The sequence below is a fragment of the Mastacembelus armatus genome, chromosome 8, assembly GCF_900324485.2.
Source record: "Mastacembelus armatus chromosome 8, fMasArm1.2, whole genome shotgun sequence".
NCBI lineage: Eukaryota > Metazoa > Chordata > Actinopteri > Synbranchiformes > Mastacembelidae > Mastacembelus > Mastacembelus armatus.
In genome coordinates this window covers 11228689-11299480 of record NC_046640.1, presented here as the reverse complement: position 1 = coordinate 11299480, position 70792 = coordinate 11228689, and the positions used below count along the sequence as shown (strand labels likewise).

The window sequence follows — 70792 nt, the reverse complement described above, 5'->3', positions numbered from 1 at the left end:
TGAGACCTTCCCATACACCAAAACCACAATCCTGTCCCCAATGACCATGTCTTGGACTGGATATAAAGGTAAGGCTATCCTCTTTAAAGATGGGCTTGGCGATGGTTTAAAGCAAACTCCTCTACCCACACTCACTTATTCTCTGTGAAAAAGATCCATCATTCTCTGCAATTTTAAAGTCATGAAACTCAAGCTGTGTAAATTGTTCGGAAATATTTATTCAGCTCTTTATATTGTTTCACATTCATTTTTTTTTTTGAGATCATGGGCAGGGACGGATAATGGTTGGTGTGGTGCTGATGGAAAGTGTGTGTGTGTGTATGTGTGTGTATATCAGTTTGTGTGTGTATGTTTTAATGCAACAGCTTGTTGTGCTGTTGCCATGACAGACAAACACAGGCGGCATGCTCCAGCAGGTAATCATTCGCAGCACGCCGACCTTTGGCCCCGGCCATGCCTACTGTGACATATGGCTGCATCTACCTGCTGTTGCTTGAGTCACTGGGGTGTGTTAACCAGTGTGGTGTAAATTCAGCTCTGTGTAGCACCAATTAGACTTGTTTCATGCAAACTGACAGAGGGTGTAGGTTGTACTTTTAATCTATCAGCATTTTCCCAGAAACACAGCATTTATAGGCTATCTGTCATCTTCAATAACAGTGTGAGGGAACAGTTCCCTAGTTGAAAAAAAAAAATAAGCAGGAAATTCCCTTGGCAAATCCCTGCTACAGCAAATAGCAAATACTACTAAATGACTGCTGAGTTCCTCAAAGACATTCATCCTGAATGCTTGTTGTGAATTTTCTGTTGTTTTCATTCATCTTTTCATTTTCTATTTGTTGCTTGATTTTTTTTCAGTTCTGTTGCCACTTAATGTCATTTGTTTTTTGTGTGTTTCACCTGAGTCATACATTCCAGCTTGGCTTATCTGCTTCTGCATTTCCTCTTCTTCTTCTTCTATTATGACTTTTCTTCACATTTGAGCTATTTTTAGCATTCTGACGCGTTTCAGCTTATCAAATAATCTTTAAAAGGGATGAAAAGCCAAGTTCCCTCTACCATTTTTATCTCAGGTTTGCTGGGAAATTATGTTTATTACCGTCCAACTGCAATTGCAACTTTATTTATTCATGTCATCAAGCCCCAACTGAGACAACAGTAATTTGTTTTGGCAACCAGCGTACACAGATAAGCTTTTGATGGATAGCGACGGGTGCAGGACCATGTTGGCCTGTATTTTTCAACTGGTCCAAGAGGGTGTTATTTACTATATTCCCACAGTTGTGTTTAATCCCATCTGGTATGATCTGAATAATGTCTTGCAAATGCTGTTTTGGCATAAAGCATGTGAATTGAGCTATGAAAGGCTTTATGTGGCTGTTGTTAGGCTGATGAGACAATGATGTGGCTGTGAGGGATGGGTGGGGGTGGGGGTGTGGGGTGGGGGGTTGGACTGAGGGGAGACTGGAGACAGAAGTAACAGCTGAGAAAGCCCTTTCAGTTTCTAAGTTGAGCTGTCTGTGTGTCTGTCCATGGTAAGTCGGTCAATGCCCACACCCCAAACAGCCTTGTTCAGCGTGGTGTAATAGCTAAATCTGCATGTAGCTATTTTGGCCAATCTACCCTATTCATTGTTAAGCTGTTTAAAAGAGTTCTTCAGTGTGCCGTCAGGCAGACAGAGCTCAACAACATGCTGCATCTATTCTATATTTTGTTGAGATGATCTAATACCTTTTATCCTGTGAATACAGCATTGGGTTTTGCTTTAGTAGCAACGTCACTCGCACTAATTTGATTTGTGAGTGTTGTTCATGTTTATGCTGTTTGTTTTATTCTGCTTGAAGGAAATAAACACTTTACCACAATCACTGCCTGCACATGCAAATGGTGCCTAACAGCTGTGTGCACAACTATAGTTCTGTGAGATCACGTTGCTTCAAAGTAAGGCAGGATGTGGCACAACGTCTCCTCTGCTGCATCTACCTGAGTACAGCTTTCATCTTCTCTCATCGTCTCATCCCTCTCTTCCTGTGCTGCTGTTTTGCATCAACCCACACAGTGTTAAAAAAAAAATTACAAATCAGTTACTGCAATCAAGGGGAAAACAGCCTGTAAAAACCAATTTCATATTTGTGGGGAGAAGAGATGTGCAGTTCACGCTCTTTTCCACTGCAATCACTGGGAGTGCAATTTAAACACATTCCCAGTGCCCTACTCTGTCTGTCTTCAGTATTTCCCATCTGTTGCATCTATTCTGAACATCATGTCAGTTTTTCCCAGTTGGTTTTCTGGTCAGGAGAGATGAACCGCAACCAGCTGTTCAAATGTGATTAACATCCATATGTGTTGCCGCTTTGAAAATGTTGACACACAGAAGAGTTGACCGAGTTTACTCTTGTTACCGATTGTAGAGTCAAGGCTGTCAAACAGAGATGTTGTTTTTAGCTGATTTGAGATACAATCAGAGACATATATCATGTATGTATGTGAACTTGGAGGAAGGCAAATGAGGCTCCACTGGGTTCAAGACGCAGTGAAAAACATGCTCACTTGCTCACAGGAGACACTGGAGTTCAGGGTTCCTGCTAGAACGGAAACTGTTGTTTTAAGACTGAGGCAGTGCCCTGTTATCTGAGAAACTGGAACACAAATTATTAGGCAAACACTGATTGTTTCTTGACTGTTGCTAAATATGTCAGTTTTAAACTAAATACTACTACTTGCTACTTGCAAACACAAATATAAATTGTAATATATTGCCAATCACTTTAACAGCAATTAACTATGATGAAATCGACTTAAATTCAAAAATGCATATTTTACATCTCAAATGTTTTAAATCATGTAACATTTTAAATATCTGTTGACTTGACATCATGGCTTTTAGAAGCTGTGACTCCACAGTTAATGTCACATTATAAAATAAAGTGATGACTGACTAACCTTACCCAAACAAGGCCACACACCACTTCCCCTCTACACCTGTTTCCCGTGTGTTAACTTTAAAATACAAACAAGGCAGCGAGATCTCAAGTCTATTCTGATGTATTATTTTTATCCCTTCTTCAGTGTTTTTACCTCTGTTGCCAAAAGGATTAGAAACTTATCTTTTAATACGGTTCATGCGTCAGCTCTGCACGTCATCCTGTTCTCCCAGTGATTGACTTCCAGCACTAGTGTTTGAGAACCCACTCATCCTTCCCGGGCGGGCCACATAGAGGAGTTGTTTGTCCTTTTTGTTAAGCACAGTAGTCGATGTGGCAGGATTACCAGCCGTAGGGGAGAAAGAAGTGGTTAAGACGTGGGTGGTGCGTTAAGCATCTAAATCAAGTGGAGCTATTTGGCTGCTTTATCTTTATGAGGTGCAGGATCTTTGCTGCTCTATTTAGACTGCTTTACACTTAGGTCACTGCAAATGGATTAGCCATCACATCAGTGTGTGACCTAGGCCCCCCACCATTATGCCACTGGACACATGATTTATAGTGTTAATGAAAGCATGACATCATGCATTAAATTGGCCCACTGTCAGTCTTCCCTAACCCTGTAAGTGGAGGCATGCACGCTATCTACACAAACAAATTAGCGTCTGCTGTTGCAAAGACATTGAGCTTTTTTTTTTTTTTTTTTTTTGGTAAAGTAACAGTTGTTTGTCAATTACAAATTGCACAACACATGACAGATAATATATGTACTGAAGCCCAGTTTAAGCAGTTGAAGAATACAGGGAGCACTTATTGACTGAAGTGAGATTATCAAGTAGTATCTCCTGAGTCTGAGCCCATTCATTACAGGAATCCCCTTTCTGCATAAACACTGTTTTATGACTAAGAACCGTAGACAGGGTTTAGACAGCTAGCAATTTTGCTCTGTAAGGATTCAGCATTTTGCAGTTTTGCAGATGTAGTCTTCCACGCCTTCAAATTTCCTAAGAACGTTTGGTGTTTTTTTTTTTCTCACAAAATGTTGCTACTGCCAGCTGCTTTCAGGTGCTTCTGAAATGGAGCAAGACAAAGAAAATAAAAGAAGCAATGAAAGATGTGAAAACATTTTTATTAGTTTACTGACAGTTTATCTGTGTGACCTTCATTTACATATCTAACAAGGACACCTCACCAGTCAGACATATGAAGGTGCTGGCTGATGGCGCACTTCCTCATCATGCCTCCTCCATGTACAAACATGTGGTAAAAGAGGATATTTTGGTCAGTCATGAGAGAGAAACACTTACATAATGATAACCCCATCCCCCTATTGTTTACACACCCATGGGCTACAAAAAAGAGCGGAAAGTAGGAAATACTTAAAACAAAAGGTGGCTTGTCTCCGCCACATTTACTTAAGGGAGTCATAAGGGAGCATAGTAGTGTACTTTACCCTGATACTGCAACAGTCGTCTCTTTTTCTGCCCCTCCACCCACGACATTGTACCTCCTTTGGAAGAACAGCAGCTCTTCAGATCATACGACACATATATGTGGATGAGGTGTCTACTGCAACACAGAAGGAACGATGCATTCACTGGACCAGAATGAGTTTTGCAGATAGGCCAAAGATGCTGTCTTGGATAACAAAGCTGCTTTCTGTTCTCTGTTGTTCTATGCGTCTGCACTTCGCTGTCATAAATTTAAACTCAGGCAAACGTTGAAACATTATCACATGACCCAGACATTACTCTGTAGCTGAGGCCTTGTAAAACAAGAGCCGTGTTTTCTGACACAGTCATGACTGGGTCTATTTGTTCCAGTGGTTCAGAAAGTGTTCCCCAGGTCACGGCTGAATTTCTCGTATTTATGTTAGCTAAACTGTAGGCTGGCAGGCTAATTCACTGGTATGTGCTTTCATTAGGTCTCAGGGGCTGGGTAGAGCCCCCTAACTAACGTAGCTCCCCTGAACTCTGACCCCATCTTTAATGGGAAGGCTGGCAAAGACAGAGGGTCAAGGTTTCGGAGTGGAACTTGGTTAGACCTAAGGTAGCAATTTGGGGAGGTGTAATTCGTTATGTAACCTGGTCGCCAGACACTAATGACATGCCAGAGGAATGTCCACTGTCACTGGGTTTCTTTAACATCAGCTGCTGTTTGTGCTAACAAAATTGGCTTTGTTATGATAAGCCTGGACAAATATCGCTCTGTGTGCAAGACAACAGTTATGTAGGGCATGTGATCAACCACTAGCAATGTGCTCAGCCATAGGCCATAACACCAGTATAGAGGGAGCTGTCATCCTGTCGTATCTTCTTTTTTCCCTCCTTCCCCTCCCCTCCCTGCCCTTCCTTCCCTCCCTTCCCTCAGGGCGGCACAAATACATATCTCCTCATTTAGAAACATGAGAAGTACTGGTACAAGCTCCTTCTTTAGGAAATGTAGGTGCCTGCTATGATGATGACATGAGTGCCATTTGTAATCAACAGATAATTGTTTACAGTTTATTTGTTGTAAGTGCAGCCAATGTTTTCAAAGGACTACACACATATGGTCTCATGACCACAGGCTTCACCACAACTTCCTTTATTGTCTGGGATTGACTCTCAGCTGAGCAACATTTGCCTTGTTTGTGTGCATCTGTGTGTGTATCCGTCTGTCTGTGTGTGTATCCATCTGTCAGTGTCTGTGTCTGTGTGTGTGTGCTGATCTGTTTGCTTGAGGTCAGCCCAGGCCTCGGTGTTTCTAATAGCTTCACAGTTTTAGCTCAGCAAGCCCCTGGAGCTTAGGTGACACATTTCCCGATGCACTCCAGTTCATCATCACACAGGCTTCTCCTCAAGCCAACTCCAATTCTTCCTGCCTTGTCTTTACATTCACTATTGTTTTCTCTAACTCAGGCCAACATCACATAATCTGTTTTCTTATACCGACTTACCGTAAATGTTACATAAACAAGAACCTGAACATCACTGTACTTTCCTGGTGATGAGTTTTCTAATGAGATGCCTTGAATTCTTCTTTAATGACACACAGGTTCAACAGGCAGACAATCAACTCTCCCACAGATCAGGGGAGAAAAAAAACCAACAGGAAGCTTTCATACCCCAGGGGCAGTTTCACATTGATGACAGAGCGTTGTGTGAGAAAAATAAGACTCAGCCAAGCTCAGAATAAAAAGCAGAAAAACGCATACCAAAGTCAAACATGACTAAAATCTTTCTGTGCGTCTGCCTGTGCATGCAAACATGAACACTGTGTTTTGTTGTTTCTGCACTAATGAGCGCCTGTCACTTGAACGCACCACCGTGGACTGGCTCTGCGCCTCGGGTCCCTCCCCTTCAGCACATCCATTGGCTCTCGGTGCTGAGCGTGAGTGCAAAGGGGGGCGGTCCCATACGAGGAGTTTATTGTCAGGAATGTGTAGTAGCGTTCAAACTAATTTACCGCATCGACCGGTTCGCAGTCCTGCAGGGGCATCATCTTCATCCTGTCGTTTCGGACGCGCTTAACTTGGATTATCACTCCGCGTTTTGACGCAGCTGCTGTTCACGTTAATCGACAGTGGTTTTTTTTTTATCATGTAACTTTTTACTTGATCGTGTCAGAAAACTGTCTTTGTTGTATTTGTCTTGGCGAAAGAAGAAGTTGTTTCCCCTCTTCGGTCGATGCTAGATTCAGCAAACATGAGCAAAAACGGAATGATGACAAAAATCCACACGAGGATAAGAACCGAGCCGTTCACGGCCAATTACGATCTGGTCGGCAAAGAACTGGGCAGGTGAGTCTTGTTATTCGGATGAGTGGTTTCCAGCATTTCATTGATGAAAGAACTAATCCGGGTGCTGACTTTGTTCATGTGCTGGCTGCTCGGATTTTGCAGTAATATCTTAATAGGCTTGTGTAAATCGGGAAGGATAATCATATTAGATTTGCTCTCTGCACGTGTTAATGGGAAGCGTGTTAATTGAACGTTTCCAATCCCGCATTCCTTTCCGGGGAAAGCCGCGGATGGAGACGCGCTTTGGACCCCGGAATGCGCTTTTGTGCGTCTTGGTTTAAAGTTGGTGCGAAGATTTGAGTCTTTGTGACGTTTTAATTTGAAGAGCGACGTGGACATTAAGGAATTGTTTGGAGATGCTGCTATACCAGAAAATTTGGTCCACACATTGTTTTCTGTGTATGCAATCTAAGAAATTATATCAGCATCATGTTTTTCCTTAGACATCGGAAACCCACAAACCTGTGTAGGTGTTTCAACTGATGCCCTTTGTAGGATTTTTGCTTTTATGACACTTTTCTTGCTTTGTAGCTGTTTTCCCCAGTAGGTGATTGCCATCTACCATCAGCCTTTTGTAGGTCACACTGACTAATTGTATGGATCCCAAAACTTTGACGTGCACAGTCTTAATGGTATTTAAACGGGGACTCCCCAGTATGCAAGACAAAAATGACTTTCCCGATAAAGCATTTTGAATTTGGATGAGGAACCACAGTGGACTTCTTGGGTTCCACTTAATGCAACAGCTGTTTGATTAATACTTGTGCCAATTGTGCATCTGCTGCTGTAGCTTCAGTTTGCTCCTGTGCAGATTGACAGGCTGGTAGTCAGTCCACCATATCAGCTTCCCTCACAACCCCTCAGCCTCTTTCCCTCCTCTTGTCTTATGAATTAACAGCATCAGCCTCCATAAGCGCAGGAATGTGTGTACAGGTAGAGGTGCATGCCAGGGGATGGGCTATATTTTAAACTTGAATTCTTCCTGTAGTTGCTACTTTTATCTCTTCAGGTTAAAAAAAAGAAAAAAAAGAAATCGAAATAAAGTTCACAGTCCTTGTTTTTTGAAGTCTTCTCATCAAGCTTTTTTTTTTTTTTTTTTTTTTTGTGCATCATGAGCTGTGGTTCCCTGTAGAACTGTGCATAATCAAACGATGTGGCCAACTTGACAGCAGGAAGAGGAACTCGTGTTGTCTGTCTGTCTGCAAAACGGGCAATTGAGAGCTGTGAGAACTGTCATTTCTCATCACACTTCAGACATGAGTCAGTGCCCTGCTGAGGGAGACAAAACGCAGACTCCACAGGAAACCAATTTCTCAATCGAATTATCACCATCTCCAGTGCTGGAAAGGGATTAATTTCATATGTGACACTAAAGTGGATGATGGATGGCAGACTAGTGTTAAACAGATTCTACTGCGGATAATCCTGCAAATGAGCTGTTTGATCTGCATAACTGTGTATGTGGATCCAGACATAATGTTTAAGAAAGCACTAATTAGTGTTAGTCACAGTCTGGTTTAGAGTTTGTCTTCTGTTGAATGTGTTTTAACACAAGAAAGGAAACAAACTTGCACTGCAGTGTTTTCTATGACCAGGAGTTATGGGCTGGAAAATGGCCATGTTTAATAACCTCTGACCTATTGTCCTCTAAACAGGCCTGTGTGGGTCATTCCTTTTCACTTCATATGTAGTTCCCAGCCCACAGTGAGTTTCTCTCAACTCAGCCAATTAAGGATGAAATGTCTGACGGGTTTTTCCTTTTCATTCTTAACAATGAGTCTTCACCATTCTGTGAGACTGGGAAACAGCAAAAGAGAAGGAACAGGCCTCACGTCGGCTGGGGTGGAAGCCAAAACAGAACCAGGCTCCAGCCAGAACAGTTGTTGTTTTTGGTCCCCGGCACAGTGGGCTTGGAGTAACGCTGTGTGGGAAAGTTACTGGCACCACGCTGACTGGACCTTTCTGACTAGGCCACTTGATTCTGAGTCTCTCTGCCTTTTGAAGCTCATTAAACCATTGAGACACTAGTTGGATACAGATGAGGACGTTACTGTCCATTCTGGCCTGCTGCTTAGGCTCCAAAGTGACTGTAACAGCACTTACCCCACCCGCCCCCTCGCTTGGCCTACTGAGCCGCTGTCAGGTGGGTGGTCCTGGTCTTGGGGCTGTGTTAGCCGACTGGTCAGCTTTTGTGCGACTGTCAAAGGAGACGCAGGCTCTGGTCAAGGGTCTGGGCAGAGGCGTTAACACAATTCATTTGTCCCTGCTGCTGTCAGCTGTGAAGAAAAGGGAGCGGACAAGGGCTCATTATCAGGTTGGAAAGGACAGCTGTTGATTGTGGTCAGCTTGACACAGAGAGACAGTTCTGCACATCGGACATCCTGCCCAAAGCCACGACTGACCTATAACACCCCATATATAATCAATGTATATGCAGAAAAATGAATTTGTAGTGATGAAATTAGGAAAGTAGACATTTTACCAGTGACATGCAGCAACCAAGCGGCTGTTTTTGCTTGACCTATGAAATGGCATTAGTTTTATCAGGTCCCTGCTGGCTATTCAGAAGCACTTGCCAAAAGTGTCAGTCCTTATCTGCCTCCTGTCAGATAGTCCTGAAGTCTACAGGAAAAGGAAAAATCTGTAATGTGTAATGACGCCTTCTCAACTGAGAGTATCAGTGATCATTAATAGTTTCTGTAGTTTCAAATGATGCCACTCCTTATCTCTGAACCTCGCCTACATTTTTTGCACTTGCGGTCTGTTGGTGGGCTTTTCCAAATGTGTTGCACTGTAATCTAGGTTTCAAATCATAGCAGTTTAACGGTCCTAAGAATGTCCAGTAATTTTAGCCTTTCATTTGATGCAGTTTAAATGACCCACATTTGATCCAGTGATCCTTTTGCCTGCTTGGATATGGAACAGAACAATCTCTGACCAAATGTATTTGAAAAACCAATAATGTGGTTGAGATTATACTGTCTCCTTACTAATCACTCTCTCTCTCCCTGGCTGCTTTGTTTCCCAGGGGAAAGTTTGCAGTGGTGAAGAAGTGCATTGAGAAGGCAACAGGGAACCAGTACGCTGCCAAGTTCCTGCGAAAGCGACGGAAGGGCGGGGACTGCCGCAAGGACATCTTGAATGAGATCGCCGTGCTGGAGTCAGCCAAGGCCAACCCTTATGTAGTGGCACTGCATGAGGTCTACGAAACCACCACAGAAATCATCCTTATTCTGGAGTGGTAAGACAATAGGCATAACAGAAGAAAAAAAATACAAAGGTCACTGTAAAACTACTGTAAGCAACATTTAAAAAGCCTTGTCTGACCCTCATTCACACCCAGTCTTGGCTTGAACCACCACTAACAATGATGGTAGCTTCATGGCCTGCATTTTACATGACAATAGTGTCAGTGCTTTCATATTTTCATGTGAATTCTGATATATATATATATATATTTTTTTGGTCTGATCTGAGAACCAAAAAAAACCCCTTCTTGACTTATGTGCTGGCTGCTGAGAAAACAGCTGTATGTTGCTTACGTCTTTCTCACCTCACGTGTGAAATGCACAACCCATTTTAACATGAACTCTACCTTAAATGGAAATTCTCTCTCCGTGTGGTTTGCTCATCTCAGCATAACCTTAGCAAAGCTGACTGTTGTTGCGCTAAGTGGCTGTCAGGAAGTGCCAATTTAAATACAAAACAGCCTCAATATGAGATCGACAATAAAGGGCCACAAATGAGTCAGTTAAAACCTACTGTGAGAATTTACTGACCAGTATTTTACAAGGTGCATGCAGGTGAACTGCATGCAGTCAAGCTGCTCATTCAGAGACCCAGCAAGTTCAGTGAGGCGCTCTGGTCTGTTGTAATGACATGATTTATTTAGTAAGGATCCTGCTCTAATTAGGATTTGTAAAGGACAGTTAGCATCATAATTACCTCGCTTGCCTGATTGCAGGGAGATAACACAGGGCAATTTTTCTTGAACCGGTTTGCCCTGACCCTGCTTGCTGCTCAGACAGGAAGCCCTCTCCTGCCCAGTCTTCACTTGTCATCTCCAACCCAGACATGGAATGCCACTGCTGAACAAAAGCCTCCCTGTGGCGAGGAGGGGCAGCTGAGTTTGACCCCCAATGAAATGTGAAAAGGGAAGTAGCACCACAGGTCACTGCTGCATGCCTGCAGAGAAAACATAGCAAGAGGTCAATCGGCACTAGCCCAAAGTTATTCTCCAGCTGCACCGTTTGGCTTTGAGCATATAATTAAGCAGCATGTACATGCATAACATTTTAGCGCTAAAAGAGCTTGGCTCAAGTCTGTGAGTTGGGCTATTGTGTTGTAGATTTGTCTGAAAGATTCATCAGCACTCACAGTTAGACTGTTAGCTCTGAAAAGTTGCATCAACATGCTGCCTGACCTCAACAGGAGTTTCGAGAATTGCAAACTACTTTCCATTTCCTGTGGGCTTTAAATGTAAGCAGAAAGTCGAGCTCCCAGAAGTAGCATGCACCCACGCTGGTGTTAAACGTGTGCCTGCACATGCGCTTTTCGCAGCCACAACCACTTCCTCGGTAATGTCAGAGAAATGGAAGCGAGAAATTCTAATGCTCTTTCAAAGTGCTGCTTCAGTGTGCGTCAGTGCCACAGAAAGCCTTAGCATAATGACTAGTTTGAGAGATGGTCACTGTGATTTTAAAAAAAGAAAAGAATGAATGTGCATCACCTCTAAGCTCTAAAACCGTTTTTTGCGCACAGAAGCTAAAAACCTTCATGATGATGAATTTTCCATAAAGCATGGACCTTTATAGCCTGCTCTTTTCCAATCTACTTAAGTGTGCAGTAGGAAAGAGAGCTTATTTCAACACATCACAATATTTAAAATCTACATTTTTACCTCAATTCTTGTCAGATCATTTTATTTGCAGCCTTTTCTCCATTTCCTTTTTCTGTTAATTTTGTTTAAAGAGCCAGTTTCATGTTTAATGTAAATTTTCATTGGAGTATTCCCCTTTGGATGTAATGTAATCCTAAGTACTATTGAGCTCATTGAGCTTTAATTGTAATGTACTTAAGAGCAAGTGCTGTCTAGAAGGTGCAGCCAACAGACAGGTTATACTTCTGGAAACGGGCCGACAGAGTCTTGTTAAAGTGATGTCAATAGTGCCCGGTTTGGTCGTCGGCCAACAAAGGGCACTGACCAAATAAAGCAACTTACAGTAGTTTGAACTGGCTTATCACTCTGAAATAGAGAAATATTTTCAGTACTCATTCACAGTGGGTTTACTCTTGCGGGTTAGTGCAGGGGAGGATGTCTGCCTACAGGCTGAAGTACTGAGTACATTAACATTCTTGGAAAGCAAGAGAACGCAGAGACGATATTTGGACTTGAGGGAAGTGTCATATCATACTTAAGTGCTTGGGTACAATGTGTGCAGTCTATTGAACTTAAACAAGATTGTCTTTATCAGGATTTAAAATCTCTTCAGGCACTCTGCCGACAGCTTAATGAAGCTATTGAGGCACTTCATGCCAAACCTTTAGTCATTCAGACAGGTACAGTAAATGCTTATAGGTCAAGTCCTTGCTAAGCTTGCAGATTCAAGTTCATTGTCACTATAAAACCAATTTAGTAAAAGTCATCAGGGGTTTTTCCTATGCAGTTTTCATTGTGGCTGAGTCTTATTGTATGTCTCCCCTGCTTCTAAACTCTTTGGGGGGTTGTTAGGTGGAATTAGGTATGTTTGTAACAAGGAGGGTAGATGGCAGGTCAAGCAGCATTTTGTTGGAAGCAAAAAATAAATAAAAAAGATTATAGGCACCAGTGACGGATATCCTCAAAACCATGGGTGCTATTTTCACAGCTGAGGATAGTAAAGAGTCCAGGTTTAGGAGACTTAACGGAGGATAGGGATGGTGCTGGTTATGTAACAGAAATGCCCAGGGCCTAGGTTTTGTTTTTTTTTTTTTTTGTTTTGTTTTTTTTCCTCTGAAGATTCAAAGCATGTGTGCCATTTTAAATCCCCCACACATGGTTCTGGTTTTTTGGGTGAACTGTCAGCTTCAGGGATTGATCTAACTGATGGAGCATCCAACGTAAATCCACCATGTCTCCACTTTACTTAACCTTGTTACACAAGCAAAGCAAGACCAGGCAAGAATCTGACTATTCTTCCACCAAAACCGTCACCATTCAGCTGTTTAATTACTAACTTGAAAAGAAAAGAACAATCCGTTACACGTACGTTGTTTTGAACAAATAAGCAGAAAACTATGCAGGCTGAGGCTTGTACAGTAACTAGTTACCAACCTAAAACTACTGCCCTGCCCCTAAATGCACCTTCTCTAGTCTTTCTGTTCCTTTATAATTTCTAGGCTTAGAAACTTTTTTTGGGGGGTTTATAAAGTTAATGTGCAATATATCAGACTGTATAAGGGCTTATCTGGAACTGCTGATATGACCATTCTTATCTCTAGTAATATTCCTGAGAAAGGACAAGCACATGCAGAGGCAGGTCACCTAAAATTATATTGATTTATATTGGACTTGTATGCTGTGTGTAGATGTGGATGGACTTTTTTTCTCAGTCCAAAGTACACTATTGTGGAGACGGGCTGTTACGTAATTTGAAAGAAAGTGGAAATGACTTTTGGTTTGTTCACTAAATTTGTACTAATGGGATTGGTTGGAATTTGCTATTGTCAACTTGTGCAATTGAAACTAAGAGGAAGGGCGTTTTTGTCCTGTTTAATTTATTATGACAGGTTTGAATGAATAATCAGAATCAAAGTAAGCCAAACTAAACTCCACTGGGAGGGCTACATCTACGGTTCTTTTCTTTGTCTTATCCTTGCTTTGTTTCCTTCCTTTCAGTGCCGCCGGTGGTGAAATCTTCAACCAATGTGTTGCTGATAACGATGAGGCCTTCACAGAAAAAGATGTGATCCGACTGGCCAGGCAGATCCTTAGTGGAGTGGCCTTCCTGCATCGAAACAATGTGGTGCATCTGGATCTGAAAGTAAGCGCCCTGAAAGATGATATGACAGTGTAAGACAGTGTATTCCTTCGAGGTGCAGACTGAGAGAGATCGGATTTCCGTTATGCAATCACAGCTCATCCACTGAGTTGTGACCCTGTTCCATGAGGAATTGGTCTCCAAAGGAACCTCGCTGAACTATCATGTCGTCTTTAATGGGCCCTGATCTAACAAGGTGGTCATCAATGAGGTTTTGCCTAAAAAAAAAAAAAAAGTTACCACCCATTTAGTTTCCCCTTACATGTTATATGATTATTTTAAGTGACTCTAGGAGACTAAAAAAATGCATGTGTCCTGGATTAAACGGCACTTTTGTGTATGTGAAGTGTTTTTTTAAAGGCTGACTCTTCGGTTGCTCTTGTGGTTTATTAGACTATCAGCCCACACCTGATAGTTGGCCTGGTGTGTCCTCATGTTTATCTCAAATGTTCCAGCCAACTCTGGCATTTAGCCAGCCTGACCCAGAATTAAGCTATGTCTTTTACACACACACACACACACAGAGTTTGCACCCACTAATTGTGGAGCCATCTAAGTGGTTGGGAGGAGTACCCAACCTGTCTGTTAGGCTTAGTGTGATCTGAGCCCAAACCCCGAATTGTCTTGTGACTAGTTCTCTCAAATGCTTTGACTCATTCACACTAGCATGTAATGAATGACCTACAATGTCTGATCTCTTCTTGAATATAATCATTAATCCTATCCCATAATGTTTGCTCTGTCCTCTCCAGCCTCAGAACATCTTGCTGACCAGTGCCACTCCTCTGGGCGACATTCGTATTGTGGACTTTGGCTTGTCCAGATGCATGGACAACATCACAGAGGTCAGGGAGATCCTGGGTACTCCAGAGTATGTGGGTGAGTCCTGCTTTTGGTCTTTGAATTCCCAGACACACCTGTTTCTTTTCAATTTGGGTGTCATTTATTGTGACTAAATGGGGCCATGTGTTTCTGTTGCAGCACCAGAGATCCTGAGCTATGAACCCATTAGCACTGCGACAGACATGTGGTGAGTGCGCTGCTCTAGTTGACTGTTTAAACTGATTTAGTATCTATTTTACATGTGGGAACAAAGACATATTTAGGACAGTGACAACACCTCCCTGATGTGCAAACATCAGTCTTATGTCTCGACCTCTGACCACAAGATCATCTTTGCTTCAGACTTGTAACCACAGCTTAGTGGAAGACAACCAAATCTGTTATGCTATGGTGTGTCACAAAACACATTTTGTAACCATCAAAAATGACAGATATTTCCTCATAACCTACTTGCCTTACTTCCTTCCTCTCTCCCAGGAGTATCGGGGTGCTGACCTACGTCATGCTGACAGGCGAGTCTCCCTTCCTGGGTGACGATAAGCAGGAGACATTTCTCAACATCTCCCAAGTCAGCATAGACTACTCGCAAGACATATTTGAGGGGATCTCCTCCCTGGCTGTTGACTTCATCAAGTCATTGTTGGTTAAAAACCCCAGGTGAGACAGTTTATCGTAATAAAACTGATCAGATGTTCAGATTGTGGCGAAAACTGCACACCAAGGGTGTGAGTCAGGTTCACACCAGGACGGATGTACATCCGACTGAATGAGCAAGTGTGGTCACAAGATTTGCGTCACTTAGGCAGAATTTGCAAATGCTGATTATAAACTCACTTCAATAAAAAAAAAAAAAAAGCCTTTGATTTGACATTACACCAAATACTGATGCATCAGCTCACTTTAAAAAAAAGAAAAAAAAAATCAGCTAAGGCAACTTTCCAGGGAAACTATGTAAGCACATTTGTGACAAAACTAAATGCTCACCCTAATTCACACTGATAGCTCCAGCACAGACCCCTTAAATTGTCGCCACAGTTTATTGAGGAAAAGTAGCAGCAGCTTCTGTCTCACATCCAGAGCCATAATCTCCAGTCAGTATCATTTAATTGCAGCAGATTAGTGGCAACGTCGGAAAAAGTGAGCGTTTCCTCAGAGTTTGAGTAGTCTGTGAGAGACGGAGGGGAAAATATCTTAAGAGCAAAAGTTTCTGTTTTTTGTGGTTTTCCAAAGCAAATGTTGAAAAGGAATAAGGCCAGCGTCTGCAAGAGAATGGATTGAATCAGAAGATCCAGACAGTGCATTGGTTATGTAAACTCTTTGGGAATTTCCACTCATCCACAGTGTTATTGTGTTTGTGTGTACAGGAAGAGGGCCACAGCAGAAGAATGCCTCAACCACCCCTGGCTGAACCCGCTCCCCCATCCTCACTCCCACCCGCACCTCCAAACCAGGTCGGCCTCCTCCCTGGACGAGCCAGAAACGAGCCAGTCCGAGTCAGAACCTGAGAGCCCAGCTCCCTCCCCTGAGCTGAACTTGATCGACTCGTACCTCATGTGTCCAGGCCAGGGTGAGCTGAAGACAGGACGTGACACTTTCTCTTTCAGCGAGCCCTCTTTCCCCACACGACCTGAAATACAGCAGGAGCTGATCTGCTGAATGCCATTTCACAGGAGGAGAGAGCCTAAAGAAACTCAAACTCCATGGAGCAGACCCTGAAAGCCAGTGAGCCTGCATCTTCTTGGTCTTGATCTGACTCGGGGCCATGCTATATGGATGCTGTATGCCTCCTGCTGGCCACTTCTACTGCTGTGATGTCTGTGAGCTGGGCTGTGTGTAGTTTGATACCTCTGTCTGTGCCTGTGTGTCAGTAATACCTGCTACACTGTGCTGATGTATAATTGCATGGGAGGAATGTGAGAAGAATGAAGATGCAGGAGAAAGGGGTTGGAGAAAGACCCCGGACTGTGTCGGAGGACTGCACTGCTGCCTTGAAAGTGACAGAACTTAACTGGGCTTAGCTTCACACTGCGCTAGTTCACCCCTGCACTCACACTGGTTTCTTTTTTTTTTTTCCTTTTTTCCACCCAGTTAGCCTTTCGAACTGAGAGGCAGCCTCCTACTTCTTTGGGAAATGACTTCACTCACCGTGTGCTCCCATCAAAAAAAAGTTACGCTTCAGCTGACCCAGACATACCTTCTGTGATGAGTTCTGTTGAAGGACATAAGGGGTTTTGACACATGGTTCTACTTATAAAACTTAAAGGACTATGTTGAAGTCAGACATTACCTGTCCCACTGTTTTATATGTTAATTTATGAGTTTGTTATACAACTTCAGCCCCTTTAATATTCAAACCCAGTTCTGTGCCTCAGTTTTAGATGGAAATGTTAACATTTTCATTTTTTTTTTTTTTTTTTTTTAGGACAATCTCGAGCACTTTTTATTTTATTGGACTTGCATGTAATAATAAGAAACCAAAGGCTCGTCAAGCTGTCACACAATGTACTGTACATATTCTCCACAACCCACTGTTTTTGACCTTTTTCACAATGTGCCAATTTTTCAACCTCACTTCTGTGTTAATATCAAGAGTTCAAAATTTGTGTTTTGTTAGATATTGCACAAGTTGCACAAGTTTTATTTTGTACTTAACTTCAAGGTTGCCACTAGAGTTCATGCTCTTTAAATATGGTGAAAACATCAGTCATGGAAAAAGGGGAATGGCAATGGTTGGAAGCCAATAGATCGGTTTTGTTATTGTAATTGGGGGGGAAAAAAAGACATTGTTAACTGAAGAGCCCAGATTTGTGTAAATGTGATATTTGCCTTCAGATTGGAGGAAGCAGAGAAATAAGAATTTCTCAAATTGTACTGGAATGTATATTAAGAGTTAGTATTAAAATGAATCTGTAAAGGTAATTGATGTTTTTTAAAACCAGTGTATGAATGTTAACATCATATTTACTTATTCATGTTTTTTGCTCATGAATTTTAGGCAGGTTTGCACTTGTCCTTGTGGACGTTATATTAAAATAAATAAAAATTGATGGCATGCATTACAAAAATGTAACTAAGCAAAAAAATACATGTGCATTTTGTATCAAACTCTTCTCTTCAGACTTATTTTGTTGATATTTTGCATATATGTGTAACAGCAAAATGCAGTAATGTGCCTTGCAGACTGAAATGGGTGAAAGTTGGGAAGAAAAAAAAAAAAAGCCCCTTGCTATGTTTTCGTGCAGCTTTTGGTGGCAAATCCTATTGAAATATTCCTATTTAAAAGAAAATTAGCTTTTCATAAACCAAAATTCAATTCAAGATGCAAATGTTAGATAATATCTCATGTCAGTATCAGTATCAGACCATGGATGTCTGATGGGTTGCAGTGTTTCAGTACTGTATGTAATTTAATTGTGCCCTCTAACATTAAAGAATGCAAACAAATCTAAGTACCCTCTTTGGATGATGGTTTCCAAACTTTTAGGTCTGTGATCAAAGTGAAGTTCCGCTCCACTCCACCCTAGTTATCCCATTTCTTATTTTGCACAGAGCTGGTTGGATGTACAGCGATGCCTTTCAGTGTCTGAAGGATGTTGATAGTTCACCTATGTAGCAGAACCCACCAAAACACATTACCCTTGCTTAGACTAGACTGGCTGTGAAGCATCTGCTTTTTCTCTGTCTGTCTATTTACAGAAACAGAGTATCAGAAAGAAAAAAGCACTCTCATGAGCCTGTCTTCCATAAATATCCAGCAGGCTCTCAGAACAGGAAATGCCAGCACCATGTGAAGAGGAACACAGTAATGCTTTCCACTGGAGTAAAGTTTCTTTCGCTTTTTGTCTGCCTCCCATGCACATGATCTTGTGATTGTTTACTTGTGTCAGTTTTAACAATATCCCTTCCTGCCAATATCCCAAATTCTTGCTTTAATGTGCTCTTCCTCTCCCGGTCGGCACTGAGCCACTTCAGTCCTGCAGTGGCCAGTGAGGAGAATGCGGGGCTCCCTGCAGGGTCCTGCTCTGGTGGCTCTTGGCTGGACCAGCCGCTTCCCCTAAAGAAAATCCTGCTGCTGCATTGAGCTGAGGAATTCCAGAAATGTTCCTAACTTGCCTCCTTCCTCTTTCTTTTTCAGACTTCGTCCTTTATGCCTCTCTTTCCTCCCTTTCACTTTATGGGGTTTGTTTTCTCTTTGGGCTTTGGTATTGTTTCCATACTGCAGCAAACACACGGTTATTGAAGGGCTTGATGAAGAGGCTGTTTCTCAGAAGGACTCTGACTTTGATATTTAAGGTGGCCATTAGAAGATGATTTAAGACAGATGTGAAGGCAGTTTACACTGACTGGTGAGTGCACTGCACAATCTGGCCTTGAAGCAAAAGAGCGCTTGACTTCAGATCCAAATAAATAGAAAGAGCAGACCAAAGCTTTCTATGACATCCTGATAACCATCTCTCAGCAATCACTGTGGAATGAAATTAAGATGTGCCTTAATGGTTGTTGAAAGCTATAAGGCAACAAATATTGTTTTAAAATGCCACAATAAGGTGGATTCTGTTTCAAAATCCATTAGTCTCTCTTGAGTTTGTGTAACAACAGTCATAAAACATGACAATAAATAGGTTTTCCTTGTACTACTATAAAAAACGGCCTGTAAGATGTTTTTGTTGGGAGAAAAAAAAGCAGATGTCTTAGCTCATGCTAACCAGCCGCACAAGAAGCATATCATGGCCTCCAGCCGTTGCACTTTGATCCCTCGAGATCTGCAAAAATCCACAACTGGGTTTTTAAACTGTGAACTCCTGGGGGAGCTGGAAAGGCTACGTCGTAAAGGTCAAAATGACGGTTATATAACCAGAGATTGTTTGACAGCAGGACAATATTTGAGCTGTCTTTTCCAGCTATGAGACACTGACAGTTTAGGAACACTAATCAAATATTTGTCTATGTAAAGCACTTTTCTGTGTGAAATATTCCTTGTTATCTGGGTAGATGAGGAGAACATCCAGACGAGCAGCCTCAGTCAGAAAGCCGAAGGTTATGTAAGAGTTTTGAGACGTGAAGGCAGATATTACTAAAAATATTAGTAAGGAAGCAAGTAAACAAATAAGGGTTGTTACATGTCTTAAATGATCTTTTTAAAATAATTTCTGTTAATCTATTGGTTTAAAACATGTTGGTTAACATTTGGTAAAGTTATGGCACTAAGTGGTTCTCTGAGGGGCAGCACAGTGGCTGAGTGGTTAGCACTGTCGCCTCAGCGCAAGAAGGTTCCTGGTTTGAAACCCAGCAGGGACCTTTCTGTTTGCATGTTCTTCCTGTGCTTGTGTGGGTTTTCTCCAGGTACTCTGGTTTCCTCCCACAGTCCAAAAACATGTATGTCAGGTTGATTGGTGACTCTAAATTGCCCATAGGAGTGAGTGTGAGTGTGTGAGTGTGTGAGGTTGTTTGTCTCTATGTGGCCCTGTGATGGACTGGTGACCTGTCCAGGGTGTACCCCTGCCTTTCACCCATAGAGAGCTGGGATAGGCTCCAGCAGAACCCTGTGACCCTGGTTAAGGAATAAGGGAGTAAAGATAATGGATGGTTCTCTGAGATAAATGGCCCTTTTTCTACTTTACACCTGGATTTATACCTGAATTGTAATCCATGTGTCAGAGCACTACACATACATGTACGTACATATACATATATTAATCTTCTACTGCAGATATTAGTATAGATATAAATATAGTTTTGCTGCCTTCAACAGATCATGCACTCTGCTTGCTTTGACCAAGGACTTCGATTAAAAGCTGATTTTCCTGGCCAACCTGTTGCCTCTGTGAATGGCCTGTTGCCATCACTAGTAAGACATAGAGTAGCCATTTATTGTTCTTCTCTCTATCCATCTGTCTGACCTCCTGCTCCGTTCTCTCTCTCTGTCCCCTTTGACTGTCGTGTTTTTTGCTTTTCCTGTCTCTCTCAGTCTCTCTATCTCTACATCTTTTTCAGCAGGCCAGTTTTCTCAGAAGTAGTTTCCCTTGCACCTTACATAATGGAGAAATTCCTTTACGCTTATGGTCTTGATTAGGTAGAACGAGTACACTGATGTCATACACCTCAAGATATTGTTTGTCTTTCCTAAACCTTACCCTCAGTTCACATTTACATCATAGTCACACAGTTCGACATACTGATCCTACCATAGGGGCTAATCCAACAATGATGCTCAATTATTCACATTCGTACCCTCTCAGTCAGTCAGTTACCTCCTGTTACAGCCCAGTGTTGATTTTGATAAACCTATACGATGATCTTTAAGATCCATATAAAGTCTATATTAACTTTGAGAAGTGTGGTGGTGAAAACGAGTAAAAGTCTCTAAGTCTCAAAATGCTGCAGCATTTCAAAGACCAACCTTGACAAATCAAACCTTTTCTATGTTCACTGACTAGATGCACATTGACCAGGACAAACAAAATTTCTTTCACGTGTCACAGAAATGCTTGCAAAAATAAAACAGAAGCAGAGAGAGAATTTCCATAAGAGGAAAAAAAACACTTGTAACCGCTGGTAATGTGTTTCTCATGGTGGTGCATTCAGGGTAGCGAGGGAGGGGAATGTATTTGGTTAAGCAGAGCTATTTATCCTCTCCCTGGAAAAGGTTGAAGAGCAACAAAAGCGTTCTCAACAAAGAGTAGCACGACCTGATGCTGCGGCCTGCTTTCCTCTGTCTGCGGTGGCCATATCCTCCCTCAGCGTGGGGGCACTACTGGCACACGTTGCACTCAGAAAGCCACACAATAGGCACTCTCGGCTCTGGGAGAACTTTTCAACTCAAGGGCTGTGTAAGAAACCCAACCAAAACAAGGGACACTGCTAAGTTTAACCTTGAAATGTTCAGTTTCACTGCGGGTAAGAAACACTGCCAGTACATTTGGAGATCTGCGCATATTTGCCCGTGCATGTGTATGTGTTTAAGATTGTCATTGCCGTCAGATTTTCACATTGTCTGAAGCTTCCTGATGTAGTCGGCCAATCAGCGTGTGAAATAAGTGCCTGGAAACAATAACGTGGGGCCAGACAGGTCATGGGCAAACAGTTTGAAGAACAATGTTATCTGGAGACCTGGTAATAAAATCTAGCCGGTGTGGAAAGGTACAAGCTCTGAGTTAAGTGAGGCTTCTGCTGTTCCAGACTCACCTGGGCCTTCTATTATAGCCTAATGGACCAACTTGTCAGTCATGTCTGCATGTGGAAAAAATGTGGAAAGCAGAAGAAGAAAAAGAGAAGATAAATGTTATTCCACAGCTGCAGCATGCAAACTATCTTAGAAAGGAAAAAATCCTTCTTATGAGTCTGTCATCCCACAAAGATGCATCAGCTGTTGGAGTTACACCAGCAAGAACACAGTAAATCCAGATTTTTATGAAACATACATATAGTTTGGGCTCTTTAAGTCTTGCTCTTTGCAGACTAAAATGTAAAAGATTGTTTTGTATAGTAAAATGTTTGGTTGCTTCAGCTGTAGCTGTTTGAGCTAATACATCATCACGAAGCACTGTTTTTCTGTGCCTAGATCAAGAAGACACCAACGCCTACAGCACTACAGCTGCAAAAGCATCTCTGTTATCCCAAAGATCTACTGTAACCGGTAAAGAAATTCTTAGAGACAGTTTTTCTTCCAAAGTAAAGTGCATTTAGTATTTGTCTTAGATAAAGAAGCAAAATAATAAGCTCAGTCTCACTGGGGTTTGTGCGTTGGAGTAAAAGTTCCTGCAAGTGTAAACACAGCAGGATTTCTGGGGCTCTTATGCAAGATTGCTCTCACCCCCTGGTTATACATGACATACTGGGAAATATCAAATTAAATGAGCTTGTTAAAAAAAAATTAGGATAAATAAAGACCTCTATTATTACTTTGGACTGTTGTTGCTGACCACCCCCCCACCCCCCCTTCCTGTTGAAAAAACACGCAGGACAGAGAACATGATGTTCCTCATCACTGAGTGGCTGAACATTTTTATAGTGAGGCCTCCCAAGGAGCCAGTAGGATGAGACACTTTTAGACTTTGTGTTGGCAGTAATATCTCCAAAATAATAATAAAAAAAAAAATTCTCCTATGTTATCATTGTATTTGTTTCATGCGCTGAGTTACATTATTAAAAATTTTAAAAAACTATGTGTACTCAAGTATTGAACTTAGTTTTGAGGAACTTTGCTTGTGTATTTTCATTCTGTGCTCCATTACATTTCACAGACACACATTGTTGCAATCTATTTCTACACTGTGGTATTGCTAGTTTTATATAAATATATATATATATAATATATTTATATAAATATATATATATAATATATATATATATATATATAATATATATATATATAAATATATATACTTAAGATCTGAGCACTGTTCCTAACGTTGCCGAATCTGGAAAATGTAATATTGGGGAAAGTTGATGGTTATCTGCTGCTTGTGACATGACTGAGAAAGTCAAACTCTTTTAACATAGATGGAAAAAAACAAATGAACATTTTTGTTTGTACTCATAATGTAATTGCCTATGGGTGTTCGACTGAGTTGATGACACACTGATAGGTGACATGTTAAAGAAAAGGCCTATTAGGTGCATAATAGATAACTGTCTATTTCCAAAGTGGTTGCTGCTTTTATAGGTAATTGCCCTTTAGTTTGCCAAATACCACTCTAGTGCTGGAGTTCAGGCAAAGTTGCGCAGCACAGCAGGTAATGAAAATAATTCAGATATAAGTGCTTTTATTGCAGTTTCAAACAGAGAGTGAAAACAACTCTCATTTGTCACAGACCACTGCAACTGCACAGCCTGTTCAACAGCACCACCAAGAGGAGAAAATGATGCAGCGTAAGACTTCCTGAAGCCAAACGAGACAATTCATATCAACACCTGCAGGGATTTGTTGGACCATGTTGGTGAGGGGTTTACCTGGAGTGATTTTACAGTTATTTTTAGACCTTTCTCCACTGCAATTCTTTTTTTTTTTTACCTTAGTGCATTTATTTGACACCTGATGTTTCAAAAACTTATCAAATAACTGCAGTTAAATAATTTCCTTTAAACTACAAACACATTAAAAAAAAAAACTTATCAAAAAACTTAAACCAGCTCTTTCCACTTTATTGACAAAGAGAATCACAACTAATGATGGTGATTTCAGAGGCATTCATTCTATTTGAAGATGTTTCTTACTCCCTTCTAACATGCAAGATTAACATTTTAAACATTAACATACAATTGAAATCAGCACAAGTCAAATCAAAGACTTGAAATCTTGAATAATTTTAGTGCATTGGATTGATACAGAACATCCACATAAAGATTCCTACATTCTCTCCATACAGATCGATCACAAGGACATTTATGGCAATGTGACAGCGCAATGCAGGATCCAGCAGTGAGTTCATCTTCCTGTTCCAAGAACTGAGTGACATCCTGATGCATTCCCTTTGGGCCTTCATAGCTCTGTGTGCGAGGTCAGTGCACGTGGAGGTGACTGGATACAACAATGTGGATAAGTATTAAGCTGTCACTTTAATCATCTGTCAAGAACAGTTAAGAAATTTGCACAATTTAGGTAGTGCACTCCCACATAGCAGAAAATGCAGATTTTATAAAGGGAAAATCTGCATAAAAATAAAACTAACCACAGTTAAGGAACATAGCTTTACAAAGACAAGACATATCAGATTACAGCTAATGCTACTTTTTCAGGAATGAATGAATAAATAATATTTTCTCCGGAGATGTTACAGATTTAGATACTCATAAGAAAGAAAACAAATGGTAGTAAAGTGGTGGCAGCAGCCAGGAAATTGGAAAATGAATCTCACACACACAAACAGAAAAAAGTCAACTAAGTGGCAGTAATAGAAGAGTGCAGATCTTAGTCTTCAGGCTTCCCAGTCAAGATGCCTTCGAAAGTAAAGGGCAGGAACTTGAATCCCTGCCCTGTGTAAAACTTGTTTTGGAACTCCACCCTGCAAAGAAAATAAACATTACCAAGGAAAATACAATAAGACAGTCAGGCCATACTGGTGATGACTAATGCTGAGTAGAGAAGTTATGGCTGATGACCCCTGCTCTTCATTCCTCAGTCTGCACCCACCTGCACCCTCTCTCATGTCTACCACCCTTGCTCCTGGACCCAGTCCTGGGCCCAGCTGCCTAAGCTTCTTCTCCTCTGGAAAATGATCAGGGTTTATTTTTAAAAAGCGACTGCTAAGTGATGGGTGGGTGACCTTTTAAATGAGGAGCCACAAATGCTTGCCATTCTGTTGTCTGTCTTCACATGTACATAACTTCCTGCACTTTTTCTGGCAAAAATGATCAGGGTAGTACCAGTACTAAAAAAAGACATCCTAGAGGATACAAAGACCTTTAGATTTTAAGGTTTCTGCAAGTCTTATCTGCAGTTAATCATCCCTAAAATTCACAGGGCACATTTGTCATTAATCTTACAGATAAACTTTCATCCCTTTGAAATTGTAAACACCATCTATCACTTTAGTCACTTAGGCTGCCATTTTTATGCATATAGAGTAAGACATTACATTAGTAATCTCACTAAGTGCAACAAACTTCAGGAAAACTGAACTTAGAGGGAATCAGCCTTTGTCTGCTGAAAACTACATTTGCCCATCTCTAATATAGCAAAGAGACCTTGCATGTGAAATTCAGTAGTTACATGATTTCCTGAACCACTATAATAGAACTCCAATTGTCTCAGAAGGTCATTTAATGGAAGCTGAGTCAGCCAGCATTCTTCAAAGACAATTATATGAGGAGTGGCAGCAGTACAGACATATATAGCTCTATAAATATGCCATTGGATTATTCGACCAGAACAACACTCAGGATAGCCAGACAAAGATTTTAATGATGGGACAACAAAGACTTGTCTTTGCCATTGCAAGCACTCATAGACTCTGCTCTGTACACCACACGCTACACGAATAAGGGAAAAAAAAAAAAAAATTATGACAATGACAAGAGCCAGGCATGTTCCAGACCAGAGTGGATGATGGAAAACCACACCTAGCTGACAGATGCACCCTGCTACTGATAGCATGCATTTCAAACACCTAGGCTTTGTAGATATATAATCTATATATTTTTTGTGAATCTGTCTAAATTAAACAAGATAAGGTGATTTCTGGTGTTTTGTTTCTTTAACCTCAGTTGTCCAGTGTATCGTGTCTTTACCTACTTAGACTGTCCTGATGTTGTGTTACGTTACTGTAGAACAGGATCAGTTTGATGTTTTTTACTACTTTATTATAAACTATAATCATCTGCATTTTAGACCATAAGTCTAAATTTTTTAAATTTAAACTATTCTTTTTCAGTCCTTCAAGTCTCTGGGTAACATTTAGAGCAATCTAGTAAGTGAAATGGAATATAATATTCATATATACATTGTCCTTAGTGTTTAATCACCAGAAAAAGTTGCATTTTCTTAATCTTACAATGAGTCTTCAAAATCTACATAGTGACCGGGTCTCTGTCCATGGAGGCAGCCATGTTGTGTTGCCATGTTTCTACAGTAGCCCAGCAGGGACAAACCAAACACTGGCTCTAGACAGAGAATCACATTTTGTTTTAAAGGTGACGACCACTGTACCCTCAATCGGATCTGAAAACAGGGATAGAGTGGGTGTGAGGGGTCCTCAGAAGGTTGCATTCTGTAACCTCACCACTAGATGCTGCCAAATCTTTCAAATTTTACACACTGCACCTTTAATGGAAAAATGCTGATAGTGGCCTGCACTTATGTCAAGAGAAGATGGTAAAAACTTCAATATTTTTCTTAATCATCACATCAGCGCCAGTGTCACAAAAGAAAACATTCCTATCCATATGCAGCAAACGAAACTGAAATGTAAGTGGAAAAAAAAAACAAACAAAAAAAACAAATTAATCAAATAAACAAACACAAATTACTCAACCTACCAGTGCAGTCGCAGTGCATGCAGAAAGGCTGACAGGCCTTCCATAATGAGAAGAATTGCAATTGTGAGAACAGCAAAGAAGAAAAAGATGATGGTCACACCGACAAAGCCCCCGATGCTGCGGTTAGAAAGACCAATATGCATCACCATGGTCCACAGCACCTCTGACAATTCTGTGCAAAGAAAGCACACAAATTTCACTGCTATATAGAGTTCATTCTCCTAATAAATATGCCTATTGCTGTTTATGTGATCCTGGAAAAACCTGAAAGAGGAAGCTTGGTTTTGCAAGTAGACAAGGGAAGAATTATTGGTCTGGCTTTACTGATGTCAAACCTAGATAGAGGTTATTAGACTTACGTGCATGAGCCAGACTGAGGGCCCAAAGCCTCAGGTAGGAAGCAGTGTTGGAGATGCAGCCCAGGCAGTACTCTATGGTGTGGATCGCCTGATGCACCGCCATATCCGCAAAATTAAACTGTGGGACAGAGAAATAACATCAAAACGTAACCACATGTTAGCATGAAACTCTAGAAAAAGAAATGCCCCGATCGCCACATAGGAAGAGTCTGGTTCGTTGCGTGTGCATTTAAGTAATTGAGAGAAAAGCCATTTGCCGTTGTAGATCAGTAACGCCTCCAAATTAGAGGAGGCACCGTTGCCTTAGGACTCTGTAAACCCAAAGAATCATCTGCTGATGCTTCATGCATATCACCGAGACTGTAAGGATGCACTGGTCTATTGTTGCCCACTGCTGAAGAAATCCCTGCAGCCCATGTTTCAGCAAGTGACTCCTGGAACATACTGACACACACTGACTAACACATACGCACACACAGACACACTTAAGAGCAGCAGGCAATGTGTGAGAGCGTACATAGAAAGCAAAAGCGGGGGTCAGAAACAAGACAGAATTACTAGTCATGCACTTTGACAGGATAGGTTGCAGGGTGTAGTTGCAGCATGAGCTCCTGTCCTACCTCTTCCTCCTCCTGGGCCTTGAAAGCAGGTGACAAAAGGCAACGCTTGGTTATTGACAACACAAACACAGATGGACAGACCGACATCAGCAGACAGGAAGGGTAACAAGAGAAACCAGTTACTCAGGTAAAAAGAAATAAGGTAAACCAAACACTAAAGGTTACTGTGCTCCTATGTATGCACAGTGCATTTTAGAATCAAATTAGATTATATCAAATCAATTTCCAAGAGATCACAACTCAGCATCTGTTTCTGGGTAGTGTTAAGAATAATAATTTTAAAACACATTGAATCTTGTTAAACCTTTTGACATAACTGGACCTTAATCTAGTATTAATGCTCTTCTTTGCCACAGTGGAAGTGGAAACATGAGGTATTGGTTTCTGTTTCCAACAGCTGAGTGATTGAATTATTCAAAGATGTCAGTGGATCCTATAACCAAATCTACATACCTCTTAACTGCTGGCCTGCTGTTAGCTTTGCGAGCCAGAGGAAGAAAATGCTGTCAGGTTGAGGACCGTTAGCGATGAGGACGCACGTCTCTTACCTCAGGTTCTTCCTCAGCGTTCTGCGAGAGCTGGTCATGCTGGATGATTTCAGCTTCATCCTCAGTGGGCCCATTGCTCACCGTGATCCCTCCAAAGTTCTGTGCACCCTGTCACACATGATGGGTTAAAATAGCTAAATGGAGGGGTTAAATAGTCACTCTTTGTATTTAATTTTCTAAAAATGCATTATCCCATTGAGTGACAGCAGATGCAAGTCTGCTTCATCTTACCAGGTTTTTCCTCCATAAATACTGTCTCCGCAAAACCAGTGTTTTCACTATTAACATACAGGGAACGCATGCCAAGGCGAGGATCACCAAGAATGACTGTAAAATCATCTACAAATACAAAAACATAAAAGGAAAGTAACTGTGTTGGTTCATTTCAGGACAAAAGGATGTACAGTAACTAATAAATGAATCTGACCTGTCCTTTGTAGAGAGGTTTGACAGTGGGGTCGCTGTAGTTGAAGAGGAACATGTTGATGAAGGTGATGAGAATACTAGGAGCATCCTTGGACATGGTTGCATCATATGCAACCCACTTATAGAAGATCAGGACGATTAGGTAGCCAAACAGACTGCACAGGAAGATAATCTCTGGGATAAATCCTAAGTAGATATTAAGGGGCTTCTGGAAATACCTGCAGAGGATTGCAAACCGCCACATGGTCAGCAGAGAGAATACGCACCAATTCAAAAATGAAGAAAACTGGGGCTGAAAATCTCACAGGTGGTTGAAGAGACTGAGACTGACTCCAAACACCATGTGGATGACTCCCAGGATAACAGACATCTTCATCTTGAAGGAGTTTAGGAAAGTCAGCTTGTTGACGGCAATGTTCCATATCTGAGACACAATGTGAAGTTATATAAAATATCTAGTTTTGCAAACAGAGGTATGTTTACACTCCCATTGACTGTTAATCAACAAAACATTACAATAAACAATCACATATAAGCATTTGAGAAAACATTCCTTGTAATGAGTAGAAACTGAGCTACTTTCTACTAAGATGTACAGTACAGAACAAGGATCACAGAAAAAAAACAATTCACCGGATCGATGCCAATGGGATATGGGCCGTTAAATACTCCATTTACTGCTGGGTCCAACTGCAAAGCGGTATTGCCAGTAAGTGTATCAGCCCTGAACAGGATGAAAACATAGATCAGTTTTCTGGCTTATCTGCACATCCCATGTTAAAATTCCAGTCAGTGATTGTCAATGACACTTACGTCCAGTTGCCTCCTACACGAGGGTTGAACATGGGCCTGACACTCCAGCCAGAGCCAAAGACATTCAAGGACTTGGAGAAGCAGTCATTGTAAATTATGCCCGTGTAGATCGAGAAGATCCCCATCAACAGGATGATGTAGCGCCCCGAAAACATCATGTTGAATATCTGTCACAAAACAATTACTGACTTCAAATCTCAGGAGAATAAAATTCAATTTAAATTTGAAAGCAGGATAAACCAAAATCAAAACAGTTCCTAAAAAGTCGCTTCTCTGCAGTTATGGGCATAAATCCACAAAAGCACCAGGTCCTGTACAGGACAGGGGGGGTGTATATCACTGGTATGGATGGTGTAGGACTGATGAGATGGCAATGATGGGCCACATACCTCATTATCATTTTTCTGGGCCATCAGCCTTTTCTCTCTCACCACAAGGTAAATGGCAGCAAAGGTCATGAGCAACCCATGGCCAAGGTCACCAAACATGACCGCGAACAGGAAGGGAAAGGTGATGATGGTGTATGGTGCTGGAGACAAGGGAGCAGGCATCACATGAGGGGAAGTTGGTGTAACAACAAATGACAGACATGTTTCAACAAGGTAATAATGGGTGATAGGACAGCGACTGGAGGCCAACACTACAGCCAGCTGGGCTGAACACAAAAAGACTTTAAATAATAAATTACTGCTGATGTAGATAATGAAAGATGTGACACGTTACCTGGGTTCATCTCACGGTAGGTGCCTATTCCATAGGCGTCCACAATATTTTGAAAGCCTGTGGTGAACTTGTTGGTTTTGTTATAGGTGGGTGGGGTCTGCTTGGTCTGCATCCTATGGAGGATGGAAGGCACAGTGGAGCCACTCTTTTCCTAAAGTGCAGAAAAGTCATGGCATGCAATATAATATAATGCTACACATTTTAAATTACATGTTTTAATTTCACAGATCTGACCTACTAAAATATTTCAGAAATTCACAGAAAAGCTGTGTAATGCTGAGGCAAACAAACTTTCATGAGTTTGAAACCAATTCAACAATCCTAGCATGTCTTATTTAAGTTCTACCAATCTTTCCAATTATGTGATTGTGTGATTGAAGTGCTGAAAGCTAAGGGTACAGAAATGAAACCTGTCCAGCTGCTCTCTTGTTTTATTTGTGAGGACCTCACAGCCCATCGCTGCTCTGAACTGACACCACTTCTTCAAAATCCAGTTTTAATAAACTGATAAGTGATTCTATGTATCTTAGCTGAGGCCACACAAACTGGCTGGTGCTCTGTTACTCACCGTCCCCCTGCGCAGTGCAAACTGGATGGAGTCAAGATCAGAGACGGGACACCACACCTCGGCGATCAGACACTTCTGAGTCACATCGATGTTGCAGAGGTTGAGGGTGTGGTAGATGGCCTTCATCTTCCTGACCTTGATGAACCACACTCTGACCGTCTTGGCTGCAGCCTGCAGAACCCTCTGCCTGTGATCCTCCGTCTGATTCAGCACCTTTGGGGTCCGACAAGATTTCAAGTGGTCACGTGATTGGTATTCATGTTTTATAATAAGAAGAAATTCTCTTTAATTTTCAGAAAAGAAATCATCAGAAAGCTACAAATAGCAGCAAGGAAACATTCATTCCTTGACATCCCAGAAAGGGTTTGAGTTTACTGTAAGTCATATGTTAAATCCGAGTTATAGGATATTCCCGGGTATGCTGCTGTATAACTATAACTCATTTAAAGCCAACTCCCATGATCAGCAAATGGCAGGATATTTAAACCTCTGTGCCATCTGCCTACATGCAATGTTGCCTGCTGCTGAGAAGCTTAATGGCCCACACATTTCTGACTGCCATCCAAACAGCTTGACATTCTTCCTCACCCATGCCGCTCAGCTCTCATGCTCACGTAGCGACAAGCAATGCACTGCAACCACAAACACCAAGATACACATTCCCCTATAAATATAAAGCCTTGATAGCATGTGAATCTATTTGTCACATAGGATGTGTGCCAAATATCAAGTAACTGTCTCATACAAGCTTTTACTCTGAATAAATGTCTGTCTCACTAACTATCTTACAACATTTGAGAAAATCACACATGATCACACCTCACACATCTAGCCAAGTAGCAAAGCAGCATGTAAGAGACTTTAGCACAGGCTGCTTCTGTGGGTAGAACAAATGCAATCTCTTTGATATCCAAAAACAGCAGCAAGACAAACCTTTTGGAATTACCTGGTTTTCAGCATTCATTGGTCAAAAGGTAATCTGATCATCAGTGAAGCCACAGACAATGAGCTTAAGTAAATAGTAATCTCCTCTCTTTTTAGTGTAAACATCCATTGTAACATTCACATTGCTGGCAGAATAAGTAAATGAACCCTTGGATTTAACAGCTCATCTCTTCCAGAAGTTGCAGTTCAAATCTGCAAAATGTTCAGGAGGAATTGATCTACAAAGTCAGTCCACAGCATCCATATTGAATTAAGGTCTGGTCTCTGACTAGATTATGCTTAACGGTGAAATTCCGTTATTTGAGCTCATTCTCTGGCATTTTTACTCGAATGCAAAATGGCCACACTGCTATTATTAAGTAAGATAACTTGATAAACTCATGTGATAACTCCTCACTCCATTTAGCTTTTATGGTTGTCATTAGTTTAGGGGTTCACATACTTTTTCTAATGTCCATCCATCCATCAGGTATACTCGTTTATTCCTAATCAGGGTCACAGGGCTTTTTCTAACGTACACGGTGAATATTTCAATGATGTAATCTGAAGAAAAACAATAAGACCATTTACAGTGGCTTGCAAAAGTGTTCATACCCCTTGAACTTTTCCACATTTTCTCACATTATGACCACAAACATAAATATATTTTATTGGAATGTTATGTGAAAGACCAACACAAAGTGGCATACAATTGTAAAGTAGAAAGAAAATTATACATGAGTTCAAATTTTTTTTACAAATAAAAAACTGAAAAGTGCAGTGTGCAAAAGTATTCAGCCCCCTTTTCTCTGAGTGCATCCAATTGCCTGCAGAAGTTGCCTGATGATTGCTGACTGATCGAATGTTGACCTAATGACTAAATAGAGTCCACCTGTGTGTAATTTAATCTCAGTACAAATACAGCTGTTCTGTGACAGCCTCTGTGGTTTGTTAAGAGAATATTGGGGAGCAAACAGCATCATGAAGTGCAAGGAACACACCAGACAGGTCAGGGATAAAGTTGTGGAGAAATTTAAAGCAGGGTTAGGCTATAAAAAGATTTCCCAAGCTTTGAACATCTCACGGACCACTGTTCAGTCCATCATCCGCAAATGGAAAGAGCATGGCACAACTGTAAACCTACCGAGACATGGTCGTCCACCTAAACTAACAGGCCGAACAAGGAGAGCACTGATCAGAGATGTAGCCAAGAGGCCCATGGTGACTCTGGATGAACTGCAGAGATCTGCATCTCAGGTGGGGGAATCTGTCCATAGGACAACTATCAGTAGTGCACTGCACACATCTGGACTTTATGGAAGAGTAGCAAGAAGAAAGCCATTGTTAAAAGAAAACCACAAGAAGTCCCGTTTGCAGTTTGCCAGAAGCCATGTGAGTGACCCAGCAAACGTGTGGAAGAAGGTGCTCTGGTCAGATGAGACCAAAATTGAACTTTTTGGCCTAAATGCAAAACGCTATGTTTGGCGGAAACCTAACACTGCACATCACTCTGAACACACCATACCCAATGTCAAACATGGTGGTGGCAGCATCATGCTCTGGGGCTGCTTCTCTTCAGCAGGGACAGGGAAGCTGGTCAGAGTTGATGGGAAGATGGATGGAGCCAAATATAGGGCAATCTTGGAGGAAAACCTGTTGGAGTCTGCAAGACACTTGAGACTGGGGCGGAGATTCACCTTCCAACAAGACAACGACCCTAAACATAAAGCCAAAGCTACAGTGGAATGGTTTAAAATGAAACATATTCATGTGTTGGAATGGCCCAGTCAAAGTCCAGACCTAAATCCAATCGAGAATCTGTGGCAAGATCTGAAAACTGCTGTTCACAAACGCTCTCCATCTAATCTGACTCAGCTTGAATTGTTTTGCAAGGAAGAATGGGCAAAGATTTCAGTCTCTAGATGTGCAAAGCTGGTAGAGACATACCCCAAAAGACTTGCAGCTGTAATTGCAGCAAAAGGGGGTTCCACAAAGTATTGACTCAGGGGGGCTGAATACTTTTGCACACTGCACTTTTCAGTTTTTTATTTGTAAAAAAAAATTGAACTCATGTATAATTTTCTTTCTACTTTACAACTGTATGCCACTTTGTGTTGGTCTTTCACATAACATTCCAATAAAATATATTTATGTTTGTGGTCATAATGTGAGAAAATGTGGAAAAGTTCAAGGGGTATGAATACTTTTGCAAGCCACTGTATGTGTTTGTTTGTAACCATAATTTAGATGAAGATGTGACCGGTTTTAAGACCAATTTATACATAAATCCAGGTAATTCTTCCTTTTCTCTTGCTGCTCTATATGTGGCATGATGTAACACAAATACAAGTGCATGTATCATTGCAGAGAGAAAGATTCAAGAGGGTTCTCATTTGCAAAGCTAGGAGCACTCTACCTTGCTCCAACATAGCAAGTCACAAAGGGGGACATGAACACAGGTAATACCAAATGTGTGTTTTTTTGTGGTAAGATCCTGCCTGTCGGAGGACATCTGCACTGTAAATATCCAACAGCAATTTAAGTGCACTCCCTAACCTGCTTGGATCAGACCTAGACAAATGATAGGTTGAGTAATAGCTATACAGGTGTGTCAAGGATTTATTTCTCAAACTCACAGAAGAGCATGGAACAAATCAGGGTTTTAACAAGAGGGTGGGAGCTCAAACAAGCTCAGGGCAGTAGTCATTGGTGGTGTTTGTCTGGTATGCATGTGCAATGTGCCAAGAGAACTTCCGATCAGGAACCAGAAGTGGTTCTCTTGAGTCATCTCACTACATGTTTTAATCGCTTAAAGAGCTGCTATGATTGCTAACTACAGTCTCTAATGTCTCTTAAAATAGCCCATTTAAAAAGGACAAGAAGATTTTTATAACATTTTCTATGCAAATAAAATGAAAAAAATGTACTACTTATAATGAAAAAATGAGTGGTAGGCAGTAAATTAACTGTAAAAAGCAGATGTCTTCATGTCTTATGAAATTTCCTTTGCAATAAAAATTGTTAACCAGGCAAAAAAAAAAAAAAAAGAGAACAAACCAGGTCAAGTGTGTTTCTGTGGAAGTCAGTGTTTATGAGTCAACAGTGTATTTACCATTTGCAGGTCATCAATGCGTGCATTCACCCCTGCTAGCATCTCTTTCCTCTCCTGGGGTGTTTCTGGGCATGGGTACAAGGTTGCTCTGAAGCTAAAGACAGATGAAGACGTACATCTAGGACATGCTGGCAAAAAACAACTTGCAAATTGTACGAATTTCACTGACTCACTTACCCTTCGCAGATCTTCTTGACTCTATTCTTCAGCTGGTCTCCCTGGAAAAAGATGATGAAGACAGACTTGTTGACGTGGTCACCCTGTGGAAAAACCATACAGTTAGAACTTTGGTTAGAGAGCAGTGAAACATGCATTACATCTGACCAAACATAGACAATGAGAAACATTTTGTTTATGAAAGGTTCTGACAGTGGTTGGGTCCTCCAGAGGATCTTCAATGTCTGCCTGTCTCAGGAATACATTCCCTCTGCAAACTCTCCACAGCATCCTCTCAAATGTGGGAATGCGTTCCCTGCCAATGACTCCAGCCACAAATCTATAACACATGGAAAAATTGTTACTGTTACTGTTGTTACCTGGGCTGCTATGCATAAAACATCTAAGGCCTACAAAGTGCATTACAAATATTAGAAACTAGGCCCTCTGTATATACAGTAGGAGTTAAAAGTAACTTTCAGGGAAGTTCACCCAGTGTTGTTTGTTGCCACAATAAACAACACTGGGTGAAATGTCTACACTAGCAGGAAATGCATTTGTGAATGTGGGTTCTGAAAGGACTTCTGCTGTAGGTGATCTTTGCTATGTAAGATAGGTAGCCTGAGCTGGTGTGTGGAAGGTTAGCCAGTCACCTTCCTTGAAACACTACAAAGCTTAAAACACAGATGGCCAAAGTGCACAGAAAGGAAACCGCCCAGCAAAGCATAAAAAGTAAAACTTTTTAAATTTAGTACAGTCACAAAAAGAAATTTAAAAAAAAATAAATCACCCTAGTCTAAGAGGAGCTGGTCTGTTAACCTCGTTGGGGTCCAGGAGAGTGGACGACTCCTCCAGTAAACTGGGGTCCTCCATCTGCATGACAACATATTTATTAATGCCACAACATTACCAGGCACACTTAATGGTGAACAATTTTGTTACAAGACAATACAGGAATGTTATGAGAGTTAAAGAAAGACGAACAGTTGTTGTCCAACACAGACAGTGAACATCAGCAGTTAATGGCTGAACAGGTACATAGCGGGTTAAATGATTCACCTCAATCTAAGCCCATAACAACACGTACAAGTTGACTTAACTTTGTGCGTCAAGCAAAAGCTTGTGAAAGCAATGGAGTGGAATTGATGTATTATTGTGTTATTGCACAGTAGTAGAGTTTCATGGCTGGTATAAATGGGCCAAGGTCATGTGAGCGGCTATAAACAATCACAAGCTAAAGAAATACATTTTCAAATAGTAATTAGTGTTCATTTTATGTGTGTGTGTGAGTGTGATCAGTCCAGGCTGTTTATCAGTGGAGATGAGTTTAGCTTGATTATTACAACCATGGTGATAAACAGTACACCACTTCTCTTGTGGGCCACTACAATATTAGTTAACAGACCTAGCACAGTGTTTTGTAAGGCATGTGTGTGCAGTAAAGCTGACCTCATCAAAAAACTGCTGTGTGCGGCGCAGAATGTGCTTGAGCTCAGTCAGTTCAAGGAAGTTCTTTTTTAGGGCTTCTTGGTTGGTGTTTATTTCTTTCAGCTCATTTTCAAGCTTCTCAAATGTGGCCTGTGGAAAGATGTACACAGAAGTCAGTCAGAAGAGAGTAGAGGACAGAGATCATAATTCATCTTTACATGAGAGACCAGTCACCTCCAGGTCAATCATGTCCCTTGGAAAGGGGACTTCAGGGTTCTCTCCTGTGTCAACTATTGGGATGTTTGCCTTCTTTATTTCTTTCTCCACAAATCCTGCAACAGAAAGTAACAAGGTAAAAACAGCCATCCAGGAATAGATCTAGTTATTTTAAAAGAACCATAACTCCTCATAAGCCGAATGTGAGGGCTAGCATTATTCTCTAAATGTTTAGAAATGAAATAAACAGGGGTTGTTGTAGCTTAGGAACAGTGAGTTTCAACACTGATAATTTCTACCCAGAGCTTCTGAAAAGGCAAAAGCAACAAGAAATAGCTAATCTCACTTACTCAGTTTGCGATCCATCTCTTCACATCGCCGCACTTCATTAACAAACTTTCGCTGGAACGAATTCACATCAGGATTTAGCTGCAAGAAAAAAATAAGGCCTATGAGAGTGTATCAATAAACTTTTAAGAAGTCTAAGAAGCACCTTTTCTATATTATTCCTATTAAGGGTTCTGATTTCATAAACTAGTGGAGGATGCCAGATTATAATGAGTAAGATACCACTGTTGAAACAGACCTACTCTCTTACAGCCCATCCTGTATTCAAGCTCAAAGCTTCCCTCAGGGTTTTCAGTCATGGGCTTTTTCATGGATGGAATGAGGGGTCAGCCGTGAGCACATGATGAACATGACGCAGAAGGCCCGCATTTTCACGGTAATGATACTGATATGGCTGTTTTTAATCACTACAACAGCTGACAGAGATAACTTAAGCATATCTTTTTTTAATAACCATTTTTCTCAAAAAACACTTTCAAAATGTTTTAGCTAGTTGGAAAAAAGCAAATCACAATCAGATTGTGTAGATGATGTATCAATCATGATTTAGAGGACAGCAGAAGAATGGGATATACATCACGAAACTGCACCAGCCCAATCTCTCCGAGCTCGCTGACACAACAGTAGGCAGCTTCTGACTGGAGGAAGAGCTGAGCCAGTGTCATCTCTTCACTTCTGAAGAGTTCCCCCATGTTGCTGAAGGATGTGAGTACTCCGCACCCTTAAACCAACCGGAACCTCTAGAACCTGATCGTGAAAAACAATCTATTAGTGACACACAAATATTAAGCTCGACTTTAAGCTTTAGTGAAAACTCATTAGGTACTGTATATCACAGGGCGCCTACGGCAAAACTGACCTGAAAAGTCCTACATTCAACACTTTTCTGTGTGGTATGCCAGCATCAAAGTGTGAGATATTTGCGTGTGACAAAATGAGAATAGAAAAAAACAATATACCACCTTGCCACATATGGATCCCATGATCACTACAGAAAAGACACTTTCAGCTATACTAGAACTGGATTTGATTTCTACTGTAGCTATAAAGCACCGGTTATGTCTATCATTTAGCTAGAACTAACGCTGTTAAAGTTAAGCAGCATAGCCTGTTGTAAAACGACCACACAGCAGGGTTTATCTGTGGATTAAAGTAGCATGTGATCTGCAGCTCTAGTAACGTTACTGCTTAAACACCGACTGCACATTTAGTTAGTCGACACTCTACAACAGGTTTTTCGAAGCAGCATGAAATGTGACAAACTACAGTTTAAATGTTTCGTATTTAGATGGTTGATCAGCCAATATGTCAGACAGAGAAGCAGCGCTCAGAAAAAACGGTACCTGCATCTATCAAGCCTGGGGATGTCAACTAATAAAGCTAAGTTACTCTGTTAAAGCTATGTGACACCGATCTACCAACGCTGTTAACATGGCATAATGAAATAAGGAGGCATCCAGTCAGCTAGCAATGTTAGCCAAACAATACCAGATGACAGGTGTTAGTCAGGTGAGCAATAGCTCAATCGAGTTGAAGTGTAATTTTAATATTAAGAGCGAGATTACATCAACCAGGAAATTAACTGTAAAAAGAGAATAATAACTTGTGATATCCGGATGTTAATATTAGTTAGCTAGCAACCAAACGTATTAACAGCTAACCAGCGCAACATAGCTACGGCTAACAGGAGAGCTAACTAAGTTAGCACACCTCTCGTTTAACTAATGCTGAGGTTCGTCCGCAATAACAACATCAACGCTAACGTAGTTTGAACGACTTAAACTCTCATCTGTCTTATAATGAAGCAACAATGTTGAATTCACTGTCCTTACGGTTGTCTCTGCTCTCTGTGTTGTTTCCTCTCTGCTGTCCACTGTCAACTGAGCAGACTGCTCGTCTTTTTTCTTCTTTTTGGGAGTAAAGACGCTACTGGGCGCACTACTGCCCCCACAGGATAGAAAATACATTGTGCGAAATAATAATACACACTATTGAAGAAAAACGATGTCACTAACGCTAAGGAAACAGGAAAATGCGAAATTCTCTATGAAAGTTTTTTTTTACTCTGCTGTTTCAGGACAACACACAGTAAGTGTTTTCCTATAATGTGCAAACATTAATCTAACTCCCAGAGCCCGAGCTGAGCACCATGGATGTTTTAGTCAGAGGCTGAAGAGAAAAAAAAATGGCACACATGGCAGTGTGCTTTAAAATACACGGAGCAATAATAAATAATAATATGTTGCATAAATTTCAAGGGAATGCAAGAACAAAAATAAAGTGAGAAGGAAAAGGACCACAGGGAGTAACCACACCCGTTGGCTGTAGGTTTTATTTTGAATGTTTCAAACGGAAGTAGCGTTAGCTACTAACGTTAATTTTGTGTCCAGGTGTAGTTACTCACCGTGGCCACAGGATAACAAGGGAAAGAAAAGCAGTGAAGTACATTTAACTTAAATTAACTTTACTTTATGTAATTTTATGTAATTTATGTAACTTAATTACCGAGTAGCTCAGTTGTCTGTTGGTGGCTTGCTGGCAGGAGCATTAGCTAACGTTAGCTAATGTTAGCTAAGCTAAGCTAGCAGTTGGACCCGCTTTGGGCCACGAACTGTCATCATACCACGGAGGTTAATTCAGGTGAAATTCATATTTTAGAAATGTTTTAGTTATTGTAAAGCTGTTTGCAATGCATTACATTGGTAGGGCTATTATGTGCTAAAATATGTCTACATTATTAAACAACACAACATGGGTCTATGAATACCAGTGCTAAGGTCACATTTAAATGATAAAAAATACTCAGTGTGAATACTTTTATTACCTCCACTGAAGAATGTGATCTCTACATCTGTAATTATAAATTTCACAATTTTTTTGTATTTATTTATTTTCTCGCTGTATTTTGACAGGTAATCACCGGAAATCAACATATGCTGCCAGGTCTGCATTGACAAGATTTGACATAACTAACAGTTAACCACCACCGAGGAAATCCTTCAGTGACTACAAAACTGACATGACTCCTGAAATATAACCAGGTATATATATTATATTACATATTAAAAGTTCACTGACAAAATGCATATATGAATAAATAAAATATAATATAATATCTAGACATATTGATTTCCGTATGCAGTTATTTTGATTTGAGATGATCGCAATTGATGTGAATGCATTTACGATCGTAAATATTTGTCGCCCTCTGGTGGCGTCAATGAGTGGCTGCAACACTTTACTTCAGCAGCCTGAATACAGATGCGAAAGTGAATATTTCCTAAATAAATTTTATTTAATTATGCAAGAAAGCAGATTATACACTGTAAAACAACACTCACCTTTTACTCACCTTCAGTTTCTGCCCTACTTATGCCTTGTGTTTTGTATAATCAGTGTGATAGTTTAAATACAAAATTTAATATATGAGGGGAATTATAACATCCTGACATAAGTTGCACAAATGTGGCAGTTTCTTTCCCTTCTTATTAAGAATAGACTTTAGTGACATGACATCTACATGCAGAGTAGCTATAATTTCCAAGACTGTGAACACTGATTGCCACAATTCTCTTTTCTGATTTGATGTTTTTTTGTTGATATTAATTCTGGCTCTTGTGGCCCTCACCTTCCCCTGTTAGAGGAGTGTTATGTCACCACCAAAGGTGGAGTCTGTATTATGCTGTCCTGTGCTTGGGGACAGAATGGGGTGGAGCTCCACCAGCAGGGCGGGGGGCTAGGGCTGGGCGTAAGCAGGGAAAAGTTGGATGGGGTGGTTTCACACAGAGCACAGGCATTTGAGTCAGGGCACACATGCCTCAGCTGTGAGAGGCCCCACTCCCCTTGGCTGGCTGGCTGGCATCCCAGAGCAGAGGCAGAGAGAGACGGAGAGAGTTGCATGTGAGAGATTGAGGGTGAGGAAAGTTAAAGTTTAAAGTAGGAAGAGGCAAACAACTAACGTTGTCTGAAAGACAAGAAAAAGGATTAGGGGACTGAGCGCTGTGCAGTGTGGCTCCCGTAGGTTGTCTTTCAGTAGAGTATTTTTATCGGTAGCAAGTGTGCAAGTGGTTTGCAGTTGGAGTTGACAGCCATGGCAGATACAGGTGTTAAGAAGGAGCACGCAGCCCTGGCAGAAGTGCCTTATGATGATGATGAGGTAGCTCTGGTGAGTGCTGCCACTGATCCAGCAGTAGATGATGATGCCCCTGCTGACGACGTGGGCCTCGTGCTGGTAGCTGGAGGCAAGAGTGAAGCCCAGATGAACGGGGTCATGGTTCTGTCTCTCCTAGACAAGATCATTGGTGTGGTAGACCAGATCCAGCAGACCCAGCATGGGCTTGAGGCTCGACAGGAGGGCATGGAGAAGTCAGTGTCAACCATCCAAGGGGAGCTGACCAAGTTAACCAAGAACCATGTTGACACGGCCAACACTGTCAACAAAATGCTAGAAAAGGTACGCAAGGTCAGCGTCAACGTCAAGACAGTGCGCAACAACCTGGAGAAGCAAGCGGGCCAGATCAAGAAGCTGGAGAGCAATGAGAAGGAGCTGCTAAAGAGACGCAACTTCAAAGTCCTCATCTACCAGGTGAAGTGGGGAGAGGGGGGGACTGAAAGCTTCAGTTTGTATGTGATCTTGTTCCTTTTTTTATATTTCATCACCTAATTGCGAGTGATATGTGTTTGCGAATATGGTGATCAGCAAAGGTTACACTTTCAGTACATTCTGGTCTGGAAAAAGGGGTGTGTGGCATTCCCCACATCACAAAGGAAAGTCGGGAAGAGGTGTAAAATGCACCTCGGTCAAACACAGCAGCCTTTTGATATTACCTCACTAGAGAGAGAGAGAGAGAGAGAGAGAGACCCACTGTGGCATGAGTTGACCCTGGCTGGTGCACATGAAAGGGGCGCTACTTAAATTTTCAGGATACTTGCTGCTAGTTGCTAGCCAGAGTTTTAGCTCTGTGCTTTCTATGACTTAAATGTCTGAGTCGCTTTTCCCTAAAACTTGAATGAAGCTGTAATATTAGACACTGCAGTAGCAGGTGGATTCTTTCTCTAACCAATAAAGGGAATAATTGAAGCTTCCACAGAATAATAAAGGCAGTTAGTGACCGCTCCCACTCCACAGGACTTGATTACCCAATGAAACTAAATAAAGATCTCCGGGTGTGAATAGAATATAAGGCCTATAAACACTGGCATGAGGGTCTACTTGAGACACAAGCAGCACCCCTCCTCAGAGTGCTCAGAAGGCAGATAGCTGTCATGCTGCTGGCATAGTAAGAAGATGTAGCTTTTATTATGAAGATTTCTCAGAAGTGGGACACACTCACATCTGTGTTGCTCAAACCTACTGTTGAATACTGATAAGAACACAAGTGATAGTACTCAGGCAGCGATGGCTTTATTTTAGGGAGCATGATAGTTAATTAGAGTAAGACTTGAGACAATCTCTTGGAAAGAAATGAAGTAAAAATAATATGGACACAGCATGATTTCGTGTGTGTGTGTGTGTGTGTGTGTGTGTGTGTGTGGCAATGGAGGACTGATGGGTCTAGCTGCCATGGTGCATTTGAGACTTGCCGACTGACTCTTTTTTTAGCAGGATGTCCTCTCATGTCTGCTTGGTAAATGTGCAGCTTGCATTTGTGATTTAGTTTCTTCTGTGTGTGGAAAGATCTTTTGCCACAAATCAAGCACAAGAAAATGTCAGTGGGTGTTACCTCATGCACATTACCTCAGGGACATCTGCAGTTTTGCTGTAAAATAAAGTTGTTTTTTTTTCCTTTATAACATTAGTAAGAATGAATCTCAGAGTTACAGCCCTCTCATGAAAAGCACTTTCATCAGAATCCATATTGGCAGGCATAAACATTTTCACTGTGGGACCAGGTTACACTATTGGCATCTAGCAGAAATCCAGTCATAGACACTAGGCCTTAAATTACTCGGCAAAGCAGGTGCCTCCTGCTCTTTGTGACACTGTATGGTCTACAGCAATTCTCTACAAATGCATGGCTCTGTGCAGGATACTGTAGATGAAACAAGCAAACAGTCCACAGATGTGGAACTTATTTTAAGAACTTGCACTAATTTATAAACTTGAGATCGTAATGTTATATCAAGAGTTTGTGGTTTTGATTGTGCTTATGCAGGCACAGTATAAATCACTTCCTGTTGGTATTAGCTGTAAGGCTCTTATCACTGTCTAAACTTGGTGACCGTCAGGTTTTCAAGGCAGTTGTAGGAGCTCTGGCTTCTATGTTGCAGTAGCTGCTCTGGGCTCCTACTGTCTATTTATTGCCAGGCATGGTTACACCGTGTCCAGTTTAATTGTCCGCCCCATAGGCTTGTCAGATATTGGCAGCACTGGAAGTCAACACTGGCTCTCAGTGAGGATCTTTGTGTGTTAATGTGTTAGAGTGCGGTAAGTTTAGAATTAGGTTAAGGATGAGATGAGGGGTTAGAGTCAGGCATGAAAAGGTTAGGGTTAAGGTTACAGTAAACCTTGGTGGGATTAACGTAGGTTTGTTCAGTACTGTATCATAATGCCAGCACATATATGTTTCTTTGCTTGTGTGTGTGTGTGTGTGGGTGTGTGTGTGTGTGTGTGTGTGGGTGTGTGTGTGCATGTGTGTCCATTCCCACTAATATTGACTTTCACGCACAGTCTCAACACCAGGTGAGACTAGAATTTGTGTAACATTTTCCTACCATTAGTATTGCTCCGTAGGACCTTGTACTCTGCTTTGTTGAGCTGGTAGCTGCAGGTGCTGTATTTTTCCCTTCTGTCACTGTGTCGTTGCACTCTGAGAATAGCTGCTTCACTTCAGGATTTCTGGCCATAAAGACCAACAGTAATGCTTTATAATTAAACCTGCAATGATAGTGGCATTCAGGATCCCCCAGCAACAGCAGCATGTGGCAATGAAGAGACGTTTAGCGAATGTACATTCAGATCTTATACTAAGTAAAAGTAGAAATACTCTGTTACCAGTAAAAGTCAGCATTGCATTATTTTCCTTTCCATTCATTTTTAAGTATCAATTCTGTTGCAGCTAATAAAGGTGGGGTGAATTTGACCTGCCTATTCCAGTGTTGCATTATAATTATATGTAGATTATTATATATAGACTGTTTCATTAAAAATCTCAGTCTGCAAAGTAACTAGTAACTAATGCTGTCAAATAAATATAGCTGAGTGAAAAGAACAATATGTACCTCAATATGTAGGATATTAGCAGAAAATGGAAATACTGCTTATTTAACAGATCTCTTCATTTGAGTAATGCTAAAGCAATAGTTTTACTGTTGTTCCTCATGGGACTGAACCAGCCTCAGTGTGCTCACACTCAGAAACACAATCAGCAAAGAAAATCCTGCTTTTTTTGTGCTTTTTTTTCTTAGTTAAAGGACTTCATTTATGGTTTGAATGTTTAGATGTAGGTAATTACATTGCAGAATAGTTGTTGGACATTTCCTCTCTCTTTCTGGAGCTGTACGGCTGGGGTTTTACACTAACAAACCACTGACTGTGGCGTGTCATAAGTATCTTCCTCTTGCCCAAAGCACAGCCTCTCAAGTGATGCTCTGTGGACCACAGATGTCACTGAGAGCCCACATGTCCTTTGAAGAGAAGCAAGTGCAATCATTCTAAACAAACACATTTACTTCCTTATTTTGCAATTTGTCCTTTCATTAAAAAAACTTGTATGTTATTGTAAAAGCAGCTTATTACAACCTGTACTTCTGTTTTATTGTTAGGCAATATAGTGCTGTAGTGATGTTATTGCTGTTGTAATCAATGATGATAATGGTTCTGGACTCAGTACCTATTTTAACCCAAAGCATGATTTGCCCCTTAACCTAACCAGGCTGGTTTTGTACCTAAACCTAACCAAAATGCCAGAGCATGATCACACTATTATCACAGTAGTTAGCTTAGTTTATTAAGCCAATCAGAACTTAGTCCGTAAACATGTTTCATGTTGCACACTGTTTAATTAGGTGGATTGATCTGTTGTATGCAATGTGATAGTGTAAGTCCATCAGTGTGCAAGACAGTAATGCAGTGTGTCTGGAACCGGGGAAGTGTGTGGCCACAGTTCAAAGACAGCGATAGCCATGTGGTCAACTCTATCAGGGAGATGTAAGACTTCTCAGTTGCAGTCTACTTATTCCACACCAGCTTCCAGAGCTCAGATCACAGCCAGCAGGCCTCCCCACTAACCCAGCCCACTTTTTGTTAATGGATTTTAATCCAGCCCAGACTATATAATAACTCAGTTTCACTTACTGCAGGTACAGTGATCCAGCCAGAGCTTTTAGCCACTTCAGCCTTGTGAATCTTTGTTTCCAGGCATAAATCAATCTCATTACAGTGACAGTAGTTAGGAAGCACTCTGCCAATGGCTTGCAGACAAGAGCAAGCAACTGGGGAGTTCCAAAAGCACTTGACCAGCAGCACCAAATTAGTTTTGTGATTCATTCCACTGGCATCTCTGCTTCTCCTCCAACATGCCAACTTGCACTCCTCCCTTCTTTCTCTCCCCATACCATTCCCACAATTGAAAGCCCATTTTGCTCCCACTCAGATTTCTAATCCAGAACTAGAGGCATGTCTCATTCAGTATTTGCTACAGTACTTGACCACTGCAGTTTATTGTTATTTTCCAGTCTCTGCTCTATCACCATTTCTCCTTCACTGTGCCTTTTTTATTGGTCGAGTGGAAAGATATATAACAGGCTCCACATTTCACTGTTGCATGTCAGGTACTATTGAGCCAGTGAGTTCCAGGACTCGGTGGCATGTGAGCCCCTGCATGTGAAATGTTGTCCAGTAGTTCATGTTTGTGTGTTACTTCTTAGCAAAACTATGAAGTACATGACAAAAAAATAAGATGCACATTATACCTGTTGTTTTGTTAAAGTTTATCATACACTGAGGTGAGGCAATTAATGCCATCCCCTCATCTGTACAATAAATATGAAGCTACAACCAGCTTAGCCGGTATACACATTAATGACCCTTCTGATCACGTGTGTCATATTCACGTTGCTGGATGTCTATTTAATATTTATTTTTCAATACATATTTAACGTATATAGTGTGGTATGGAGCACAAAAAACGAAACACTTTCCCGTAAGGGATTAATAAAGTATTTCTGATTGTCATAAAGTATGAGAGCTGAGGCAGTCTTTTTATCTAACTCAGAAATAAAGCCAAACTGATCTGTTAGTTAAGCTTTTATTTTTACTGTTTGGCTCTTTCTCTTGCTTCTCTTGGCTTAGCAGTCAGAGCAATGCTTCTTTTTGCCATGCATGGCTAAATTTGGTTGTTGTAATGGCCTATCCTCTCTCTTACGCATACACTGGTTCACATATTTTGTACACCACAAAAAATAAGTGACTTCAACCCTGAGCATTAACTACCCTTTTACATGTTGTTTATAATTTGTTTATATTTTGGAAAGATCAAAACAATAGTCCTTGCCACCAGTATACTAGCCAACATCCTCTACTGTTGCTCCTCAACCCTGTTTTTCTGTTTGCTTTTGTAAAAATGAAACTTCGACAGTGATAAAGATGCACAGTTATGTTCAACGGTTATGTTCAATACTTTGAACAGTTAACACTCAAAAAGGACAAAACATTTGTGCTGGACACGTGTAACTCGTCTACTGTACATTTGATCTCTGGCGTGCTTTTTCAGTTCCAGTGTACAACACTTGCTGGTGGTTGTGTCTGAGATACAGGAGATGGCTTTGCAGATAGTGTTACCTCTACCCATGTCATTTGGCTATACAGTGTGTACAGCAAAAACACGATACCTATTGTCTATTTTTATATAATGTTGTAGTGCTCTAACTTAAGTGCCCCACTTTTAGGTAGTGTGTAATTTACGTAGTGTATGTAGCCAGAGACCAGCAGTCCTGTAGCAAAAACTACTGCTAGGTACATTAGCTTGTCTCATAATGGGCAAAACCGCAATAAAATTAAAAATAATTAATGTCAAGCATTTTCAAAAGGTACATGGCAAAGTTCTTTAGGAGAAATAAGATTAAGGTGGGTTTGATTGTTTAGTGACATTGCGTTGCATGGCATGTAAACGCCCAACAATAGTGCAAGTCAATCACCATGACCATGGGTTACTGAGTTGTGTGCACGCAAATGCTCATCTACATGTGTAGCATGCTTTAGAGTCCATGTGTTTTGTTGCGAGCTGTTTCTCGAGGTCTGCAAGAGGAAGCTTTGAGTTGCTTGTCTTAAAAAAAAATTTTTATATTCCCTGATGCCTGATCTCAGGCTACAGCTGCCTTGCCACCTCACCAAACATCCCCATCCCACAGCAGCAGACAGGCTTTACCAGCTGGGAGACTTATCAAATCACCCCTCAATCTGAACAGTTGTAGTTGTCATCCAGCTTCTTGGCCGGCTAACAGAAATGTGTACTCATACCATATCACAACTCTGTGGAAGCTGTTGATACCCTCTGTGCTGTTTATTCCAAGATTTGTAGGCACACCCTCATCTACGAGGCCATAGCTAAAAAAAAGTTGGCCAAATGATTTGAGTTGGTATATTAAAGGAAACTACTATGTTACTTTATCATAAATACATCAGCAGCAATGCAATAGAATAGTGTAGTGTCCTGTTTGAGTGCAACTAATTTAGCAATCAGCAGCACAAATTGATTGTTTAATTGCATTCTGTGTGTATGTTTATATACGTGTGTGAGGCTGTATATCCACATAAATGTACTGAAGTTTTAGTTGTTAGGTACAGACTGCGTGTTGTGTGCTACAGGTATATCCAATTACTGGGCACAAACCGTAAACCCAAGTACTGGAGCTCAATATCTCCATAAACCTGCACTACATGTGTATCTAGGTACCACAAGAGATTCCTTTTTAAAGTGTTTCTGTTTATTTCAGGAATCTAAAAAATTGCTGTTAAGCAGAATCCATACATTGACTACTGATATAAATAACTGTTATTCCTGTAACCTGACACAATGCGTGTGAGTTTAAAATCAGGTCTGTGCAAACCTCTGGTCTGAAGGGTAGAAGTCATGTTACCCTGGTTGTATATTTCTTACTGCTGCTATGGTGGCTCACAGTTCTTGTCACTGTTATGTGAGTTATAGGCTGTCACTAAGAGTCTCCCAGGGCACACTAGGGTGTGGATACCCTTGGGGTTAGGTTTTGCATGCACATGGACGATTAATCTATAAATAATTAAATTATAGGATAAAATATGTCATCAGTGTAAGAGGCTAACTTTGAAGCTGAAATGGTTAACTGTATTTTTAGAACATATTCAGGTTTGATTTCTTTAAAAGTTTGCTTTCTTTGAGTTCATTTTTTTTTCTTAGGTTTTACAGCACATGCACATTCCACAAGAGATATGTTAACGTAAGAAGGAACTGACATATATGTTGGTATCTCATGTTAGAGTAAAAATATAACTCCACACCTAATGAACAAAGACAGAGTAGAAGCTGTGTCGTTTTTTCCATCTAAAATGACTCAAATGACTCAGTCCTAAACAAACAATAGCTCTATTCAGTACAAAGCAATGTACTGTGGGTGATTGGCTAGATGCCTTCCTGCCTGTTAGTATGTTTAGCAGGATTTATTAGTCATTGACCATTATATAGGTACTTCAGATTTTATAGTTTCCTAAAGTAGTAGAACCTACTAACCCTACTAAAGTAGTACTATATTCATGTTGGCAGTTTATACCATGTCTTGATCCATACATCACATTTATTCTTTACATTGGTAATTTGTGTTTTTCTTACGGAAATTCTGAAGAATTTATGAAACTGCTATACTCTTTAACTAAGTAAACAATTAATATAATTGACAATCTTGAAAATCCTTCTTCTCCGTGTAGTACAATGTGCAAATTCAGGTTTGAACCTGAGTGAGTTTCAATCTTCCGATCACAAGAGGAAAATTTGAACTTGAGCTATGGAATCGAGGAAGAAGTGTCTACTCATGTGTCTGAAAATGCACATTAGTGTCCCTCTGTGTTAGTATGGGTAGCAGGTTTAGAGAGAGCAGAATGGTTGTATAATAAATTCCACTGCAGCTGCCAATTTATTCAGAGGCGTAAATGGAAAAGTAAATTTTGTGTTTTTGCATGCTACTGACCATGGGATTCCAGTGGTTGCAGAGTTGTGAATGTGGGAAGGCTGAAATGTGGAAAAGGGCTTCCCCCTTTCAGGTTCTTGTGTGTGAAAATCACAAATCACTGTGACAGAAAAACCAAGAAACTCCCTTGCTGCAGTGTGCAGCAACATGACAACATGACATCGCCGTGTGTTGTATAAAGAGGCTCTCAGAGTGGGATTTATTATTAAAATTTCCATCGCCCACAGTATGGTGCCATGAGTGTAGGTTGTTCCAAAAGGGGCACTTCATGAAACAGAATCTGTACTGCAAAAACCCCAAAATGCCTGAGGTAGTATGTGGCAGGACCAATCTTTTGTGAATTGTTTGAGCTTTATTTAGTAGGAGTGTAGGTAGCATCATAATTAATGACCAGAGCACATTAGTGGCGTTATTATAGCTTCGGAAATCTTTAGAAATCAAAGCATTGCGATTAAGGCCTACACAGGGCTTTAACATGCAAACCTCCACCTCTGTTTCATGTCAATCTCTCATTTGGCCCTCTTCCATCTGGGAGAAGCACATGGGTCAGTGATATCATTCATTGTAAAAGCTAAGTTCACAGCTGCAAGAATTGGACAGGACCAGACAGCTGCTCCTGCAACTCACTTGGGAGGCCTTTCATCACGCTGCCTCAAAAGGAATGGTGTGTGTCTGTCAATGTGTGTGTTTATCCACAGGCGCATTCATGTATCTGCATGGATGTAGGTGGATCAGGATCGTGAATGTTACTGTGCATGGATTCATTTTCTATGTAATAGTTAACCTTGCTACATTTCTCCTGGCAATGTTAGATATTAATAAACAGCAATGTTTGTAATGCAGTATACAATGGGATCACTAGATTTTTTTTTTATTAAACAGCAGTTAACAACATTAGATGCATATATCATAAATTTATGTTTTTCAACTGAATAATTGAAAAATAACTGAATAAGAGAACTGGACCAGGTGGGTTATTGTATGAGCAGATAGAGAAACAGAGACAGTAATAACAGTTAGATACCAGTGGCTTTAGTCAGAGCTGCCATGGTCTCTATATAGTGCTAATTGGCAATACTGTTTGCTGTGTTGTCCATGGTAACGGTTAAATTATCCCTGAACCCTTGTATGAGTCAGACAGAGAACATTTTGCCTCTGATAATATTTACATTGTTACACTGTGAACACATGGCTGTTGTTATAATCAACGGGTCCTTGAATGATCTTCCATATAATAGATGCCGATGTCTTTCATCTTTCACTGCTTTACAATTTCACCTTTCTTGCTTTACCTGATGGGTTATAGTCTTAGCTGTTGGCCAAAACATTTTCCTTCAGTCTACTGGGACTTTTTAATTGCATCCCCTATGTGGTGCCTCCTCCCGAGAGACACAACACAGCTGTCACTTTGTCTGAGCAAATCAAAGAAAGAGAGCGAACACATTCCCACTAATTCTGTTCAAGTTTTCCATGAGGTACAATTTGCATTACATGGAGGAAAGAAACATTAGCAACAGACGTCCCTCTCATAATGGAGACCACACATACACTCAGTCACTATTCCCCTGGCTCACACAGTAGAAACACACACAGCACCGGGTTTTCAATTGCTGGCATGTGGAAGGAGAATGGAAGGTAACACAGGGACACTAATGGAGCTGCCATCTTCTTTCTCAAGCTTTTCTTGGTTAGTAATCAGGGAGGAAAACCAAACAGAGTTTGCTGATATTATCACAATTTCCGCAGTGCTGAGTGCTGATTTTTGAGAATGTAAACAACATAGTGTGCCAACATGCTATGTCTCTGTTTGTGGACATGGGTTCCCATGAGATTTGGATGTCTAATAAAAGATGGAAGCACTATTAACTTCATCACTATGCTCTGCAGTACATCTAGACTAACACATTTAGATTTTTTACCAGGTTATCACATATATATTGCTACTGTGTTTCTAAGCCCGTAAGCAACAAGACGTACCAAAAGTCTAAACTAAGCTCGAGGTAAAAAAGATTACATAGTTCATCTACATGTTATAAATTCAAATTTATTAATATGATCCTGGAGCATGTTGTAATTTTTTGCATGACCTCAGCTATTCCCAGCTCACTGTGCATCATTTCCTCTGCAGACCTGCTACTGTACCTCTTATGAAAGGTGTTCATAGTTTAACATCATGGAAAAAAATGTGTCTGTGTTTCTGTGTGTGAGGGTGGGTGTATGGTGGGTGTATGCGTGTTAGCATGAATAGTCATACTCATGTGTAGTCATGGATTCATACGTGTGTATTTTTACGCAAAGGTTGTCTTTCCTAAGGGTTGTTTACTCCAGCAACACAAGAGATCCACTTATATGTTTTATTTAAGCTTTGGCTTTCACTTTTAGCCCACCATCCAAATTTACCCCACAGCAGCAAACAAGCTCTGCCAAAGACATATGAGGTCACCTGAATAGCCTCTTACAAAGCTATTCACAGTGTGCAGTGTTTTTTGTGTATTTTATGTCACTGGGAGTACTCATGTTTACTCTCTGTGGGTTTAGTTCAGGTCAAAATCACATTGTGCACTGTTCACTGTTTACCATTTTACATGGTTCTGTCAAAATCTAGATAAATGTTGTGGTAGCTTTATATGATCAGGGATTAAAAATATCACTCATTGATGTTATTATTTCAGCTCATCATGTTTGCAAAGCAGGTGCAGTATTTATTTTAGTTTAACTGTGACAGGCTCACAACAACTGAGAACCCCATATAGATATATTGTTGTAGATATGTCAGCTGTTTATCCAACTGAACCTCGACACCCACCAGGCAGCATGAGGAAGTGGTTTCCATGGTGACAGACCAGTGTGTTTATCTGTTGGCGTGCAGGAGCTGAGGGCGTTGTGTAGTTGGGGGGTGTCGGTGGGACTGAGCGCTGACGGTGGCCGGTAGCCAGAGAACAGTAGATGGAATCCAGAGAGAGGGAAAGGCCAGCCCAAAATAAACCCATACAAAACAGATTGGCCAGGCCCAAACCATACACAGCACCAGATATGGAGGCGATGCCTATCACGTTGCCATATGATATGGCAGCATTTGAACTGCCCAAGGAGACGTGCTGCCCATGTGTCTGACATGTCTGTCTTTCAGAAATCAGATATGAGGAGCCAAACTCACTCCAAGTTATTTTTTTCTAGTAATGGTTTTCAAGTATTTTTGAAAACATTGATTCTGATAAACCAATATTTTCTTGTGCCTTTGTCTTACATTGTTTTGTTTTTTAATCTTTTGCTCACATTTTCTGTGAATTATATGTATCTAATCTGTCTCAACTGCCCTTCATGTTAAAAGGGGACACTCTTAAACTCAGGTGACAGCTATAGAAGAGTGATTATACCTCAGATGTGACTGAATGATGCCAGTTGCTTGTGTTAGAGGTGATGTGCAAATATATTTTGTTAATATGTTGATTAATTTAGTTAATTTTGTGACTTTTTCCACTGAAAGGAATTCAACAATATAGCTGAACTTTTCTGGATTACTGTCTGTAGTTAAAATGTCCTTACTTCTGGATTTACACATATAGATATTGTTGACTGTATGTGAAATTGTTGAACTGCTGTACTGCATGTACAGTTAAAATGAAACTAACTGCCAATCCTTTCCAGTAAAGTGAGAGAAAAGTGAGAGAAATGATAAAAGATCTATAATTTATAGGCATTATATAATTTTTAAAACTTTTTACACTGTAAAAACACCTGCTTGCTGCTTTGCTTTCTGTTAAATTGAATTGAATTTAGGAAATTATGAATTTAAGTCACAACAAGGAAAGTGTGTGAATTTCAGATTTGAGAAATGATAGTACGGTGACAGGAAATGCACCTGTGGTTAAATGTGACAGTATGTTGGCTTTAGTTTCAATATGACTGCAGAGTAGAAGAATTTATAGGTTTCCTTTCAATCCCTGTAGTTTTATTATTAGGAGATGCATCTGAAAGTAAACACAAGTCCATTATCTTATATTTCTAAGACGTGAGGCAAAATAGCAGGATGCAGCCTTGTTGCAGCGTATTTATTGACATATGATTAACACCACTAGATGGCAGTCTAGACTAGCTACAAGGAGTGGACTGTTGCATGTATTAATCATCTAGAAGACACAGTCAATATTTTAAGTTTCATTTCTCAGCCAAAGATCACTACCTTCACTTTTTCAAGCTGATCATTTTCACATGTAATGGTTTACTAAATGTCACAGTTTACATGTCTGTGATCTCTTAATATTATCTTGCTATGGCTGAATTATGTTGTATTTTTCTTAGTCATTCTGTTTTGCTCCTTCAGGATCAGGTGAAGGCACCAAAGGCACCCAAGCCTGAGACAGTAGCTGAAGGCAGAACGGTGGAGGGCCTTGTGCAGACACCTGAGGAAGAACACCCAGTCAACTCAGATGAGGAGGTGGAAATTGAGGAGATTATTGAAGAGTCCCGTACTAAGCGCCTCCAGCGCACCACAAAGCAACAAGTGGACAACATAAAGAAAGCCTTCTCCAAAGAAACAATAGAGAAGACCAAACTAAAGACCAAGGAGAATTTGGAGAAAACCAAGCAGAGAACCCGTGAGAACCTGCAAAAAACAAGGCAAAAAACCCGTGACAACCTGGAGAAAACTAAGCACAGCCTAGAAAAAAAGATTGGCAAGCTTGGGTCCCGCATGACCCCCAACCAGGAGCGCAGGGCCAAGATGAAGAGCTCCAAAGAGAAGATGAAGAAGTCCCTCACTCCTGACCACACAATCTACGCTCGCTCCAAGACCACCGTGTACCGCGTGCCCCCTTTCACTTTCTATGTTAAGAAGATTCGAGATGGGGAGGAGGAAGTGGTGCAGAATACAGAGATGGTGGAGGTGACCGAGGCCGAGGGCCAGCCAGAGGGAGAGGAGAACGGGCTGGGTGTACATGGGGAGGTGGAGGAAGGGGAGCTGGTGAGTGTAGACAGCCCAGAGATGGAGGCTCTGTTGGAGGTGACTGAGGACGCACAGCTTGTCAGGGTGGAGCCAGACCACCTAAAGAAGGCCCAAAGCGAATAGAACGTGCCACCTCTGCAGGGCTGTGAAGGGAGAGATAAAAGGAAGAAGAAGGGAACGCAGTCTTGATGAAGGAGTATAATCACAAAGACACAGTATTAGTTGTAGGGACTTTCTAGAAATAATCACAATCCATGACATCTTTTTTCTGTTCTGTTCTCTTTTTATTGATACCAACAGGGATGACTTTAATATTTGCTCATCTTTAGCATGCAACAAAGAAAAACAAAACCTAAAAAAGCTAGCTTTTGAGCTGCAGGCTGCTTATCCTAGACATATTCGTTTAGGAATTTTGCAGTTTCTTGTTAGTGTGATAAGTAGTGGCCATAAGAAAAAAAAAGGTATAAATAGTCTTTGCTTTTGAGATGTAATGTATATTATAATATGTACCATGTATGATAGGCACATCAATAGGTAAAAGGAAGTTGTTGGCAAGATATATATTGTAATGGATGGTTGGCAGTGATGTAATGTGCATGTATGAAACGAACAGGTTTAGAAAGAAGAAATAAAGGCCTGATGAGTCAGGAAGAGAGAAGACAGGTGGTAATGAACATGAAAATCATTTCATCAACTGAAATGTTTACAAAATCTTAACACTTCTATGTTCAAAGTATGTTTCTGAATGTGCATTACAATTGTAACATGCTGAAAATATGAGCCTAATGTTAATGTTAAATTATACTGAGGAGCACCGAAACACTGTTAAAATTCAAATCAGTATTAAAACACTTACCAGTCACTTTCTCTTGGTAAACTGAAGTTACAATCCCTTTACAACTTAACCTTTTAAGGGCAAGACAGCAACTTAATATCTTGTATGTACAATTTGTGGTTTATTTAAAGAGATTTATCGAAGAAACAACCCATGTACTAATGAGTAATAAGATACACTATGTTACTATTTATGTCTGTTTTATCCCTGGTCCTTAATTGGATATATATTATTATTACATATTTAAAATTCTAGCCTTAGTTCAATAAAATACTCAAAATTCAGAATATAATAACATATTTATAATGCATGCTTTAAAACCACAGTGTGAACATTTACTGTAATGTTTGATGTACATTCACTATGTTATATTTTTTGTATCTGGACATGTTGTACTTTCACATAGCACACTGCTGGACAGAGGAGAAGAAAAGCGACTGTCACCATGGTCACAGCTCATCACAGTACGTTTGCACATCCCTGTTAAATCTTCCCAATGTAATTGCAGTCATGAAAATAATGGGCTGAAAAGCAAGATGACAGTTTAATGACTGACTACATATCACATGGAGATGATAATGTCATACTAAACACAGTTAAAAGACAGACAGCTAAATTCATGGCACTTCAATAAATGGCAGAACACTGCAACACCACATACCAGTCCTGAAACCTTTTGCAGAGACCAGGGCCAATCTTATGTACTTATAAAAGAAATGTCCACACTGATGAAAAAAGCTCTGTGATCGTGATTCATGAAATTTTTTTATGATAAGTTAGAAAACGCGATCATGGAGGTTTACAAACAGTCATAATATTAGAACTGTAATTATACTGAACTTGCTGTAAACTGGAAGTGGCTGTTTTCAATCATCAGCACTTTGATCAAGGCAAGCATATGGTACTCCAGACAGGAACAGAGTTAATGTGCAGCTTCCACTTTCTTCCCTAGAGACTGTGTGTGACCTTGATGTGGTGCAGGCATGCAGAAGCCCACAGTGCAGCACGGAACACCATCAAACTAATCAATGAGCTCGTGAATGCAATTAAAGAGAGTGCTCCCTCTGAACAAAGAACAGAGTAGATAACATTGAGAAGGATAGAGACAAAAGATTTTTGTGTGTGTGTATGTGGTTGTGAAGACTGTGTGTAGCGAAAATCCAAGTTTAAATCTGCATCCAGTGGACATTTCAGAAAAAATCAAATATAGCATCACATAAGCTTGTAATTATCATTTTATCTGTTTGTTGCTTATTTGAGAATAATATATAGGCTACGTTGTCTTGCAATGAATGACTGAAGGTCTTGGTCTCTGAAAAAAATGTGTGTTTTGCCACCATGTACATTTTACCTTGTTTCAAGCTACTGGTTATTTAAAAACTGAACCAGTAGGCCAGCTTATATAGATGCAATGTCATTTCAAACATATATATATCAGTCACACTGCTGCAATGTAATGTGACATATAATTGCTTTTGGTTTTTGTTGATTTTTACTCACATAATGAAGTTCTCCTTTTCTGTTGTGTTTAAGGCCTCTATTGCTTCACTGCTTCAATATAAATAAAAGCTTACTGAATAATATATACTGCCAGTTATTTTTATTTTTTATTTTATGAGCCTTTCATATATCCATTTACACTGCCCACGTCAGCTTATGAATTTTCTATCATTTGTTTACCTACAGTGAGAACAGGTTTGGATAAATAAGGCTTTGAATTATTAGTACAGGTCGATCACGAACAGCCCTGGTGTTATTAAACTCTTGATGACGTCACCGCTGCCAGTAACTCAGATGACTTCCAGGCTGGCTGTGCCGTCGACGTGCTCGTCCTCCCTCCGTACCAAATACACGTACGGGCCTTGCTCGTAGGGAGGGTTTTCTAGAGGGAACAGCGCAGTTGCGACAGCAACAAACACGACTTTCTCAACCAACCTCATCATAAAGTTCCGCCTCTCTTGGTTATAAACTGCATTCCTATTGGTTAAAGTAGAATACCCGCATGGTATTGGCTGTTAGACGTGTCAATAAAATAGACTTTGGAGTTTGTCTGGCTGGAAAGACTGCAATGTTGGGGATGGGTTGGGTGAAAAAGGACTGAGCGTGTTTCCCGTGCGATAGAGTTACGTCTTCGTCCTCATTTTCGAGTGTTCAATTTTTAGAAAAGTTGCCACTGACTGTCGATGTCAGTGCTTTTTGGTAGAAAGGGTTACAGTTTTTTACGGTGAAACTTCCCAACGGAGTGACGACGAACTAGGTAAGCGACTATAACGACTTCTGCTTTTGGGATTTTAAAACACTTTTGTGTGGCCCGCCGTTAGGTTGTTTTCATTATTGTGTCACCACATAGGTCATTTCTACCTTTATTTTCAAAAAGCTGAAAGTCAAAGCTGCAATTTGCAACACTGTTCCTACCTTACAGGCTATTCATAGTGGAAAACCATTGTGTCCACAGTGTTACTTACATAAGTAATTAAAAAGAGCGATTTAAGTGAAACTACTCAGTTCTTCATAGGCGGGTTGGAGGTGAAATTATTACAAGCAGGACGAACAAGAGTCTCAGTGCTGTTCTCGTCATAATGTTTTATTTATTTATGGATTTATTTTTTTATTTTGCTCAGTTGCTCTGGATGACCTCCTTATTACAATGGTCACACACACAGTCAGTTGTGGTTAAACAGGACTGAACAGTAACTCAAGTATTGCCGGAATGCATATTTGTGTTTTTGGACCCAGTGCTCCTCAAGTTGAGTTTATTGTTTTGTGTTAGCTTTGAATTGTCACGCCCATCTCCATCCCAGCTCCAAGCCAACATCTCTGACACGTTTTTCTCCCATTCATTTCTTATTACATCTTGTTTTTTTTTTTTCCAGAAGAATGTGATTTTTCATAGTACTGCCTTTAATGCAGCCAGTGCAGATGTTGAGCCATAGTGATATAGTAAAGCAGCTGTAACACTATTGACAGAGTTCAGTTTTAACATTCACAGCATGGCATACATGACTGCAATTACACTCATAATTACATTCATCTGTGTTGAGAAATATCATAAAACTGGAAGGTTGACACAGTTATGGCTTTCTTTGTTCGTTCAAGGAAGTACTTCCTGGAATATCTGTGGCATGGTTTGAGGAATTGCATTGTGCTAGGCCATTAGTGGCATATGGCTTCCAAGCAGTGGAAACTGGACAAACAGCACATATCTGGCAGGCCTGGCAGTTTTAATAATATTAAGCCTGCCTGCCTATCATCAAACTGAAACTGACAAAGACAAAGATTTGCTGTTTAGACACAATCCTTGCTTTCACCTGGATCAATATTTGGGAAAGGGTCTCTAAGGCTTTCATTTATAATATATGGGACCAAGACACAATGTCTAAGTAATTTTATTAACAGCCTGTTTGCTTCAGACTTTTTGGGCCCACATAAAGTATCAGCTAACCCTCCAAATAAACTTTTGCCTTTATCATGTTATAAAGGGTGTGTAGCTGTGACTGCGTGGCATCATTCTGTGCCAGATATTGTTTTAAAATAATTATTTTATGCCAGTTACATGATGGTGCAAACTGGGACGTTGATTATCCTGCACAGTTCAGAGGTCCACTACCAGTTTGTAATTAAGCACATTACACTGACACAGTGAGGGTAGTGGAAATGCTTTATACAGTAAAAGTCACAGGTTGAACTTACTGACCACCTTAGACTCCTCTTATGTGGTTTATTTAAACAGTAGAGACATTTAATATAAAATACTATTCCAACCCAAACTCACCAAGAACAGAGGGTTAGTTGTTAATGAAAAACTGAAAGGAGTCCTCTCATCGCTGACGATGACTCGGCTGTGCTTTGATGTGAGCCCCGTCAGGGTTTTCACAAAATCAGAAATTCACACCATCCAGGTGCACTGTTTTCATTTGTCATTGAAAGAGGAACGTGGGTCATATGAAAACTGTCTCATTTTTGTCGAAAGCCAACTGCAATCCATATGATGTAGGTGAGAATAATTGTTTTAACTGAGTTGCTGTGGCTTCTTTGAGAGACTAAAATAATTAAAATGAAACTTGGAACACGTAACGTCATGATTCAGGTTGTCCTTAAGAAACACAGAACCTTCTCGTTACCAGTTTATTGGGTATATCTATATAATCTTCATACAGGGGATATATTGAGTTGTCACAAAACAAAAATTAATACAGGCTTAATTTCTTTTAGATGTGACTGTGGCCTCAATGAAATGAAGTGAAGCCATCATCAGTATAAAGCAGTTACACTTGTATGTGGCAGTGTGTGTATATTCATTATTGAGGTTGTGTTTAGTGATGGTGTTTTAATGGGTTACATTTTTATATTACCCTGTCCGTCTTAATTTTATAAATGAGGTTGGACTAAAGATCAAGTTGTGTTTTATCAAGCATAGTGTGAGCAATGTTGAATATTTAGCTGGTATTTTTATTTTTTATCAAATGGTAACAACACTCTGTGGTGTCTTAGCTTCTGGAAACAGAAAGCACAGTGTAGTTTATTGTGAAGAACATTTCTGAATCAACACTTAATAAAGATCAGAGCTTTGGTAAACATCTACCTATTTTTAGGTTTTGCCCCAACACAGCATCATGCAGTGACACCACTCAGATTTAGGATGATAATCTAACAGTACCCATAAGTTATGTAAGGGACCTAAACAATGGCTTCAGGTTGTAATTCAATACATTACAGATGGTAGGGGAGACAACCTTCTGTTCGATTTACTGTGTGGTTATTGTTAGTGTGCAGTCCAAAGCCCTTTAGGAAACTGTAAGATGAGAAGCCTGCTAGAACCTTTCATGTGGATCTGATGGAGTGTAGCTGTGTCTGCAAGTGACAGTTATTCAATGTGCATTATGTCCCTTAGAAAATTAATATTATTATAATGAAGAATATAGGGTTTTCTGGTTCATAATTCATACCTAGAGTATCTCTTCAGCAGCTAAGAAAAAGGAAATGTGGTTTTCATTGTTTCTAGTAATACAGTTGGGGACAAAGCCTCAGCCAGAGATCATTAACTTCTTTCTGCTTAGGGAGGTGACAGCTGTTAATGTCGACCTATATTTCTTGGTGGAGGCGTAGATTTTCACTGAACAGGAAGTGCATGTGCTGAAAAAGAAGCATGTTATGGGCCTGTCATCATTTTCAGAGAAAAACAATTTTTAGCTACTTCTCTGTGGTCAGTGTGTTCCTTTAAGGCATGTGATTTATTTTATTTTATTTTATTTTATTTTATTTTATTTTATTTTATTTTATTTTATTTTATTTTATTTTATTTATTTAGTTTTTGTTCTCTTGCTCTGTTTAGTTTATATTGTTACCCCTTTCTTTTTGTGTAGGGTTTAGGAGGTGCATGTCAGGATGGCCCAGTGGAACCAGTTACAGCAGCTGGAAACCAGGTATCTGGAGCAGCTCTACCACTTGTACAGCGACAGCTTCCCCATGGAGCTGCGGCAGTTTCTTGCCCCCTGGATTGAGAGTCAGGACTGGTAAGAAATAACTGAATGATTGGGCACTATTTTAAAAGCACATTTTGTTTCTCCTGTTTGCTAACATATACTTTGAAAGCGCTTTTATCCTCCACTTGCTCTACACGGGCAGTTGGCCACTCACCAACTTGCCATGTAGAAAGATACTGTTTCAACATTTATTGTCACCCACTTCCTTATCATGCCTTCTTCTGAATTCATGACAACAATACAGGGATTACATGCATAGTATGTGTCATGGTGCATCTAACCCACTCTGTGCTGAGAGATGAAACTTTCTTTAAAGAGAGGTTTGTCTTTTGTTGAAAGCCAAATTATTACTTTTATCTTAGCATAACAAAAAGGTGTTAAACTTTCTGTTGAATTTGTCTGTTCAAACCAGTTGTGAAGGTGACATGAATAATGGATGGGTATTATCTGGTCCTCTCCTTTACAAGGGCTTATGCTGCTAATAAGGAGTCACATGCCACACTGGTGTTCCACAACCTCTTAGGAGAGATAGACCAGCAGTATAGCCGTTTTCTGCAGGAGAACAATGTACTCTACCAACACAACCTGCGTAGGATTAAACAGCACCTGCAGAGCAAGTACTTGGAGAAGCCCATGGATATTGCACGTATTGTTGCCCGCTGCTTGTGGGAGGAGCAAAGGCTCCTGCAGACTGCCACCTCTGCTGCACAGGTACAGAAACATATATCAGTATAGCTTTAGACTTCATATGTAGAATTCACTCTCATGCAGTAATGACGTTAGCAGTTGATGTGGTTTAGCACTATGGTTGATGATGGTAGCATTTCTGTTTTTTGTAGGATGGCCAGGCAGCCCATCCCACTGGTACAGTAGTGACAGAGAAACAGCAGATCCTAGAGCACAACCTTCAAGACATCAGGAAGCGAGTACAGGTAAATTTCCATCAAAGACTCACTGGTCTAAAAAAAAAAAAAATTATATCTAAACAATAATATGAAAATACACAATATTATAAATAATTACTTTGATGTAAATTTATAAACAAATCATATTTTTTTCTACAGGACATGGAACAGAAGATGAAAATGCTGGAGAACCTACAGGATGACTTTGACTTTAATTATAAGACACTGAAAAGCCAAGGAGGTATATTTTAATTAACATTTTTATAACTTTCATCTTTTTTTTTTACCTCAGTCTGAGATAGATAGCTCCAAAAAGCTTTTATCAACTTTTTTTTTGCTATAGGTTATTTAAATTAAATATGTCTACACTCTTTCCAGAGTTGTCCCAGGACCTAAATGGAAATAGCCAGGCAGCTGCTACTAGACAGAAGATGGCTCAGCTTGAGCAGATGCTCAGCGCCCTGGACCAGCTCAGGAGGGTGAGTATTTATGCCAAATTAAACCAGAAATACATGAGAAATCAAGAAAGTAATTAATCATTGAAATGCAAGGATAATAAAAGGTTTATGTGTAGCAAATGTAAATTTAGCCAGTGTTTATATACAGATGAAACAACACATCTAGGTTCATGGTGGTGTGTTATAGGTACACACCCTGCTTGAGCTGACCTGCCATCACATGCGTATGTAATTGATACTGCAAGGTCTTTATTTTTTACTTTATATGAAATAAAATTTTAAAAGCAAACCATGAGGAATAGTAGAAATTCTGCCTCTGAGAGACAATACACACTGTGAGTAAACTTACCAGTCACATTAACCACAATGATGATTTTTAATAGTAATTATAACAAATAATTTTAGAATTATAAACATATGGTTGAAAATGTGACGTATTTTAAGTTGTAGGCTGTGCTGAGCAGTAAATATGTCTTACACCAAGATAATAACAAAAATTCATTGTTTGTATCCTTAAAAAGTACAGAAGGTTTAGACCACAGATAAGCATGCTCACAGTATGCTGTGTCCTTATCTTATAGCAAATCGTCACAGAGATGGGAGGTTTGCTGACTGCCATGGATTATGTGCAGAAGAACCTCACAGATGAAGAACTAGCAGACTGGAAGAGAAGACAGCAAATTGCCTGTATTGGAGGTCCACCTAACATTTGCCTGGATCGCCTCGAAACATGGTAACCAGGAATGCAAACAGTTTCAGCTGCCATCTTAATGATCAGTGATCAGTTCATACAGTGTAAAAGTTTAGACAAAAAAAAAATGTCTGTTTGTTGATAGATTATACTTGTAATAATGATCCTGTTGGAGGATTAAAAGTTCATCCACATGGTTGCACCTGCTCTGCTTATCTAAAAACATGAGAGAATCCACAAATGATGTCCTTACTCTGGTTACACAAAGCTGATAAAATGTAATTCTCCACTATGGGTTTTCTTCTAGTAATGTAAATAGTGGTTATCACGTTGGCAAGTAAAGTATTAAGTGTTGTCATTTACGAGTTTGTTGTACTTATCCTTCAGAGTGATTTTCCTTCTTGCAGACATCAACACAAATCTTTTTGCTGTAATGTGCACAACCATCATTATTGTACACTCAGTATCTTTCATCAAGATTTCTAACGTGCTGAGTTTAATTTTCTAACCAGGATCACATCCTTGGCTGAGTCCCAGCTTCAGATTCGTCAGCAGATCAAGAAGCTGGAGGAACTTCAACAGAAGGTGTCCTACAAAGGAGACCCCATCATTCAGCATCGACCTGCCCTGGAGGAGAAGATCGTGGCCCTTTTCAGGAACCTCATGAAGAGGTACTGCATGTGATCAATCTTTGCTGTGCACCTGCCCAGACTGTTGACCATGACCATGAACTGCACTATGATCATTCAACTCTGAACCATAAGCACATGGACTTTGGACTTTTTTTATTTTATTGTATTTCACTGAATGTCTTCTCTGAAACATGACCACTTTCGTTTTCTAGTGCTTTTGTTGTTGAAAGACAGCCTTGTATGCCCATGCATCCAGACAGACCGCTGGTCATCAAAACAGGAGTACAGTTCACAAATAAAGTCAGGTGAGATGCAAGCTTGCAACACATATCAGAAGCAAGGTGTATTTAATAGTAACCATTTGTGTGTCCCATATGGCATAACAGCAGTTTTATATTCAAAATATGTTTATCTTATTCTTCCAGGTTACTGGTTAAGTTTCCTGAACTCAATTACCAGCTGAAAATTAAAGTTTGCATTGACAAGTGAGTTATTCATTTTTTCCTAATCTGGGCATTCTAACATTTATATTTAGTCTAATATAAAGTCAGTCTTACACTGATTTGATTGAAGGTCTTATGGGAGGTTACTTCTTCACTGATATCAATTGTTTATATTTCAGAGAATCTGGGGATGTAGCAGCAATTCGAGGGTAAGACTTTAAGAACGATACCTTGAACATTTACAAGTTTTGATTTCAGAAGAGAGTATGACTTTCATCTGTTCCTTCATTTTCTTAGGTCAAGAAAGTTTAACATTCTCGGTACCAACACAAAAGTTATGAACATGGAGGAATCTAACAATGGCAGCCTGTCAGCAGAGTTCAAACACTTGGTGAGTTATTGAAAGACATATTGTTTGAAAGTGACAGTGTTTTCTGACAAAAATCAGCTTTGGAGCACTGACTTCCTGTTTGTTACAGACCCTGAGAGAACAGAGGTGCGGTAATGGTGGACGGACTAATAGCGATGTAAGTACCGTTTCTAACGTTTGCTGGGACAGTGTGTAATCTAATGCTCAGTTTTTTTTAAACATTTTATTATATGTGTAAGCATGATAGTTTTTTATGATCTCTCTTCATTTTAAATGGTTCATAGACTTTGTTTCTTAATGTATAGATATTTAAAACATCTGGTTTCTCTAGGCCTCTCTGATTGTGACAGAGGAACTCCATCTTATCACTTTTGAGACAGAAGTTTATCATCAAGGCCTGAAGATAGATCTGGAGGTGAGTGGCACCACTTTGTTTCATAAGCTCAGAAACATTTCTGTTTTCTCAGTAAAACCTTCACACAGCACTAGAAGTCACCAAAAGTCTAAAAACACTTAAAGCATAAATGCAGGGTTGCTCTTTCACACATCGTGCGAAAAGAGCCAGCAGAAAATGAGTCATTAACAAAGACTCCCGCCTCCACAGACTGTCAACACAGAGCTTTGACTTAAAGATATATCCCTTACATCCACCCAGTTACCTGACCTGACCCCACTTACTGTTCTCAAAACAAACTGGCTCTGACAAAGAACAATTATTTTTTAGATATGCCGGTAATCTGGCGTCATAATAGTGAATGTTATGACTAAGTTAACTTTGTCTAATGTATTTTGCATTATAGATTTCGTTAAACCTCTCGTACAACGCAGAATGTCCATCCACAGGTGTTTGTGCATGTGTAAAAACATGACAAACCGTCTGTCTTAAAGGAACATTCGTAGCATCTGTAACATTATAATTTTTGTCTTTATGATAGTGTTTGATTGTTGCAAAGACAGGCTGTGTGACAAGTTAGTTTTATATAGTAAATTTCCATTATTATAATTTAGTATATGTTATTATTGCACCTCTCTTTTATGAGCAATACCACACATTCATACATCCAACCATGATCTTGAGATATGGTGTCTGTGTGGGTTACTCAATAAATGACAATGCTTATACCAGTATATCTTGTGCTATGAACAGCTGTTTACCTTCTAGGTGTAAGAGCAGTATTAATGAGAGGAAATCCTGCAGAAGTCTGATAACGAAACAGTGTACTGAAATAGAAGTAGGGACGTTTTTACGTCGTTGTGCAAGTTTATCAGAAATTCATTTTTGCTTTATGCAGACCCATTCCCTGCCTGTGGTAGTCATTTCGAACATCTGTCAGATGCCCAATGCCTGGGCCTCCATTCTGTGGTACAATATGCTCACTAACCACCCAAAGGTAAGACAGCACCCTCTGGTGGAAAATGATTGATCTTTGTCAGTGGACAATGTTTCCACCTTGTGGATTGGTTTAAATTAACTTACATTTTTTTGTTAGTAATTTTAATTTGTTGGCCTGGGTTTCTCCACATAGAATGTGAACTTTTTCACCAAACCACCAGTGGGTACGTGGGACCAGGTAGCTGAGGTGCTAAGTTGGCAGTTCTCCTCCACCACCAAGAGAGGCCTGACCATTGAGCAGCTTACCACTCTGGCTGAGAAATTACTAGGTGAGATAACATTCCTGAAGCTCTTCAGAAACCTTTAATTTTGCTTTGATTCATAAACTAATATGTGATGATAATTGTCAATCTAGGGCCATGCGTGAACTACTCTGGTTGTCAGATCACCTGGGCCAAGTTCTGTAAGGTACTTCATCTACTGGCCACATACACTTCAGTATATCTTGCTATTGTATTGCTTCAAGCTGACTTATTTTTTTCTTTCCTCTTCAAAGGAAAACATGGCTGGCAAAGGCTTCTCGTTCTGGGTTTGGCTGGACAACATCATTGACCTGGTGAAGAAATATATCCTGGCACTGTGGAATGAAGGGTGAGACATTTTCACTTTACGCTAGTAGTCACTGAAATTGTTCCCCACCTTTCATATTGTAGAGAATCTTTTGATAATGGGCAGTTTTGAAATATCTGTTATATTAAACTTCAGCATGTTTTTGATGTCCTGTTGCTTTTCTGTCCGCAGGTATATCATGGGCTTTATCAGCAAGGAGAGGGAGAGAGCTATTCTGAGTCCAAAACCTCCTGGCACTTTTCTGCTGCGCTTTAGTGAGAGCAGCAAGGAGGGAGGAATTACATTTACATGGGTAGAGAAAGACATAAGTGGTGAGTATTTTTAATGCCTTTGTAATATTTTGAAGGACTTTTTGTTTGTTTGTTTGTTTTGTTTTTTTTTTTTTTTTTGCAAAACTGACCTTCCTTGTGCGTTTACAGGAAAGACCCAGATCCAGTCAGTGGAGCCATACACCAAACAGCAGCTCAACAACATGTCTTTTGCCGACATCATCATGGGCTACAAGATCATGGATGCAACCAACATTCTGGTTTCACCTCTCGTCTACCTCTACCCCGATATCCCCAAAGAGGAAGCTTTTGGGAAATACTGTAGGCCAGAAGCAGCTCCTGAACCTGAAATGGGTGGAGATTCTACAAGCAGTAAGTTCCTGTCTTCTCCTGCATTTTTTAAAATTCTAGTCAGTAATTTTTGTGGCATGTGCTAACATTTTCTTTTCCCTGACAGCTATTCAGCCATACTTGAAGACAAAGTTCATTTGCGTTACCCCGTAAGTATTTGCCAGTCTTTCCTTATCTTTAAGAATTAAATATTTACAGGAAAGCTCTTAAGCAATCCAGTAACATCTATTTGTGTCCTGCATTATTTCCTATGTATGTTTCCTTTTACAAAAGACTAAATGTTCCTGCTCAAGATCTACACTTCTCGTTTTCAAAGTCTTTGTGCATATATGACAAGTGTTCAAAGAAAAGAGAACAACATTGTTTGCACTGCAGTCACAGGAGGAACCATTTTCATGCAAAGCACTGTGCAGCCAGTTATATGCAGAGAGAGCTTGTGTCTTCAATGATGGGAATTCTAATTTGATATGCAAATAATTACTTGGATTTCTGTAGATCAGGTACATGGGCTAAATAAAAACAGTAAAAAAAAAAAAAAAATTTTACTCTCAGCTTTTGGCAAACATCTGAACTCCAAATGAATCATCTTTTCTTTATATATACGTATAAGGACAAGGTGCCGTTTGTTCATTGGCATTGTTGCGCACTTTGAGTTTTTTTTTTTTTTTTCCTCACATTTAAATGGACATGTCTTTTATTGTGATCAGGGCTGATACAACAAAAAGACATCACAACAACAACCCAACTCCTGAAATTGATATGTGTAGTAACTAATATTTATTTACAGGTGCAGATATTTAGAAATGTTAAAATGTAGAAGATTTCATGTTTATTTACACTGAATATCTGAGATTAACTGAAGAGATAATGAAATGGAAAGAATTGAGAAAGGTCAGAATCAGCTGCAGGTGAGTGTGATCGTGTGAGGCTGAGAGAGGGGTGTGCACAGTCCAGGCCAGTCAGCCATGTTTGCTTTGGTTCATTAGTGGGTTTGGTGGTGTGCTGGTGGGTTGTGAGGTTTGCTCAGTGAGATCCTGACCTGTCTCCGTAGGTGTCCCTCCGTGTTCATGGACTTGCCGGACAGTGAGCTGCTTGGGAACGGATTCCCATGGTAGGCGCTGGGGGAAAGTGGCATGTAGGGCTGGGTGTGCATCTTTGTCTGTGTGTTTGATTGGTGGGTTCCAAGGATATTGGTGCAGTACTCCAACCTACATTATTCCTGTTTGTGTTTCCAACTCACAGCCAGTTACCCTAGTCCACATACAAGAGCATCTTCCTGTCTTTCATCTATTTTTCATTTGGTTCTGGTCATGCTGTTTCCCAGACAAGTTTCATAATTCCTGGACAAAGTCCATTTGTGTGGATTAAACCGTCCAAAATAATTTGGTGTTTGAGGAAAAGTGCTAACAGATTTCAGAAGACAGCAGTTTTATTTATGAAATATTTCAAAATCAATTCATAATTTCAGAAGAACAAAAAAGGGCAAACATATTTTCACTTTGAAAGAAGAAAGAAACTGGAAAATGTTTAAGTCTGAAGAAAAAGGCTGAGTAATGGCTTGTTCAATCCACTTCACATCCATTGTCCAAATCATTAACTGCTGTGATATTGACTGCTAAGTAGCTGTCATTAACATCAGTTCAATGTTAAACATAAAAGCCTTTTGTGTCAGTGTGCTTAGCACTGCCTCAAAGACGGAAACAGTAGGCAACATCTGCAGCATCTGCCCAGTCTTTTAATTTGTGATATATTGTGGTTTTTAGTCCATTCAGGATTTGTCAGCGTTTTACCACAGAACAATCCCGTCTTTCATCTGCTCTGTTTTTGGGGGGCATGACTTTGCATACTGACATGAATGCTGTTCATCCTTCATGATGACGCTGGAATGACTTTTGCACTTATTAACCACTCATTTGTCTCTTAAACATTGTAGTCTTTTATTTATAGTAGTCCTTCAGTCGGTATGGTGAAGACAAAACAGACGTACACAAGTTATTAGGTGGCCCTTAGCTTACCACTTGTCATAATATATGATGGCAAAAATGTATGTTGAGGGATTTTGACTAACACGAATGGCAGTAATCCATGTTTAAGCATGTCTATGGCTGACAGTAGGTTTGTCACTTTTATTTATATATTTTGTCCCATTGTTTGTTTTTTTAAACAGCACAAACTCTGGAAACACCAGTGACCTGTTCCCCATGTCACCTCGTACCCTCGACTCTCTGATGCATAATGAAGCTGAAGCTAACCCTGGACATTTGGGTGAGTCATATATTCGCAGTAGTTGTATACTTATAAGGACACTCATCGACAGACTTTGCAAGACTATACTTCCTGACCTTAACCTGTACAGCTACATAATAAAGCCCAGCACTTTTTTTAAACCTCAACCTAATTTTAAACTTGTCTTTAAAACTAGGATGATAAAAGCAGCCTGTCTGTATGTTCCAGAAATGTATTTCCTATCAGGGGCTAATGCTCAAACACACACATACATTAATAAATAGCTTGACCTGATGTTAACAGTTTGTATGTGGATTTCTTCCACAGATTCACTCACTCTGGACATGGATGTAGCATCCCCTATGTAAAGACATTTATCAACTTTCTTGATTTTCTTTTTGTGTTTCTTTCTTGGAATTCAATATTATATTGATAGAGGGTTTGATGATGATTTCTCTTATCTTATCTTCTGTTCTGCCTGTACAGTTTCTTGTTCCTGTGTAAAAATGGTTCACTTTCATACAGAAGGGAAAGAAATGGTCATTTACTTAGATTTGACCATACACATGTAGTGTATGAAATTGTTGATTGATACTGACCTGTTGTATTTTAAACAGCATCCTGCTCCCATTCAATACTTCTCCACCTTCATAGATGTCTTTAGTTACTTTGATGTATCTCTTTTTTTTTTTTTTTTATTGGTTTTTAAAATGCTTCAAAATTCATGGATTATTTTCTTTGACAAGAATAATTGTTGTATAAGCTATGTTTTTTTTCCTCAGTATTCTGTCAAATTTTTAGTTCCTGCCAAATGTTCAGTAACCAAGCTGCATTTAAAATGGTTTATCTTTCAATTATTTTTTTTATTTACAAAAAAATGTAATATTTGTTTTATATCCCAAAGCCATTTGAAAAGTTTAAAGATTGTACAGTAGGAAGAAAATACAAGGAATTTCACACTTTCAAGGGTGTTTTCAAATGTTATGAGAAAAGTATGTGCAAGTGGTGCTCTGAAAACTGCTTTTGTCACTCCATCTTAATTTTGTGATCATGTGAGTTGTTCTATTTGATATCTTTGTGCCTGATATGACCAGACATGTAAATCATTTTATGAATTTTGTTTTAGGACTAACTTGTAATCAAAATAAGCATTTATGTTTAAGAAAGATATTTTACTGTAACCCAGTCTACATGGTAAGGTGGATAGGAGTTGACTTTTACCTTCCATTAAATTAGTATTAACCCTGAGTTTAATTGCAAGCCATGTTTGTCTTTCATGCCACGAAATGTCAAGAGGTTTCTGTAAACTATGCTGTAACTATTCATTATTTGACAGAAAGCAATAAAAACAACTTAGCACTAAAAGTGATGTGGTAATCTGTTTGTGTAAATATTGATTTGCCTGTCAAACGTGTTCAATGATCATAAGAATGTAGATTGTTTAACAGTATCTGAGCAATAGGGTCAGTTTTAATCTGCATTTGAGATGGAAATTGATTTCCAAGACTGGCATCATCTACAAGAACCTAAAAATTAACTTATTAAACACAGCCGGTTTAAAGGGCAGTCTTGGCTGAACCTTATGCTCCACAGTAGTGTGAAGGACACATTACGATTCAACGAGATAAAAGAGTGAGTCAAGCGAAGCAGAAAAGGTTTCCTTTGATGTGAAACCTGAGTCAAAGTTTACTCAGCTCAATGTTTTGGTTAGTTTATCACTGCAATCTGTGTTTCCATATTTAATGTTTAAGTGATTCAAATCATCTGGAGTCAAATTAGTTTGCTAAGATTACAAACTCACTTGCATAGATGTGCTGGAGTATGTAGAGCTGTGGGAAGTTTTGATTAATTAAATGGTTTGTTTCTTAGTGTGTGAAGTGTGTGTTTAATTGTAGAGCCATCATAAACAAGATTTGTTCTTATTACACTAAGTCAAAACGCTGTTAAACCTATTATTTAGACATTTAGTTATGTTGCATATTCAACATGTTTCAGTCTTATGTTGTATGCTGCATGTATGCATTATTTAGTCATATTTATTTATTGGTTGATCTGCCATTAAAATATAATTTTCTTCATCCTTTAATGTACAGCTGAACTTGAATGCCTCAGATAAACACAGCTATGATGAGTAAAGATTGGATTCCAGAGCAAATGGTGCTGGGTGATAACAGCAGTTTCTGATGTATGATTTGCATGCTGTGATAGTATTAAACTGGATGAGGAGTGATAATGTAATTTATGGCTCTAAAAAAGAGATATTGAAGTACTCTTCTGA

The 70792-nt window shown here is 40.1% G+C and overlaps 4 protein-coding genes across 8 annotated transcripts; 3 read left to right on the top strand and 1 right to left on the bottom strand.

Moving 5' to 3' along the window:
- The first annotated feature begins 6347 nt into the window (after positions 1-6347).
- stk17al (serine/threonine kinase 17a like) lies at positions 6348-18011 on the top strand. Its single transcript, XM_026325021.2, has 7 exons — positions 6348-6705; positions 9734-9946; positions 13583-13727; positions 14477-14603; positions 14706-14754; positions 15045-15224; positions 15932-18011. Exons 1-7 carry the CDS (start codon positions 6593-6595, stop codon positions 16221-16223), a joined length of 1119 nt encoding a protein of 372 aa, XP_026180806.1. The 5' UTR covers positions 6348-6592; the 3' UTR covers positions 16224-18011.
- Positions 18012-23690: 5679 nt separating this feature from the next.
- On the bottom strand, positions 23691-38698 carry atp6v0a1a (ATPase H+ transporting V0 subunit a1a). 3 transcript variants are annotated; one of them, XM_026324889.1, is made up of 22 exons: positions 38617-38698; positions 37360-37531; positions 36787-36865; positions 36455-36552; positions 36242-36370; positions 35583-35665; positions 35006-35132; positions 34814-34896; positions 34637-34730; positions 30601-30813; positions 30033-30183; positions 29699-29838; positions 29310-29476; positions 29130-29220; positions 28802-28920; positions 28498-28714; positions 28302-28409; positions 28071-28178; positions 27523-27567; positions 26903-27020; positions 26544-26715; positions 23691-24571 (listed from the first exon to the last, which is right to left on the bottom strand). In XM_026324889.1, exons 2-22 carry the CDS (start codon positions 37474-37476, stop codon positions 24478-24480), a joined length of 2553 nt encoding a protein of 850 aa, XP_026180674.1. In that variant the 5' UTR covers positions 37477-37531; positions 38617-38698; the 3' UTR covers positions 23691-24477. The 3 variants fall into 3 exon arrangements, with proteins under 3 accessions (XP_026180674.1, XP_026180676.1, XP_026180677.1); XM_026324891.1 differs by lacking the exon at positions 27523-27567; XM_026324892.1 differs by lacking the exons at positions 36455-36552; positions 36787-36865; positions 37360-37531; positions 38617-38698 and having other exon boundaries at positions 35612-35665.
- Positions 38699-40560: 1862 nt separating this feature from the next.
- Positions 40561-56306, top strand: cavin1a (caveolae associated protein 1a). The gene is made up of 2 exons (XM_026325835.2): positions 40561-41369; positions 53268-56306. The coding sequence occupies exons 1-2, from the start codon at positions 40875-40877 to the stop codon at positions 54009-54011; spliced, it is 1239 nt and encodes a 412-aa protein (XP_026181620.1). The 5' UTR covers positions 40561-40874; the 3' UTR covers positions 54012-56306.
- Positions 56307-56768: 462 nt separating this feature from the next.
- stat3 (signal transducer and activator of transcription 3 (acute-phase response factor)) lies at positions 56769-69879 on the top strand. Of its 3 annotated transcripts, none has more exons than XM_026324334.1 (24): positions 56769-56980; positions 60094-60236; positions 60674-60917; positions 61046-61138; positions 61271-61352; positions 61490-61590; positions 62151-62302; positions 62773-62931; positions 63105-63197; positions 63318-63377; positions 63515-63544; positions 63633-63726; positions 63815-63862; positions 64037-64120; positions 64998-65096; positions 65232-65367; positions 65454-65506; positions 65595-65689; positions 65840-65979; positions 66088-66309; positions 66395-66437; positions 67340-67399; positions 68456-68553; positions 68842-69879. In XM_026324334.1, the coding sequence occupies exons 2-24, from the start codon at positions 60109-60111 to the stop codon at positions 68880-68882; spliced, it is 2355 nt and encodes a 784-aa protein (XP_026180119.1). In that variant the 5' UTR covers positions 56769-56980; positions 60094-60108; the 3' UTR covers positions 68883-69879. The 3 variants fall into 3 exon arrangements, with proteins under 3 accessions (XP_026180119.1, XP_026180120.1, XP_026180121.1); XM_026324335.1 differs by having other exon boundaries at positions 60087-60236; XM_026324336.2 differs by lacking the exon at positions 67340-67399 and having other exon boundaries at positions 56770-56980.
- The last annotated feature ends 913 nt before the right edge of the window (positions 69880-70792 follow it).

What these genes read in the sequence shown, in the direction of transcription:
- atp6v0a1a (XM_026324889.1), bottom strand. Translation starts at nt 37,476, where the DNA reads ATGGGGGAACTCTTCAGAAGTGAAGAGATGACACTGGCTCAGCTCTTC. An exon ending in TTGCACTGCGCAGGGGGACG is followed by an intron (nt 30,184 to 30,600) that starts GTGAGTAACAGA and finishes TCTGCACTTTAG; the next exon opens with GAAAAGAGTGGCTCCACTGT. An exon ending in CGTGTAGGAGGCAACTGGAC is followed by an intron (nt 29,221 to 29,309) that starts GTAAGTGTCATT and finishes CATCCTGTTCAG; the next exon opens with GGCTGATACACTTACTGGCA.
- stk17al (XM_026325021.2), top strand. Translation starts at nt 6,593, where the DNA reads ATGCTAGATTCAGCAAACATGAGCAAAAACGGAATGATGACAAAAATC. An exon ending in ATCATCCTTATTCTGGAGTG is followed by an intron (nt 9,947 to 13,582) that starts GTAAGACAATAG and finishes CCTTCCTTTCAG; the next exon opens with TGCCGCCGGTGGTGAAATCT. An exon ending in TGGTGCATCTGGATCTGAAA is followed by an intron (nt 13,728 to 14,476) that starts GTAAGCGCCCTG and finishes TGTCCTCTCCAG; the next exon opens with CCTCAGAACATCTTGCTGAC.
- stat3 (XM_026324334.1), top strand. Translation starts at nt 60,109, where the DNA reads ATGGCCCAGTGGAACCAGTTACAGCAGCTGGAAACCAGGTATCTGGAG. An exon ending in ACATCAGGAAGCGAGTACAG is followed by an intron (nt 61,139 to 61,270) that starts GTAAATTTCCAT and finishes TTTTTTCTACAG; the next exon opens with GACATGGAACAGAAGATGAA. An exon ending in GCCTGAAGATAGATCTGGAG is followed by an intron (nt 64,121 to 64,997) that starts GTGAGTGGCACC and finishes TGCTTTATGCAG; the next exon opens with ACCCATTCCCTGCCTGTGGT.
- cavin1a (XM_026325835.2), top strand. Translation starts at nt 40,875, where the DNA reads ATGGCAGATACAGGTGTTAAGAAGGAGCACGCAGCCCTGGCAGAAGTG. An exon ending in TCAAAGTCCTCATCTACCAG is followed by an intron (nt 41,370 to 53,267) that starts GTGAAGTGGGGA and finishes TTGCTCCTTCAG; the next exon opens with GATCAGGTGAAGGCACCAAA.